At 32.8% G+C, this 71,021-nt stretch overlaps 8 protein-coding genes across 8 annotated transcripts; 5 read left to right on the plus strand and 3 right to left on the minus strand.

The window, feature by feature from the left end:
- Positions 1-6,888: 6,888 nt before the first annotated feature.
- On the plus strand, positions 6,889-12,522 carry LOC145607785 (NADH dehydrogenase [ubiquinone] 1 alpha subcomplex subunit 13-B). Its single transcript, XM_081663376.1, has 3 exons — positions 6,889-7,199; positions 12,045-12,116; positions 12,221-12,522. The coding sequence occupies exons 1-3, from the start codon at positions 6,985-6,987 to the stop codon at positions 12,363-12,365; spliced, it is 432 nt and encodes a 143-aa protein (XP_081519502.1). The 5' UTR covers positions 6,889-6,984; the 3' UTR covers positions 12,366-12,522.
- A 4,356-nt stretch (positions 12,523-16,878) lies between these two features.
- On the plus strand, positions 16,879-23,949 carry LOC145608457 (protein ROOT INITIATION DEFECTIVE 3-like). The gene is made up of 8 exons (XM_081664073.1): positions 16,879-17,115; positions 17,368-17,481; positions 18,272-18,405; positions 18,527-18,674; positions 18,927-19,126; positions 22,348-22,475; positions 23,167-23,393; positions 23,481-23,949. The coding sequence occupies exons 1-8, from the start codon at positions 16,915-16,917 to the stop codon at positions 23,655-23,657; spliced, it is 1,329 nt and encodes a 442-aa protein (XP_081520199.1). The 5' UTR covers positions 16,879-16,914; the 3' UTR covers positions 23,658-23,949.
- Positions 23,950-24,815: 866 nt separating this feature from the next.
- Positions 24,816-28,380, plus strand: LOC145609358 (uncharacterized). The gene is made up of 4 exons (XM_081664857.1): positions 24,816-25,424; positions 26,863-26,967; positions 27,115-27,171; positions 27,886-28,380. Exons 1-4 carry the CDS (start codon positions 25,155-25,157, stop codon positions 28,204-28,206), a joined length of 753 nt encoding a protein of 250 aa, XP_081520983.1. The 5' UTR covers positions 24,816-25,154; the 3' UTR covers positions 28,207-28,380.
- A 752-nt stretch (positions 28,381-29,132) lies between these two features.
- Positions 29,133-30,307, minus strand: LOC145607003 (putative glutathione S-transferase). Its single transcript, XM_081662799.1, has 2 exons — positions 29,996-30,307; positions 29,133-29,495 (listed from the first exon to the last, which is right to left on the minus strand). The coding sequence occupies exons 1-2, from the start codon at positions 30,305-30,307 to the stop codon at positions 29,133-29,135; spliced, it is 675 nt and encodes a 224-aa protein (XP_081518925.1).
- Positions 30,308-32,882: 2,575 nt separating this feature from the next.
- On the minus strand, positions 32,883-34,865 carry LOC145609340 (glutathione transferase GST 23-like). The gene is made up of 3 exons (XM_081664844.1): positions 34,670-34,865; positions 34,050-34,183; positions 32,883-33,245 (listed from the first exon to the last, which is right to left on the minus strand). Exons 1-3 carry the CDS (start codon positions 34,863-34,865, stop codon positions 32,883-32,885), a joined length of 693 nt encoding a protein of 230 aa, XP_081520970.1.
- Positions 34,866-36,098: 1,233 nt separating this feature from the next.
- On the plus strand, positions 36,099-37,679 carry LOC145607004 (transmembrane protein, putative (DUF247)). Its single transcript, XM_081662800.1, has one exon. It carries the CDS (start codon positions 36,099-36,101, stop codon positions 37,677-37,679), a length of 1,581 nt encoding a protein of 526 aa, XP_081518926.1.
- A 2,261-nt stretch (positions 37,680-39,940) lies between these two features.
- Positions 39,941-51,009, plus strand: LOC145608551 (7-hydroxymethyl chlorophyll a reductase, chloroplastic-like). The gene is made up of 19 exons (XM_081664164.1): positions 39,941-40,070; positions 40,159-40,258; positions 41,031-41,115; positions 43,977-44,088; positions 44,681-44,765; positions 44,853-44,894; positions 45,537-45,615; positions 46,091-46,142; positions 46,230-46,292; positions 47,237-47,334; positions 47,566-47,601; positions 47,695-47,756; positions 47,853-47,880; positions 48,110-48,189; positions 48,783-48,852; positions 48,946-49,003; positions 50,369-50,433; positions 50,510-50,604; positions 50,681-51,009. Exons 1-19 carry the CDS (start codon positions 40,001-40,003, stop codon positions 50,778-50,780), a joined length of 1,380 nt encoding a protein of 459 aa, XP_081520290.1. The 5' UTR covers positions 39,941-40,000; the 3' UTR covers positions 50,781-51,009.
- Positions 51,010-55,700: 4,691 nt separating this feature from the next.
- On the minus strand, positions 55,701-57,562 carry LOC145608670 (putative indole-3-pyruvate monooxygenase YUCCA5). Its single transcript, XM_081664276.1, has 3 exons — positions 56,861-57,562; positions 56,392-56,763; positions 55,701-55,925 (listed from the first exon to the last, which is right to left on the minus strand). The coding sequence occupies exons 1-3, from the start codon at positions 57,560-57,562 to the stop codon at positions 55,701-55,703; spliced, it is 1,299 nt and encodes a 432-aa protein (XP_081520402.1).
- Positions 57,563-71,021: the final 13,459 nt, after the last annotated feature.

The raw sequence follows: 71,021 nt of genomic DNA on the forward strand, positions 1-71,021 counted from the left end.
ACACTCTGATGTGAATGCTGCATGTGTAAGAACCTGTGGTTAATCTGCTCCCCAATATTACAAGTGTAAAAATTGGATCATCATAGGTCATTGAAAGGCGAAGGCCATGACCAAAGAAAAACACACACAAAAGCACGCAATCAGCAAAGCTGAGTACATACAAGCTGCGAAACAAAGTAATAAATCCTTAACATGCTACTAATAACCAATCATCATGCATCATTAAATTATAGACTCAACACACGACTCAACTATCAATTTTATTAAGACTTCACTAGTTTATAGTAGCTAGCTCATTTCAATTTATTCATTGGATTAAGCAATAGATAAGATTGTCCAACCCATGTTTCATTTAGAACATCAATTAAGAAAACCCCATGCCTCCTTTCGGAAACATCAATAAACATCCAACGACCACGGGCGCGACTCCGTGACCGTAGTTAGTATGAGATCTCACCTAACTCCTAGTTTTGAAAAGTATTTGAAATAAGAGACTCGTAGATCATACAGCCTCGAGAAAAGTACACGGCTAATACCCCATGTACCCCAACCCCTGATTGTCATTACTCCAGATGTGCACCAATCCAGAGTTTTATTGCTCATCCATCTTGCACTTTACGTGATTTACAAGTTTAGACTTGGTGATGACTCATATGCAAACAATACAATCAATCTAATATCAATTCAATCAAGTAAACAAGTTTCTAATTTCATTTCTTGATTTATTAGTGACAAGCAACATGTATTATTTATTCCATTAACTACCTCGGTGTATAAACACCTTGAGTGCATAAGGCACCCCAAAACCTTAACCTCGTCTTATAAGACTTGAATTCTTCCTTTATTTACTCATCCTTTTTCAATAATCATGAATGAGTAATAAATAAATCATTCCACATACTTACATACCTTTTCCTTACAAAGTTAATGCATAAATAATATTTGCCAAGTAAAATAGTACACATCAATCGGAAATCACAATGTATAACCAAACAATTATTCCCAGTCTTCTCTATACATGATACTAAGTTCTCGTTTCATTCCTAAATATGCTTCTAAATGCAAGGTTTCGTAGCTCGTACGTACCTTGAATAAACGAAATGATATGCCACTTCACTAACTAGAAATCACCTTCAATAAAGTCCTCTCCTAAACCAAACAATAATAATTCAATCAATACCCAAACAACCAAATTTACAGCAATACTAACTTACTTTAAAACCTTTAAAATCAAATTAAACAACACTTTAAAACCTTCCCTTTAATTAAAATCAAAAGCTTATATATAGTTCTTTAAGTTTCCTTCATAAAAACCTTATTAAAATACATCTTTATATATGAAATTACAGCATATTTAAGTACTAACCAATTCTGAAAATTTAGTTTATACGCATCCTTTGCAAAATTAACAACCCATACTTGTAATAATGGAATAATAGCTTAAATATATATGTAGAAACATCAAAAATTATTATTTGATACTAAGACAATACAATTCATATTACAAAGTCTGAAATTTAATTAAAAACTTTAAATTTGAAACTTTATTAGCAACCCATTAACATAGTATAATTAGAATAGCCAAGTAGTATAAGTAGAACTCTAAAAATATGATTTAGGATAGTTTAAACCTAAAAATACATATTTTTATAATCTGAAAATTAGTTTTAATCACTAAAAATATAATTTTAACATAATATAAACACTATATGCTTAAGAAACTTGACTAACACGTTTTAAGCCTTAAAATCATGAAAAACCAAGGTTTAAACCCTTATTTTCTTAATTAAATAAATCTGAAATTTTAGTCACTAAATTAAACATAGTATGATTCATAAATTTGTAGTCTTTCATAATTCATATATATAATCAAATTATAATAATTATAATTTAAGAACAAAAACTTAATAAAGATTGAAGCTTGAAACAATTAAACAAAAGACAAAGAAAGAAGGAAGGAGAAACGGGAAGAAGAGCAAACTGCTGCTAGGTGTTGGGCGACGTGGTCGACGGTGGCAGTAGGGGGGAAGTCGCCAACGGTGGTGCTGCGGCGGCTGTAGGGCTGCTTCGAGTTTTTTTTTTATCGTGAAAGCAGAGAACACAAGGGGAAGTAGGAGAAGGGAAATAACGTGAATAAGGGGGAGAATTAAGGGTTTGTGGGTTTTTACTAGTAAATTAAGTGGGCTTAGGTTTTCTAGTTCTAATAAAACTAGGATTGTTACTTGGGCTTAGAGTGAATGGGTTTTAGAAAAAGAATAGGCTTAGCAAATAATGGGTTGGTCTTGCATAACATTCATGATTAAAATATGGGTAGAGAAATAATTTAATAAAATACTTTTATTAACTTTATAAATATTAAATTAATTTGCTTATATCATAGTACAATAAATTATGTAAATAAATAATCAAAACTAAACATTCACATAAATATGTTAAAATATAATTATAAATTTCACAAAATTACGAGGGATTACATTTAAAACCCTAGCACTAGTGTTTCAAAGGTGGGGGAGGGGTAAATTGAGGCTTTAGGTGGTGAGGGGAGTGGAGGTGAGAGAAAGAAACAAGAATGCTCCAATTTATTTTTTATTTTTTTTTTTGTTGATAGAAAAGATTAACTTGTATTTTCTCTTCAGTGGTAGTCATGGAGTGAAGATGAGAGAAAGAAACATGAATGCTCCAAAAGAGTGCAACTAGGTGTATAACTGGTATTTGTTTGGGATGCGTATAAAAGGGCTAACTTGTAAATTCACTTAATATTTGTGTTTTCTTATCGTCAAAGTGGTGTTTTTAATGTACAATTATACTTACAGTGGTATTTTTAATGCATTATTATTCAAGTATTTCATGCTACTAGAGTATACGTTGTTTTAATAGTACTATTTATAGCCATTATAGTTAATAGTGGTGAAATATTTGATGACAATTTATATACTTATTTGTACATCTAGAAAAAAAATTCACCACTCTTTTGTCTTATAGCTGCTATTTACTTGCCATGTACGAAGTAAATAGTAGCTATGCGCAAATACTTAACCGCTCAAAAATATGTTAACGGCGTGAGTTAACCAATAATATGCCAATTCGTATTTTTCTTTATTTAGGTTTTAAAAAAAAACAAAAAAAAAATCAAAATATTGTTTTTTACCCCCAAAACTTCTAAACTTTTACTTTACCACCAAAAAATTTAAAATTATTTTTTACCACCCATCGTTAAAAAACTGGTGAACATTACAAAATTTTTTAAATTCTTCGATTTTTGTGCCAAACACATGGTTTTTAGGGGTTTTGGGGTGCATTTTGGTCCTTTAAATCCAATTTGAGCTTAAACTTGACAAAAAAATGATTGTAAATGACTCGATTTCCTACTTAAAAATATCTTGATTTGCGTGAAACATGCACAATAAGACATTTTTTATTATCTTTTGTCAATTCTGACCTCAAATTGAATACATAGAGCAATAATGCCCCCGTAAACTTATGAAGAACATGTTTTGTGCACGAAAATCAAAGAACTTTTTTAAACGTTAGATTTAACTATTTCCTTGACTATAGGTGGTAAAACACAAATTTTTAAAATTTTAAATAAAAGTTTTAGAAGTTTTGGTGATAAAAAAACAATTTTTCGATTTTTTTTATTTATGGTAAAAGCCAAAAAATCCTATTTTTTATTGAGTTGGAATGGAAACCTAAGAATATAATCACGAATTTGCCACTTAGATAAACAAAAAAATGTTTATTATATATTTATATGTGATTAAACAATTGGTATTCTATGCACCATGGTGCACCTAGAAATAGGTGCACCAGGCCCAATATGCGCCCAGCCCAGAAGAATCCGCCCAACATAAAGAAGCCCACCCCCAATAGTAAGAAGCCCAGTCATTTTTTTTGTTTTTACCATTGAATTTGATATTATCTTTTTTCATTGAAAATCTAAATTTTCATCTTTCCTCTTTTTTTTTTCTCTCTTTTTTCTTTTTTCTTTTTCTTATTTTATTTTATATTTGGAAATTTGTTTCCCTCATTGACAATTTTGATTCTCCCTTTTTTTTACCTCTAAATGACTAGAAGCTCTAAAATTTTCAACAATTGAACTCTACTTTCTCTATCCACTTTAATATAAAGTTTCTTGTATTTTGTAAAATAAAAAATGGATATTTGCTTTTTTTTTTGAGCTTTTTGACCAATTTTGGTGGATTGTGTAATAAAATTAGCAAATCTGATGTTAATCGTTCCATATCCATTACCTTCATATTTTTGTTAACATAACTCATTTTTTATGTTCATATACGTTGTCTTTATGTCCATATATATATGAAGTAATAATTTCTGAATAAATTTTATCAAGTTTTTTGGTGTGAAATAATAATTATTTTTGGATGTTGTGTATTTCCTTCTTTTGTTGTTTAATATTTAATTATAGACAAACTAATTAACACCTTTAAGAAACTTCTGAACATCCCCTAGAAACTTCTGATAAGACACCAGAACAATACAAAAGCCCCCATAAACTTCTGATAAGCCCCTAGAATTTCATGATAAGCCACCAGAAAACACTGAACCAACCTTACAAAACTCTGAACCCCAATTACAAACCACTGAACACCCTTTAAAAACATTTTAACCACCTTCAAAAGCCTCAAAACGCCAACCACAAACCACTGCACACCCTACCAAAATCTTTGAACCCTCTACCAAAAAATTCTGAACCCCAACCATAAACCACTGAACACCCTACAAAAAATTCTGAACCCCAACCACGAACCACTAAACACCCTACAAATACCTCTAAACCCCTTACAAACACTTCTGAACCCCATTTACAAACCACTCAACACCCTTTAAAAATATTTTAAACACCTTCAAAAACCTTTGAACGCCAACCACAAACCACTGAACACCCTACCAAAATCTTTGAACCCTCTTAAAAAACTTCTGAACCCCAACCATAAACCACTGAACAATCTACAAAAAATTCTGAACCCCAACCACGAACCATTAAAACACCCTACAAAAACCACTAAACCCCCTATAAAAACTTTTGAACCTCATTTATAAACCATTGAACACTCTACAAAAAATTCTGAACCCCAATCACGAACCATTAAACACCCTACAAAAACCACTAACCCCCCTACAAAAACTTCTGAACACCATTTACAAACCACTGAACACCCTTTAAAAACATTTTAACCACCTTCATAAACCTTTGAACGCCAACCACAAAGCATTGAACACCCTACCAAAATCTTTGAACCCTCTTAAAAAATTTCTGAAACCCAACCACAAACCACTGAACGCCCTACAAAAAATTCTAAACCCTAACTACGAACTACTGAACACCCTACAAAAACCTCTAAACCCCCTACAAAAACTTTTGAACCCCAACCACATACCACTGTACACCCCACAAAAACCTCTGAACCCCTTACAAAAACTTTTGAACCTCAATCATAAACCACTGAACACCCTACAAAAACTTTTGAACCCCAACCCCAACCACAAATCACTAAACACACTTCAAAAACTTCTACACCTGAAGACACTGTCCAAATGCTGCTCAGCCTTCAAACTTTCCTTATAAACAACTCCATGCGTTTTAACTGCAATAAACAAACACAATTCATAATAACCATTACTGGTGTTCAAAAATCAAACAGCAAAGTTCAAATACAGGAAAAAAATGTTCATAATTAATTACGTTTACAATTATAATCTAAAAAGCATATATACAAACTCAAAGAATTATGTAAAACGAAAAGGCTCATTAAAGTATCCTAAATGTTCATAAAATAGAAACATTGTTCATAAAATGATTCTACTAATAACAATTTTGATAATAAATACAATGGAAAGTCCGTTACTCGAATTATATGAACAAAATGTCCAAATACATGATATAAACAAATTATATTCATAAATTTATAATTAAAGGATCAATTTAACAATTAAATTATAAATGAAACTTGAAATCATAAAAAAAAAAAAAAAGCAATTAAAATCAAAAATGAAGTTCAACACACTTTCAACAACTTAATTAACATCAAATCTCAAATTAATCAATAATTAACAAATAACAACTAAAATATATGAATATCTTCCAAATTGATAACATAAATTCTGCAGTAAGTAATCATATGAACTGAATGTTCAGAATCATATTAAACGAATTCTAACAAAGTGTTCAATAGTTTAATCAACAATTGATCAAATTCATCACAATTAATAATAAAATAAAATAAACAATGAGAAATTAAAATCTAATTGCAAATTTCAGCAACCGCTTCATTAAAATTTAATCAATCGTTTGATCAATTTATCAATTAATCAATTGAATTACATGAAATTAAAACTAATTAAACCTAAAAATTATCCACTCAGAACAGTATTAGAATCAATAGCAAAATGAAAAATCAATAACTAGAATCAACAACAAAAAAAAACCTAATTAGCAATAATTATCAAATAAATAACGAAATCAACCTGCAGTGTCGAGAACCAGATGTACATAAATTAAATCCATCGCGATGATAGCAATGATGAACAAATTAAATAGAAAAAATAGAGGAATCAATAATATAATGGAGATAAGTGCACGCATTCAATGAAAAAGAGGAGAGAGAAAAGTGGAGGAGAGAGAAAATAGAGGAGAGAGAAATTAGAACACGTGAAATAGGAGAAAAGGGAAAAACATTGAGAATTTGAAAGAAGAAACCTACAGCTAGTAACTACTAACTACGTGGCATCAATTCATTGGTGGTGCACACACTTTAACATGCACATCTTAAAATTTGCGCATTTATAAAACACAATGGGTCCATGGATCTAAAAAAGCATCCTTTCTCCAACTCCCCTCCTCACACCCATCACCATAACCCACCCACAAATAGAACTCGCCCTTCCATAGCTAGCTCATCAGACACCCCCAACACCCAACCAATCACTCAATCAAAGCGACGATCGAATTCCTAGAGAGAGAAAATGACGGAGGCAGTGATCAGGAACAAGCCAGGAATGGCGAGTGTGAAGGACATGCCTTTCCTTCAAGATGGACCTCCACCTGGTGGTTTCGCTCCTGTTCGTTACGCTCGTCGTATCCCCACCAAAGGTCCTAGCGCCATGGCTATCTTCCTCACCACTTTCGGCGCTTTCGCTTGGGGTATGTACCAGGTTGGCGAGGGCAACAAGAAGCGCCGGTATTTTCTATATTTTTCTCTCTTTTTCTTTTGTTTAACCTGGATCTTGTTTATTTTACGCATTTGACTTAGTGTTGCTATTTTCGATTGAATTTGATTGATGGGTACTTTTGGGGATTGAGTTTGATTGATGGGTATATTGGGGATTGGAATATTGGCGTGAAAATGGCTTGGATTTGCAGGTTTTTGATGTTTTTGTTGATTGGTGTTTGAGATTGTTGCTGGGTTGCTGTTTGTGAGCTTTTAAGAGTTTATGGGATGTAATGTGATTGGAATATGGAGCTGAATGAGCTACGTTTAGTGGACTTAATTTAGGGTTTGTGAAATTGTTGGTATGATAAATAGGTTAAGGGATTGAATTGGATTGATGGGTATATTGAGAAATTTTGAATATTGGCGTGAAAATACCTTCGATTGCCAGGAAATTACATGGGGTTTTGAAAGTTTTGTTGAATAATTGTTTGAGACTGTTGCTGGGTTATTGTTTGTGAGCTTTAAGAGATTATGGGATGTAATGTGATTGGAATGTGGAACTGAATGAGCTATGTTTAGTGGACTTAATTTAGAGTTTGCTGCAAAGGCGAGGATTATTGGCCTTTGTAGCAAACTCTAAATTAGTTGAATGCTATGGCAAGAGTTTTAAACATAATAGAATATGCCTTTCATGGGTAAGTTAGTTGTGGCCCTTGTGGGAACTTGGCCAATGACTTTTTGCTGTGCCATTTTACTTATTTTGTGATAGGGTGGAATGAAAGGTTTGTTGATACTCTAGAAAATGTCTTTTTTGTCTTGGCCAATGAATGTGGGGTAATTGTAACTACGCCTATCACTCACAGTTTGCTTGACCATAACAGTCTAGCTAGAATGGTCGACCACGGTCATCCTAGTAGTTGCATAAGATTTGTTGATGAGAAGCCATGTTGAAGGGTTGATGCAGATTGAGAATGGGCCTTATCTTCATTGCATTGTTCTATGCTATTCCATTGTATAATATGTAAGGACAACAATGATTTCTAAATCCTTCTTAGGAACTAATTATTTAAAAGATTAAGTGGTGTACTTTGTTTATTGGATTGGTTCTTCCTTGGATAAATGAAGTTCAAGATATGATTCTCTCTTCACACATTTTAGTTTACTCTGACTCTAATTACCAATGATGACGATAAGTGGTTAAGGCGTTTTGAGGTTTTAAGCTATCTCACCCCTCCAATTATTTTCCTAGTGTTACCATTTACCTTTTATTATGCTAGGAATCCAAGTGATAGTTAGGGCATTTCTCGCTCAACATAGTAGATTAACCTCAGATATAAGAGATTAATAAAGATTTGTAACATAGATTATAGAGAACAATAGATAGAATACGGCCAAGGTAGGATTATACTGATTAATCAGTGTAATCAACCTATACAAATACAACTATTCACATTTAAGTGGTGGATTCTCTTTAAATACTACAAATTGCTTTACAATTTCTGATTTCCCTTAAAACGAGTCTGTGCCTCTTTATGTTTTATTTTAGCTGTATGGCCTGTATCTTGTGCTGATTTCATGCATTTTACTCATAATGACTACTATTGTAGGGTGTTTACCATGTCAATCGTAAACCTAGCGGCAAGTTCCATTTCCTTCAGGATCTGATTCTTTGATGTGACACCGTTTATCCCTGACATTTCACTGGGATACTCATTTTATATATGAGTCCTGACTTTAATATAATTTCTCCATGAATTAAGCTTTCTTTCTAGTCAATTTCATGTTCTTATGTGGATTACTGAGTCCTTGTGTTTAGGAAAGTACAGTATGAATCTTTTGACCGGGAAGATGATATTGTGGCCAAGTTCCAACCTTTAATAAGAGTCTACTGCTGCTTCAATGGGTGCACCTAAGAGATTATCTTCATATTGGTGTCATTAATGCAGAACTATCTTTGTTCAGATGCTATTCATCAAGGACTACTGGACTAGGGTGTCTGCCGGCTAGCAATTAATGTATTTTGAATAATTGTGATGATTCATCTAGTTCAACTACTACTCTTCTTTTAATTACTCTTCCCCTTCAAAATTGAGCTCATACAGTATTAAATTGACACATGGCAATATTATGGAAGCCAGCAATTTAATGATTTGTCATCCATGGGACATGCTTAAAGAAGTGCATGGTTAGTTACCCTTTTGGTTGTTATTGGTGTGTGTGTATGTGCTTAAGTTGTAGAATGGTATATACATTTGGTTGATATGAAAATTATAGACTACTTTGATGATAGTGTCACCCACTTATAGGTTTATTTTTTACGTTCTTTTGTGGGAGAAGGCTGAATTTTGTTCATGCATAGTGCATAACTTGAATGCTCAGTTCTTTTGTTGAGCCTTAAGCTGTTAGTAATTTTGTGATTATTTGGTGGTAAGATGAAAATGGAAGAACTTGAATTGCTGAGATCAGAGATAACTATGCTTTTAAAATAGTGAGGTTATCTCTTACTTGGTTTTAATGGTTTATGATTACTAAGACACTAGAGGTTAATCAAAACAATGTCATTTATGGGCCTCATATTTGGTGTTTAAAGAGCCTCTTTTAGCCACTTGCCTACTAAAAGGAGCTGGTTATTCTGGAAATGGAAGCTGTAGCTGGATGGGATGAAGATTGCTTGGGGTTTTCTATGAGGAGAAAGAATGGTTACTTGTAATTTGAGCATCTATGACTTTGCTAAAATTTATAGCCAACTCTTTCTTTTTTTAGAGTATGACTCTCTGTAATGTCATGTGAATCCCATCAATTTTCTGAAAAAAATTATCCCTCATCCAGCACAGCTCTTCTTTGGGAGACAGGGAGAGTGATTGGTTTTGTGGAGGAGGTTATATGCGCTCATATGTCAAGGAAAAATTGGTAACAGGCTGCCAATCATTCATCTGTTGGATTATGTTTGGTTTAAAGTTTCCTTCTCTGTCAAGTTTATGTGGACAATGATTTTTTTTTTTTTTTTTCAAAATATATGAAAGAAAATAGGGCCAGGTTTCCATTCTTTCATCTGAAGAAGTAAATGGTCTTGGGTTTAGGGATTTAATTCTAATCATTTCTTATAAAATATTATAGGACAGTGGGCTTCTTTGTTAGGCCTGTCTACAATTAACCATCTCTCTATTTTGCAGAATGGATTGAACTCTGTGATCAATTCTAGAACCAAAAAAGGCTGTTTGAAGTAGTAACAGTGCTGTTCACTGAGGTCAATTGATGCTATATAAACAGGAATACAGGATTATCTCATCATTCATGAATTTTGCTGGCTGTCAGGCAAAGTCTCCCCAACCGGAATTATTTTAAAACCTTAAATCTTCAACCAAACCTCTCCTGCCATGAATTTTGGGGACTGACAGGCAAAATCTCTGTGCCCAGAATTCTTTTCCAATCATAAAATCTCAAATCTTCAACCAAACCTCTCCTACCATGAATTTGCCACTTGACTTTTTTGTTAGGCCCTGTTCATTCACCTTTTTTTTTTGCTGACCTGAAATTGTTTTTGCAGAACTTAAATTATTTTTATTGAATTAAAATTTATTTTACTGAATTGAAATTAATTTTTATGAAGGGAATTTTTTTTTTTTTTTTTTTTTTCTGATTTTCTATTACATTTCTTCTTTAAAGTTATTGATTACTACTTAATTGAAACTATCTATACTGAAATGAAATTAATTTTACTGTATTAAACTTATTTAAACTAAATTGAAATTATTTTTACTAAATATTGTTTTTTTAAGGTGAAGTGAACAGGGCCTTACTAGATGTCTTTGCTATATAATTTACCACCCTTTCCGGCTTTGCTAGAATTGACCATTTCCAGAAGCTTTTAGCATTTGCTTCAATTGCTGCTGAAGCCTTGGGTAACCTAGGTTTTTGGAGGCTTGGGTTGGGCATATTTCAAATCATGACTTGGTCTAGGGCTTGAAATTAGAGACCCTGGATTATTTTATCAAAGTTGAAAATGACTTGAAAATTAAATAATCTTATGGACATGAAGAAATTATGACATACACATTCACTTATTTGTTTATATGTTTCCTAAGAAATGAGTGAATATAAATCTTATTTAAAATGGTTAAGCAATAGATATGTGGATCATGGAGCCAATGAAAATGGGTATATTACCTAAAACTTGGTACATGCACATGCAAAAAGCTTTCTTGGGTTCTTTTAAAGGGTGGTGCTTGTAGGAATTACCCATTGCCACCCATTATTAGTGTTCATTGTCCTGTGCTTTACCTTAGTGCACTCCTATTGCTGAGCTGATTTACCCTCAATCAAACCAGTTCTTCTCTATCAAGAACCTATATAAATTGCAATCCCCTCTACATCCTTGACCTTGATGCTTTTCCAGAACCTCTTTCCTGATATGTTGTAGATTTTGTAATTATTATTAATATTCTTTTAAAGAACTGTTTATTTGGTGAAAATAGCATGTGGCCTACTGAAAGTGAGAAAGTCAAGTCTAGATGTTAAGTCGGTCTCTCTATTGTCCCATTCCCTCTTTGTCTTTTTGCATTCCTATCTTCAAAATTGAGCACTAAAGCACTTCAAATACCCACATAGGAGAGATTGCCTTAAGTTTCTTGTACACTTTCTATGGTAATTAGTGTCCACTTGTCACTCAAAATCTCCTATAAGCAACTGCACTGTATTGTGTACATATGATATATGAATTTAAAGTTTATTCATAACTGCTAAGGTTTTTAGAAAAATTTAAACATAAACACAGGTCCATGAATAATTGTTGTGGAATGAAAATACGCTTCGGCTTAGTGTTACCTTGATTACACGTTGAACATTATGTACTTATGCTAATTTTATGAATAGGGCAATCAAGGAAGAGAAGTATGCTGCTCGCCGAGCCATACTGCCTTTGCTGCAGGCAGAAGAGGATGAAAGGTAGTTAAGCGTTATATTAGTCTGTGATATATCACTTCCTCTTGTTTATATAATGTTGCTGTGGTTATTATACATCAGTCTAAATGATTCATCATGATTCACAGATTTGTCAAAGAATGGAAAAAATACCTAGAAGATGAGGCCAGAATCATGAAGAATGTGCCTGGCTGGAAGGTAGGTGAGAACGTATACCATTCTGGGAGATGGATGCCTCCTGCAACTGGTGAACTTCGTCCTGAAGTTTGGTGATCCATTTTGAGGATGTCTTGTTTAAGATCTTGTTCATCCCTTGCTGCAGCAGAAGAAATAATAATGTAGTAATCCAAATATTTCTTTACCCTCACAGTGAGTGAGTGTGTCTATTTGCTGCTGTTATAAATATGATTGCCATTTTAATTTTTGTGTACGCCACTAGTGTTTTTCTTCCTTTGTCTTCATAATTTTGTCTTTAAATGTCATTTATAAGGAATTGCTGTTGGCATTTCAAAGAAAAGATTTTATAACCTTTGTTGTGTAATTTTTGAATTCGAAGTCATACATGATAGTATGATACGCGCTGTTTTGTATATGTCTTGACAGTCTTGCATATTTTAGCTCTCTGTTTTAAGGTTTAATAAGTATCCCAAACACCATTTTTCCTAAGTGTGCTTCGATAGTCTTGTCTATATTCATTATTGTGATTTTGAAAAGGTACAATCATTTTTTTTTTTCCAAATATCAATGGCTTTTATGACAACAAACACCAATCTATGCATATAAATTTTTCAAAACATGTCTATATTAAGGGTTGTTTTGTAAATTTAGTTGCCACACTCCCTTTCTCTCTCCTCTATCACCACCACATGACCACTAGTACCACCTGCCGCACCACTGCATGACCATTAGCACCACCAAATGACCACTAGATGACCCTAACACCTAAGGGGTTAGTATGTATCCACTTTTCATACTTTGCTACTTGCTACTAGGGTGTCTTTTGTAAGTGGTTGATCGTCGGCATGACCAATTGACCATGGGAGGGGAGGAGGGAGAAGGAAATATTGTCCATGGGAGGAAAGGAGAGAGAAAATTTGATAATATAAACATGTTTTGTTTATATAGGATATTAATTAGGTTTTCATTTTTGGAAAATGTTGGAATTAAGCAATAGGTTTATAATCATCCTAGATCATTTAAAAGGTGGAAGAAATTTCAGGTGTAATATAGCTAGAATCCACTTAATATTCTACAAGTGTAGCCATAAATAAAAAATGACGCACTATTTTCTTTGTCTCTATTTAGTCAATACAGTTTGACCGACACAAAGTTTTAGGCATACCAATTAAATTTCGTATTCTTTTTATAGGAAATTTGGTAGTGAGGTAATTTTGTATTCAACAGGTAGGGATGAGTCGACGACCCATTCAATTAATTTTGATAAATTGGAGGTATTGTTTAGCAAAGGGGTATGTTTTTCAAAATTGGAAGTGTTGACCAATCTTTTGAAGATGAGAGTAGTTGATCACTAGATGAGCATGTCAAATCTTGGCATTCCCACGATTCTAGGAAGGTTAAGAACGATGTTGATCTCGCCCTCAAAAACGCGGTTGGAAGACTCTAGCTAGTTAGAAAGAAAAATTATTGTCAAGAGTCTTTGATCAAGTCATTAAGTCAAGCTATTCAAACATACTAATGAGAATTTACAGAATCTTAATGTGCGTGATCAAGGAAATTAGAAGCCTTACAACCAATGGCGGATCATGAAGCTTTTTGTTTTAGGGGCCAAAGATTTCTAACATAATCATATGCATGTCTCATCAAAAAATGAATTTAATAAAATTAGCTTACGAAAATTATTAATAAATTCAATGTGAATATGTAATATAGATATTAAGGAGTACAAAAAAAATTTTTGGGTAAAACTAATCAAAATAACATACGAATTTGATTGCAAAAAAAAAAAAAAAAAAAAAAAAAAAAAAAAAAATCCAGTTTATACCACAATAGTTTATTACTTGATATTGATACTTTGCTTACTTTTAGAGTTTTAGGAAACAATTGATGCTTTTACATGTAATTTGGAGAGAGTGTACATGTAATGTACGAACCATAATAAATACACAATCAAAATCTTTGGGGGTTACGAAGGCAACCCAAATCGAAGCTCAAATATTTGGCTTCCTCAATCAAATGAGTGTTGGGTTATGGATCCCTTCCTATGTGGAGAAAGCCCATTTGATAATGTGTTAGTTTTTTGGGGGCAACTAGTCATGTTTTAGCCGAAGTGTGTTAGTGCTTCTTTGATAAGCTACTACTTTAGTTGACTTTGGGGGGGTGCCTTTGCCGTGTGAAATGATAGGCAACAAAGTCTTGGTAACTCCTTTTAATTGCTGTCAGCAAGTGGGAGTAAATGAGGGAAGCAAGTTGTTGAGAGTAAGAAACAAAAACACAAAAAGAGTTCAAGAACAGCTCATGGTTTTCACTGCGCAGCTTAAAAAATCAGCCCGATCGAGGCTCCTCCGTGGTCAGATTATGCTCAAATTTTTACAGCTTGTCTGGACATCTAGGGCTTCGTTTTCAATGGTCAGATTGTCGTTAATTGGTATGGTTCGTGGCTTAAAGCTGCTAGACATAACCTCATTTTTTCTGATTATATCTATCAATTTCTTTCTCAATTTTTGCTCTTATGATTGTTGTTGTTGGGTGAATTGAGTATGCACCCACTTTTAGGATTTGGAATTGTGTTTGTGTAACATTCCTTGATCAAAATTAATACGAGCCATTTAGGTGGAATCCTATAGTCCCATTTTTTACTCTTCACATCGAAAATATTTTCCACGTAAATATCGTATGTCTTTTGCTTGATGCTTATGCTTGTTCTTTGCCTTAAGTTGCTGCAATTTAAAGTGTTGATATTGCTGGTGGTCTGTTGATCTTGGAGATATATCAAATACCTTAGATTAAGGCCCTGTTCTTTTCACCTTAAAAAAATAATATTTAGTAAAAATAATTTCAGTTCAGTAAAAATAAGTTCAGTTCAGTAAAAATAATTTCAGTTCAGTAAAAATAAGTTCAGTTCAATAAAATTCAGTTTTCTTAAAGAAGAATTATAATAGAAAATCAGTAAAAATTATTTCAGTTCAGTAAAAATAATTTAATTTTAGTAAAAATAATTTCAGTTCAGTAAAATTAAGTTCAGTTCAGTAAAAATAATTTCACTTCAGCAAAATTAAGGTGAATCAAACAGGGCCTAAGTGTGACCTTTGAAAAAACTAGTAGCTTGTACGTGCTTGTGGTTTGTTTGTTTGGTCGACTGATTACTCCACAAGAGGATTGTTTACCTCAACAATGAGTTGATTCAATTACATTGCGATGCAACCCTTAATGTAGAAGGATGGATGGGTTTTGGTGTACTTGCTAAATAAGTAATAAGAGAAGTTATGTTTGCAGGCTCCAATCGTTTAAGGGGCTAGTGGACTTTGAAAGTGTCTAAGTGCATGGTAATCGTTTAAGACTCCAATTCGTTTGGTTGGTGTCACTAGCCTTGGAGATGGGTGTTTGCACAACTTCCTCTCTTGCCATGGTGGTCTGTCAACTGGTCCCTTGCTCAGGTGAACCTCAGATGATCCTACCCCTCCTTCTATTGCCAATTGTTCCAGATGTGGATCCAAGGGTTCTACTGACACGAGCTGGGTCCCGTGGATAACCTGCACAAGGCAACACACGTGAACTGCCCTCGGGGGTGGCTCAAGGAACCCCCTCCAATGCCTAAGTTAGAATGTGTTTAGAGAGATAAAGTGTACTTAGAGAGATGTAGAAAGTGTAATGACTTGTGTGTCCAACCTCCTTTCCGTTGTACTTTGTCCTTTATTTATAGGTGTACGATCTCCTTTGTGGAGAGTGTTACTTGGTCAGTCCTGCGGGCTGACTCTATCAGGCTGGTGAGCGCTTCTAGTTGTTCTTCCAGCGATGAGTGCACACCCTAGAAGGCGGGTGGTAGTCCAGCAGGAGCTACCCTATACAATATCAAATTGTAAAATTGTAATAACTAAAATTAAAGACTAATTATCAATTTGATTTATGAAATTAAACCACCAATTATTATTTAACATTACTTAATTACTTAGTCACTAAAAACTGTTATTTGACGAAAATTGGCTAGTATCTATCATAAATGTTCCTTTTGTATGGAAAAAAAATCATTTAAAATGGAATTTATATTCATTTATAATAATTTTCATGTTAATATATGTTCATTTAAATTTTATACATATTCATTCATTTTGCATTACATGCTCGTTCTCATACATAATACAATATTTATTTTTATATCTAAGCAAATTCATTATTAGTTTTATACTTTTACTTTCTCATATTGAAGATATTTGTTTCAATTTTTTTATACTTGTTTGTTATTGTATATTAAATATGCTCAAGATATTAATATTTGTTCATTATCATATTATTATGTTCATTATTTTCTAGCAATGTGTCCAAATTTGATTTTGTGAATGATTTAATTTTCATATTTTGTTTAATGAAAGTGATTTTATACATTTTCATTTTGCGTATATTATTGAAAGATTTGAACACAGTAATTTTTATAAATATATTTGCGCTCGTTATTTATAGAAAATTCTTAAAATACAATTAAAAAATATATTAATTTAAATGACTATTTTTTTTACCTTGACCCGGCCCGAACTTGGCCCGGCTCGCCCATTGATCACCTCTACTTGGAGTATACGACTATACGAGTTAAGCCGTTTAGGTAAGTTGGAAACTCATTCTCTCTCAGTCGCTGCTTGTTCATTAAAAAATGGAGGTGGTAATGGCGTCGTCTTCCATGGACGCCGGCGTAGGTCGCTGGGAAGAAGACTCTAATGCGGAAAAATTCCGTTACAAATCTTGCTTATCCCCTCCTCACGGCCTTGTTTCCGTCGGTGGTCGTTTCTTTGCGTCTTCTCAACTCCGCGAGTCCTCCACTTCCGGCTCCATTCTCTATTGGTCTTGGCACAAGGTACCTCTTTCTCTCTCCTCCCTTCAATTCCACTTCTAATTCGAGTTCTTCAATTTATGCTTGATTTGGGTTTTGCGTTTTTCAAGTTGTGATTAATTTGGGTTTTTCAAATTATGTTTTATTTGGGTTCTTCAAGTTATGTTTGATTTGGGTTTTTTAAGTCAGAGTTTGATTTGGGTTTTTTTAAGTTAGAGTTTAATTTGGGTTATTCAATTTATGTTTGATTTGTGTATGAATTGGTTCACTCTGCAGCCTCAGCCTGAAGTCCAGAGTTTTCCGGTTGAGCCGATAAAACCCTTGGTATCGAATCGTGAGGGTACTTACCTTATTGGTGGCGGTGCTTCTGGTGATGTTTTTGTTTGGGAGGTACTTTCTCCGTTCCTAAATGTTCTCATTATGGTTTTTTTTACCATGTCCTGAGCTTAGGGCCTGTTCTCTTACGTTGAAATTCAATTCAGCTCAGTTCAGCTCAGCTCCTAATTTCCTTCTCTTATAAAATATTCATTTCAGTTCAGTTCAGCTGAGTTCAGTTCAGCTGAGTTCAGGCCCTTAGTATCTCTTTGAAATTGTTAGTGTAAAATTATAAAGTAGATGTTGTTAAATACTTACTGAAACTAATCAAACAAGACTTTATATGAGTGTACGACTTTGTTATTTTTATTGGAAGAATTTAGAAGGTTTTAGGAACAGAGAGCTTAGTTTTTTCATCAATAAATAATATTCAAGTTCCGAAGAAATTTTATATGATAGGTAGAGTTTTAATCAAATTTGTAAAGATTTTTTTAATGTCCCATTTTTAATACGGTTATATAGCATGAACTGAATTTCACAAGATAGTTAAAATTTATGAATTTGCGATAAAATCATGTATTGATTGATGTTATTATTAAAACTACGTTTGAAGTTTTATTTTTATTTATGGAGTACATACTACATAGGGTTGCATATAATAATTTGCTTTTTAATGCTGATTATTTGAATCTGGAGGTGGTTGCTTATCAAATTGACACCAATTTAATCAGATGGGGCAAATTCTCTTAGTTTGGTTGTATAATTTTTATTGGTGGAGAATTAAATTAATTATAACAATAAACCAACTTATTGAGCAATCTCTCTCTCTTTATATTTTTGGTGGTTGTACTCTCTGTGTGGATAGGTTTATACTGGTAGATTACTGAAGAAATGGCGTGCACATTACGGGGCTGTTTCTTGTTTGGCATTGTCAGATGATGAATCCCTGCTTATATCTGGAGCAGAAGATGGTCGTGTTAAAGTTTGGTCGCTTTTCATGTACTGCCTGAATTTGATCATAAATTAAGCTATTAATTTACACTTGACTGTTTCATTTAGACAATTTTGTTCTTTAGGATGATAGTTGTGCCACAATTGATCTTGTTCTTGTGGTTTTCAGGATGTTTGATGATGCTAGAAGAAAGGAAGCTAGGCATGATCATGTGCATAATTTTCGAGAGCATACTTTGCGTGTTACAGATGTCAAATTAGGTCATGGTGGATCTAATGCTGTAATTATTTCTGCTTCAGAGGATCAGACTTGTAAGGTGAGATATGTTATTCAGGTTATCAATAAATGATTAAAGATGAAAATGAAAAGGAATGAGTTGCAAAATATGGTCTTGCATGGGCTAGTTGTTGCTTCCTAATTTCTATGATCTTGAAAATTCATTTGTTGATGTGCTGTCAAATCTGGATATGATAATAAAAATTATTCTTCTTATTATTCTTATTGTTATTATTTTTTTGCATATTATGAATTTGTTATTTTTTCTTATATTAATTTAAATCTTTTCAAGGTGTGGAGCTTGGCGACAGGAAGATTATTGCGGAATATTACATTTCCATCTGTTATCAATGCAATTGCCATTGATGTGGGTGAATATGCTTTTTATGCTGGTGGTAGAGATGGCAAGATATACATAGCTGCACTTAATGCTTTGACTACGAATAGTACTGACTATGGAAAGCATATTATTGGCTCATTAGCTGATTCGAGGTTTGTTACTTGATTATTTTACATTGCTATGCCCTTTGAAATTAGTCAGTCTGTTGTCATCACTATATATATAAATCTTGAAAGCAGTGCTCTGCCATTGAAAGTCTGTTTAATTATTAGTTACATCAAATGTGGTTACATGCTTGGAATGCTCTATTCATTGCTATTTATGGGTTTCTGATGTTGCTTAGTAATCTTTTGCTTCTAGTTGATTAGTTATTAGTATATTGGCTAGCTTGTTGACCTTGCTTAGTAATCTCTTGATTCTGATCCCTTTCGTCTTGAAGTACTCCCTTCACTTGGTGGTGTTTATTCTAATTAAATTAGGACTCCAGAAGAATTTTAATGCCTGTAAATTTATTTTATAACTGTATAGATTCACTATATATATCTGGGAAGTAATTAGAGTCTACTACACAATGCACTAAGCATTTATGTAAACCATTTGAGGAGAGTTGAGAAAGTAATTCGAAACCTTGTATTTAGTAACTAACCATTCCATTTATAACTAGACTTGTGACTAACTTGCTGCTAAATGAGGAAAAAGTATGAATTTAGTTATCCGCTGGGTTCCCAAGATTCTCAACTATTTGACGTATGTATTAGACTCTAATGTGTTGACATGTGATGGGAACAATAAAGTTTAGAGCATGTCTTAGACTCTAATGTGCTGATTTGATTATTTAATCTGCCTTTCATAAGAGTAGATGCTATTATATAATCTTGGGATAGACTTGCACTATTAAAAAATTGCAGAAAGCATAAATGTTAAACCTTTGTTCTGTCTTTACAAGGTCTGCTGATTTGTAGCTTTTGGATTTACCTGCATTTAGGTACATATATGAGGCATGTGGGCCTCTTCTCACCCCCTCCCCTTCCTCTAGTTCTTCCGTGTTCTCAATATTCTCATTTTTTTTTCCCTGCTTTTTCAATGTGCCCCTTTTCAGTGTGGACATGGTCCTTTCTGCAGATATATTAGGATATACCGTGCCGGGATACCGAGATTCTTTGAGGCTACCAATGGCACATTCTAATTATTCCTACATACAACTACAAACAAGAACTCTCTAAAGTCTAAACCAATGTAGCTGTAAAAATTCTCTAATTGATGGTGATAATGGAGTCTGCAAATGCATGCCCATTTTAGTTTTTTACTCTCTTGTAAATGTTCAGGATCAATTTACATTAATAGAAAAAATAAAAATAAAGTGGGCATAAGCATAACCCTGATATAACTCGAAATATTCCTCCCGCCACTCATTCTTGTTAATGGCTTTTAACAATATTGTTTATTTTCTCACCTAGGCTTCTTTTATTTTATGTTTAAAGAGGTGCCCATGGACACTTAACTCAGCTGCCTATCTTTAGTCTAAGGCCACCTAGGTGAGTGCTCCCTTTTCCCCTATAAGGCTATGAGCTTTTTATCTTGCAACCTCAAGATCAAAAAGTGGGTGCATTGCCTGATGCCCCTCCTCATTGCTGTTCTCATTCTTGTCCACAAATGGTGTTGTGAACATGGATTAGAGGAGTGTTGAAATCACTACTGTTTATTGTCTGTCCCCATACAGGGAATGTTCACTTGTTGATTTTACCTTATTCTTGATCCTAATTACTAGCTCCATTCTTTGAATATTTATGTAATGAACCGACTTAGCTGAGGGGTATTATAGGTAGTTTAGTATGTTGGTAGTCATCAAATGTAGTTTATAAGGGAAATAATGCAAGGAATCAAGAGATGCCTCGTGGGCTCAAAAGAAAACAGACTATCTAGAATCATATTAGAAAGTGTAATTAAATAGGGAGACGGAATGAAGGGAGGATAGGCAGAAAATTGTATTAGGGAAACCTAGAGAGAGTTATGGCCTCAAGCCATTGTTAGAGTGATAGCCTCAAGCTATTAAGAGAGTGATAGCCTTAAGCTATTAACCCTATCATTTTGTAACCCTTCCACCATTATCAATCAATATTATGCTTCCATCTTTAGTACTTTCTTATATTCAATCAATCTACAGAAAATCAGATTCTATAGTTTACTCAAAGAATCAATCTTTTCTCTTTATTTTACTGTAATTAGCGTGAGAATTATCAGTCTATTACAATTTACCCACTTTTTATAGACGCATGGATTTAGGCAAGAGGAGAGAGTGCAGCTTTTGGGGAACAAGTTTATTCATGAAGGGAAAAGGGTGTAGGTTTTAATATATATATATATATATATATATATATATATATATAGTTATATATGTATTTGTCTTAGTTTATTTGCTTAGAATCAATTAGGGCTTCTTTGGTATCACTGTAGTTTTCAGTGTTTTGGATTCCAAAGTCAAATGACATATTTCATAAAACGAATAAAAATTAGTGAATCTAATTAGAATCATCATGATTTTGAATACTGACAACAAAAAAGAGCAAGCCACTTTTTCTGGTTTCTTGTTTTTAGTTTATAAAAAAAAAAAAAAGGAAAAAAGAGAGACTAAAACAAACAGACCCTTAATTATTTCAATAGCTGTAGGTTTGTTGTTTTCTTTCTTTGTGGTTACTTACTACACATACATTCTTAAGGGAATGCTGAAATTATGCATTTGAGGTGGTTATCTTAGATCTGTGAACAATGACAGACCTTGATGTCAAATCTTGCTGCCTCACCTGTCTTGATCCTTCAAGTTAGTTTTGGCATTTACTATTTCAAAAGATATGGTTAAGTTGTTTATGAATTAATTTGAGATTGTGGTGGATTAGTAGGTTAGCTGAGATCCATCTAACACATATTTGTTTGGACTTTAAAACTTCTTTTGTCTTTTGAGCTTTCTTTCGGACTTGCATGCTTTTGTAAATGCTTATAATCTCTTATGATTTATGAATATATATTGTGGAATATATTAGTACCAAGAGTATTAAGAGGGAGTGATGTTATGCCAGTATATATTGTTTTCTTGCTTATTTTTAGCTAATGTTAGACTGCTTTAATTGTCTGTTGCAACTTTTATCATAAATGAAATTGAAAATACTTCTGAAATTCTTCTTCAGACTTTAAGCCAATGTTCATTTAATATAGTACATTTTGTATCTATTGTTGTCTCTTTTGGGGGTTGGTTTTATGTTCAGAGAAAGCTGGAAGTATTTTTATGTTCAGAGAAAGCAGAAGTTTTGTAATTGGACATCACTTTTCTAGATTTATTTACTCTGTGCCTTTCCCCTTCTTTTCTTATGGTCAACAGTAGGGCTGTTACCTCTCTAGCATTTCGTTCTGATGGAATCTCGTTGGTATCTGGATCAGAAGATGGCAAAATTCGTGTCTGGGATACTAGAACTCGTAATATTGTTCGCATGTTCACACATGGTAAAGGTAATATGACCCACTTAACAACCTGTTCATGATATCTTACTACCTTTTTATGTGTTTGGAATTATAGTTGATGAAAAATCATGCTGACGTATAAAATCCGAACATTAAGATCTAGGGGATTCATTTCACCAATAACTCACTTGTTGCTATTCGGAATACTGTTTTAGTGTCTCATCATATTTCAATATACTTGAAATATCCTTATCCTGTATGTAAGGTAGAGAGGTTGGCTTTGAACTGCAATTAAGATCTAAACTCTTGAGTACGCAAGTATTTCTTTCGTAGAAATTGATAAATAAGAAGCTGAAGCTGTTGTCTGCTTCAAAAAAAAAAAAAAAAAACCCCCTTGTCCGTAAGCGAATATTGTGTGGGAATAATATGGCTCACCCTCAAACTAATATGGTGTAAAGACTGTAAACCTAAAATTTATAAGCCTAACTGCACAAGGTATCCACTATTGAGTATGTTGGTTCCAACTTCCAATTCATGACAAGCTTGTGCACTAAGTTGCCTCTTATGGTTTTATTTATGTGCCAGTCTGCTACTATAAATGGATTTTTTTTTTAAAGGAAAAACAAAAAAGTGGACCAAGTCTTCCTGGCATATTTATAACTACAGTACATTGCTTTGTTACAATCTTGCCCTACGACAAAATTCAAACTATCAATATGTGAGCTGTTTTGCTTGACAGGTCCAGTGACCAACGTTCTGATTACTAGGATTTCAGAGAGCGAGTTAAAGTCCCAAGCTTCTCATGGGAGGAAGGCCTTATTGCCTCCCTCACTTGAAAAATATGCAAATTCTAGTGAGGAGATTGTGGGGACGAAGGCTTTTATTGGTTGCGACAACTCTTCTAATCCAGGTGGTGATTCTTACCTCATCGAAAATGTGATGAACAACCAAATCAAAGAGTTTCAGGTTAGTGATCGATATCGATATCGATCTGTTGTTATATGTGTGTGTTTGTGGGGTCTATTTTTTCTAATCGTTTTCTTTCTTGTTTAGCAACAAGGTTCAACTACTGCAGCAGAAATGGAAGTTGAGCGACTAAAGCTGGAGTGCAAGAGGGCAACACAGATGGTCCAACAATGGAAAAATATGTACGACAATTTGCATCAGTTTTGTGTAAACGAGCTTGTTGATGAAAGTAATGCTAAGCATATTAATATAAACGCTGGTTGAGACATTGCAAAGGGGCATGTAGATGATCCAGCTTTTTCATTGGTTTCGTGCGAATGAGCTTGTGGAAATGCACTTGAGCAAACCATAGGAATACCAACCAGCCCGATTCAGGCTTTGCTAAGTGGATTTCAGCAGCTTTCAAGTTTTGTAGGCTTTGTTAGTCTCTGTATTTTACATTTTGTTTGCTTTGGATCATTGTTTAGAATTTTTCTGATACGGAGTAGCTTAAATTGATGGTTACAAAGTATATGTTGATACAGCGTTAATTTGCTTATTGATTGATGTGGTTGTACATGCTACCAAAATCTATACAAAAGTATCAGCTCCATTTTTTTTTTTTTTTTTTTCTATTTCTTTCTCCAATGCAACACTTTTCTAATTTCTTTCTCCAATTTGCTAATGTTTTTTTTTTTTTTTTAATTTATTCCGACTGTTTGATTTAAAAAGAAAACCTCCAAAAATATCTGCTAAAAATATCTAACGTCTAGACAACTTTCCATGCCAGCACAACATAAGAAAATCCAAAAAAAAGTCTTGTTTGACATTGGACCCCGTTGAAAAATTAGAAAAAGCACAAACAAACAAAACTCCAAACATAATCTAATCTCCACTTCCACGTCACAACACCTTCATTAATTTCTTTTTAATGTTCAAAAATCCAATGACAGATCAAATTGCGTCGATTATTATAAAATAAATGAAAATAAATTAAAATTATACTAAAATATTAAATTGTATCGATTATTCTAAAACGAAAGAAAATAAATCGAAAATTATACTTAAAAACATATAAACAAATAAAAAGCATTAGAAAATGTTCGTATCAGTCTCCAGTCTTCACTTTAATCACGTATATATTCAATATGATTACATGATAGGAGTAAAAAACAGATATTTAAAAAGTTGAATTTTACCCAGATCTACATAATACGAAAAAAAGTGTAACACTATCTCTGTTTCATATTTTTTGCAACAATTAGATAGTTTTCTTGTCTAATTTATATCAAATCGTTGCAAAAAATATTTACATAAGATGTAGTACATAAAAAATAACGAAAGAAGTACTAATTTTTAAAATGTCAAAAAAGTACGCATTAAAGACCGTTCAAAAATCCAATTAACAGATAAAATATTTAAAAAAAAACTAAACAAAGAAGCAATGTCAAATTATCATTGGTGTTAAATAACCCCAAAACTAAACTCAACTAAAAAAAAAAAATCGAGGTTTCCATTCATCAGGTGGGATTCTCATTCTCTCTCCACACTATTTTCCCAGATTCCGACGTAGTAAACATCAAAAAAATCCCACCTTCATCCAATCAAAACTCGACATCAAACCGCCACGTGTCACCCTCCGAACTCTCTGAAGTCTCCTCCCTGTTTTTTATCGGTCGGTATATCTTTCTTTCAACAATCCAATAAATAAATTTATTCATGTAAATAGGATCAAACCCCATTTTTTTTTTCGCATATATATATATATATTTTTTTTTTGTTATGGCGAGATCGAATGGGGTGGTGGTTGTGGAGGTGGTTTCCGATACGATAACAATGGCAGTGATGAGTGGAACGAGGAAGCGGCAACGGCGACAACCGCGGCGAGAAGAGACGGAAAATGGTAATGAAAATGATCCAATGGAAGTGTTGGGTGAAGATATAATGGTGAGAATAATGGGATGTTTGGATGCACGCAGCTTGGCACGCTCTCTTCTCGTGTCCCGCTCTTGGTTTTCTCTTGCTTCTTCTGATTCTTTTTGGTCTCCCTTGGTAATTTCTCTTCTTTTTTGTTTTAATTACTAGTAAATTTTGTTTTAATTATCGCAAATTTTCATATGTGGCTAGTCACACGTTGTGGCCGAAGTTACGGGGTTAATTGATTGGTCAGGTGTGTGACTGTGTAAATGTTTTGGCGTGTCAGTTTGCTGCACGGTGGGTATGGCTGGCCACACTAAAAAAGCGCGTGTTAATTATATTATTTTTTTTTGGGGGAATCATATGTTATTGTTAGTTTGTTATAATTGTTGATTTTAGTACAATATTGGAAATTTCAGTGAATTTTTTCATTTGGGAGTTGTTTGATTTTTGTTCAATTGGGAAAATTTGGTGATTTTGTTAGAATATTAGGGATAATTGATCGTGAATCATCGTGCACATGCGTTCATAGTCTAGTCTACTAACTCTGGTTGGAAATCCGCTAAACATGCTTGTTCGTTATAGACCATGACAAATGACACCTGTTATTGAACATTAATAGAAAGAGCATGATTTTAAAGATGAGGTGTTGAAGTTGATGTTATGTGAATTGTGGGTGTCAACTGACTATAAATTGTACTCTGTATTTTGTTTTTTTAGAGAAGAAAACAGGATAATATGTATGTAAATTTTTTTTTTTTTTTTTTTTTTTTTTGGGTTAATGCGGTGCCAGCTAACTTCCCATGAACCTTAGTGATGGAGTCGGGTAGTCCAGAAATTGAAATTCGATAAAATAAGTTCAGATAGATAAGTTCAGATAGATAAATAATTGATTAGAAAATGGCCTTAACCAAATTGAGTAATTTTGAAATGATAAGGTCATCTATATCTTCTACTAAAATGTGGCATTTGATTGATTTAAATTTTTGCCTGTTTTGTTAATGTTAGCCTTAACAATAACACGAAAAGATCACCGTGTTGCAGGACAAATGTATTTACAGTAGGATACGAGTATATTACATATGAGGTCATCAATAGGCAGATACAGTCATAGAGGTGAATTGTCTGTAGATTGAAAAAAATCATGAATTATGGGATGATGAAACTGCAAGCGATAGAGTTTAGACAACATAATTTCAATGTATTCTTCCCATAAAACCACTCCATTTTTTTTTAAAAAAAAAACTCTTTGTTAAATCAAGTAAAACAGCTATTTGTGTAGAATTTGGATACGTGGCGTAAGCTGAAGGTACCTGATAGTTGAGGATCCTGGGTATAAAAGTTTTCCCTCTGCTTACTAAGATTAGTCTATGGGCTTTAAAATGCAAATAGGCGAGTCTGATTTTTGTCCAGATTTATTTTTTTGTTGTGTATTTATTCGATTGTATGACTCGTTGTCTCTGTTGTCTTTACTGTGGCTGTACTGATTTTCACATTAGTTGAGCTTATGAAATCAGATAGACGATTACCAATAATTTCTTTTATTCTAAAGAATATACTCCATTGATTTCAGTGTAAAAAGTTGTGGATTGGGAAAGCGCATATACCCAGATGGTCGAAAGTACCTGGATTGTCAAAGTTAGCTTGTTATTCCCGTGCAGTTGCTGATAGTAAGCGGGTGAGTCTTCTTTTAGTTCTTTTACAGCCTTAATTCATTTTAGCCTGTCCTTATTTCCTTTGTATGTGTTGGTGCATCAAGTGCATTTTGTTGGTTCTATATTGTCTTGCTGTAACTGTAACTTACTAACTTCTTTGGTGCTTATAGATTCGTATTATGAGGGAGGATCTTTGCGACCATTCCTGGGATTTTCATTTTACTGAGGTATGATTAATCTCTAAATGTGATATATTTTCCTTCTGTATATATGTTTTGTCTCAATTTCATAGGTATAATACTTGCGAGTTTGGGAATTTTCCCCTCTAGTACACAGTACACACCTTGTATGTTTCTTTTAAATTTATCAGTGTTTTCAGTTGCAGATTTGGTACTTTTCCTTTATAGTAAACATGTTTCTCTTCAATTTGAGGATTTCTTGCAACTTATGCACTCTCTTTTGCAACGAAACCAATTCAAATTACTACTGCTATTTTACTTGGGAGAGGAGTAGGGGAGTGGCAATTTCTTTTTCGGCCAATACTTGATTTCATATAGATTTGAATGCTTTAAATTTAACAGGGTACTTACAAGGACATATGCATATATATACTGGACAGAATAATGCCAAGTGATAGTGTGTTACAATCATATTCGAAACTTTGCTGTTATATACATTCATTATAGTGGACTAATACATAAATTAGCACTTAGAAGATCAAACTTATTTACCCTCTTTGTAAGTCGTGAATCAAAAGAGCAACCTCAACACTCCTTGATTAGAACTCTATTCATGAAAGCTGTTGGGTTTTTAAAATCTTGCATAAATTCGGTCACTTAAAGTCATAAGACTTGCAAAAGAGAGCATCTTGTCTTCTATCTGTTCAACTATGACAGTTCTATTCAGGCCTCACTGAACATCATTACTCTTTCTATTACCAGGCTGCCCCTGCTTATTGGAAAAATCTCGACCCATACTGGGGAGGTACAGGCTCTCCAATGCATCGTTACTTCCATGCTGATGGGAGCCAGACTGCAGACCCTGACGACAAAGTTTGGGGTGGCCATGAGTGTACTTACACAATTGTTACCAGCATTGTTGGAGATGGAAAGATCAGGGAAAACTATGTCAGGATAAATCGTTGGCCTCGCTTGGCTGTGTCGAGGAGGGATGACTGGGGTTGGGAGATGTCCAATGTTATCTTTGCTTACTCCAGTGTCCCAGATGCACATAAGGATAGCGGGACCGGACCTATGTTCTAACTTATAAATATAGAATTTTTCCCTGCAGTTTCTTTGTTTAGGAACAGAATTATAAAGGCATAATTTAGGCCAAGTTTTTCTAGTGGTCCTATAATTGCCAATAGGTAATATTTACAGTTTTTCCTTCTTTCTTGAATACTTAAAATTACCTATAATGAGAGCTGGATTGAGTTGTGTCCGAGTGTTATCAGTTTGTTGTTTAAATAATGTGTATACTTGTAGTTAATAATTATAGGTTTTGTGTTCGACTTTGCCAGTGTATTTCAGAGGATGGTGCAGTAATAAACTGATAATGTTTAATATTTTAATTTTTTTTTTTTTTTCTCTCTTTTTCTCCTCTTGCTATTGTCTATAATTTTAGTTTCTCCTCTTAGAAGCAAAATTTAATTTTCTCTTTGGTGTAGCTCTGCAGTCTTTAGCTGTTCAAAATGTTTCATTATGTACACCGTAGCAACAAATATGCCTTAATTAATATAAAATGAATTGCGGGTGTCAATCAATTTAGTTGCTTAAAGTTTTGGGGATAAAATCCACTTGAGATCAATTGTTGTCTACATCGTATCTGATTCAATTAAATATTTAAATGTTTGTTAAAATACGATGAATGATGAATTGAACATTGCTTTTAGTTAAGACATTGTAAACATTGATTTATTTTTATTTTATTTTATTTTTGACGGGATTGTAAATACTGATTTTAAAACTTTGTTGGGAATATAAACTTAATTAAGAAATAAAATCAAGTTCTACCGAATATAAGATACTTTAGACTATCGTGTTCAAACAAACAAACTTGGAGTTCATATTACATACGTAGTATCACACTTTTGCCACTAGATGGGATACCGTATTTCCTGCCCTTCTCACTTGATTACAAGAAAATAAACTAAACCTCAAACTGGATCGATCTCCGAATATAAAATATCTCACACAGATGTAGCTTCCATTTGGTTGTCTTTGTACTTCTTGAAGTGTAAATACAGTTGGTTCTGATCAGGGACATTGTTCTTGATTATTGGAACATCTTTGAAATTGTTGAACCATTTATATAAGCAAGGGAAACTGTTGGCTGTAAATATCTTAACTTCCACAATTTGCTCAATAACTTGTAACCAATATATTAAACTCCCAAATGCCAAATCTACTATTCCAATTTCTTCACCTCCAAAAAATGTATTGTTTCCTAGATTACCATGCTCTTCTAAAGTTGTTAGCATTTCCAAGCTATCTTTTTTAGCCTTGGCTTGCTCTTCTCCTGCGGTTTGTGCAAACTTCCAAAAAGCTATGCCCTGTAATTTTAGTACATGATTTATAATAACAAGTTAGTATTGTTGATTTATACTTTACAGCAATACTTTGTTGAGTTTTGAAGATAATCATTATATCAAAAAGGAGTTAATTTATTCCTAGGTGATCCAAAATCAATCGATTAAATGAAAGTTTTTGCATTAAAATCCCGCTCTGTGCAATTATTAGTCACACATAATATTTTAGAATAAACAATTTAACTCGATTTTTCCTTTTTTTTTTTTTACAAAATAATCCTTCGTACTTTGTAAAAAAAAAAAAAAATTTACCACGGAGTATATCAAAATAGGAATAGAAATCACCATTAGTAGTAAATAATTTAAATCGAATCTCGTTCAAACCATTGATGCTAAATAAAATATTTCCTCTACTCTTGTATCTTTAATATGTATATAGACTTCCATGCTTGTAATTTTGCTAACACATTTTTTTTTGTATCAAGACGAATATAACAAGATCCGACTAATAGTTCAGAATATACCTTCTCTTCAGCAAATTTGGCCCAAAATCTAACCAAGGCTCTTTCATATGGCTCCTTGGGCAACAATGGATGGTGATGGGGCCACATCTCTTCAATGTATTCAAGGATAACTAAAGACTCACAAATGGGTTTTTCATTATGAACCAAAACTGGAATTTTCTTATGAACTGGATTGTATTGTAGAAGTAATGAACTTTTATTAGTAAGATCTTCTTCAATATAATCATATTTTATGCTTTTTAAGTTTAGTGCCCAAATAACTCTGCAACTGAATGGGCTTGACCAAACTCCCAACAGCTTTAAATTTTCCATGCTATATTTTATGAAGATTAAGACTATTGGGTTTTGTAATTTTGTTGCTAGTTCTTTAGAGAATGAACTCATTGGAAATGTTGATGTTTTATATAGTAATGATAGTGATTAGAGAGATTAACTTTAGGGAAACTTCTAAGAAAGTGCTTAATAAGTTTTTTAAACATAGTATTAGGTAAGAACTTTTTTTTTTTTTAAAAAAAAAAAAAATTTTTTTTGAAGCATGGCAGGTTAGGTCTTATATTCTGACTTCATTTAACTTTCTTTTTGTACATTGTTTGACATTGGTGTTGGGTAATATTTGAGTAATCTAATTTTCTGACTTCATTAAACATTGACATTAAACTGTACACTAATTCTTGTGGGAAAAATATATACAAGTAATTTCAAATGAGATAGTAGTAAAATTCATACTCCGTATTAATGTGTTCTTAGCTTTTTAAGTGTTTAAAATTATAAATTAGTTTTATTACAAATAAAGACATTGATAAATATACACAAATAAAAAGACATTTGATTTGATATATTAGTATTTCTACTCTTTGAATGTTGGTGTAGTGATGAATGAGACTACACTTGGTAGGGAGGACCTGTGTTCGATTCCCCACAACAACAATTGGGAGGGGATTGGAACCTAACCACCCATAACTGATCCTTGAATCCGAATTAGCCCAAATGATGAACCGGGTGAAACACTAAAAAAAAAAATCATATATTTCTAACAATTGAAATAAGATATATTTTATTAAATAAGTTGAAATGGACATAACGTTAGGTCACCTTATTGAGAGCGAGTGATTCTCTTCCCCGCCCTTGTGACTCTCTAAACACCAAAAAAAACATTGGTTCACCTTAGTTATTATGATTTGATTACATTTTAATTTCAATTATTAAGTAATAAGGATTTGAGATAAAGCTAATCAAACATAACCTAAACTAGATACTCCGTACCTTTTTTTTTTTTTTTTTTTTTTTTTTTTTTTTTTTTTTTTTTTTTGTAAGTGATACACTTTTTATAAACGACATTAGTTTGATGGCTATCCTTCTTATTTGGAAATCTTTTACGGTGTACTGAGGGCTTGTTCACATTTACTTCAGTTCAGTTCAGTTCAGTTCAGCTCCAATTAGTTCAGTGTAGTTCAGCTCTTAATTTCCCTCTCTCATAAAATATTTATTTCAGCTCAATTCAGTTCAGTTCAGTTAAGCTCTAATCAGTTCAGTTCAGCTCCAATCAGTCCAGTTCAGTTCAGTTCAGTAAATGTGAACGGACCCTAATTTTTAATTATAATACGGAAAACAAAATTAAAGAAAACTCTTTTTTTTATTGCCTTTTTTTAAAGCATAATTAATAAAATTAAAGTTCTCTGATCAGAAGAGAACGACAGCGAGCTTTTACTCCGGTGGCTCTGGTGAATTTAGAGAGTCAAACCCACAGGTGAGATTTTGTCAGGTGAAATTCAACCTAAAGGTTTTTAATTTATCGGTCTAGTTCAAGACTGTTTTTAAAGGATTTTAAACTGAATTACACTAGAGAGTAGAAATTGGATAAAAATAAAATTTCCTTAACTCGGAGACCGAACTAATACTCTTCCTTTTTATTCGAACAATTTTTTTTAATCTGGACCAATTTATGATCACCTCTAAGTGAGATAATGTATTGATAAACGTGAAATGAGAATTATAGCAAAGAAAATAAAAATAGAGGAATTATATAGAAAGAATATGTTGAATTTTTTCATGAACTGCAATTATATTTATTATTTATAATTTATTTTGTTGTATTACACCCAAATAAGCTAATATACTTGAGCAACTTATGTACTAGAAAAAACTATAACATGATATAATTGGTATGTCTTAAAGCAACATAGCTAATTTTGAAGCAAGTTTGACCAAGCACTCGAATAGACAACTCTAATTATATATACATATATATATACATACATATACATACATATATATATATATATATACATACATATACATACATATATATATATATATATACATACATATACATACATACATATATATATATATATATATATATATATATATATATATATATATATATATATATATATATATATATATATATATATATATATATATATATATATATATATGATTGAGATCCAATGAAAAGTTTCTTAAAATGAGAAGAATGAGAAAGAAGAAATGTGCAAAAGTTTTTCACAAATATATATATATATATATATATGATTGAGATCCAATGAAAAGTTTCTTAAAATGAGAAGAATGAGAAAGAAGAAATGTGCAAAAGTTTTTCACAAAATGTGCATATTTTTTTCACTAAATGTGCAAAATTGATTTTCGAACGAATAAAAATTTTGAATTTTCTGGAAAACAGAAAATATGCACATTATGTTCAAAATTTATGCACATTGAATTTCTGTCAAATTTTTTTTTTTGCACATTTAGTTCGAAAAATATTCATATTTAGTACAAAAATTATGCACATAAAATCCTCATCATCATTCTCATTTTAAGGATCTTCTCATATTTAATTATTTTTGACGGAACTCTAATTATGAATAGAACAGAGTACTTCATATTACATAGCGGTAGCATCCATCAGTCTCTCTCTTTGCTTCTTGAAGGACAAAAACATTTGGTGTTGATCAGGGAGATTGCTCTTGATTATTGGTACATCCTTGAAGTTGTTAAACCATTTATACAAGTTAGGGAAAGTATTGCCTTCAAATACCTTGATTTCCAATACTTGTTCAATAACTTCCAACCAATGTATTACACTCGCAACTGCAAGATCTGCTAGCCCAACATTATCACCTCCAAAAAATGTATTAGTTCCTAGATTACCATGTTCTTCTAATGTTCCAAGCATGTCCAAGCACTCTTTCTTAGCTTTGGCTTGGTCCTCTCCAGTGGTTCGAAATAGTATCCAGATAACTATGCCCTGCAATATTGTTTGTCACAATAATTACACGATTTCATGTGCTACACTTAAGGGTAAAGGGCTAAAGATCAAATATAAAGATGGCATTGGATCAGGTGGTCCAAGACACAACATAAATATGGGATTGGCACAATGACACGGGAAATTCCCTGTTTATCAAGGTGAGAAACGAAATTTGTTTTTCATGGGGGCATTTTTGTGAATAAATCAACAACTTTTTCATTATTGTGGGCTCCACAGTTGAATAGAGTTGTTAGTTTATTTATGAAAATGCCATGTGAGAAACAAAATATGAGAAATTGGGGCATTCTCGAATGACACACTATTTTGTTTGTCAGACCTTGAGACAATTTTCTTTTGGCAAAGCGCGACAAGTCATGAGTCTCATGACCTAGCAATAACACTAACATGCTAAACTAAAGTTATATTAAACCTAGAAACACAAACAAAATATGCCAACACACAGTGACACATGAAATTGGATCGTGCTTGACTACCCTTTTAAAAATTTTGACATAACACATGGGTAGTGGTTTAGCTTGCTAGGCCTAACGCATGCAAGCTAGACACGGCCAACAACTATCTTTATTAATCAAATCTATTTTATTTTCAGAAGTTTAGAATAGACTCCAACCAAATAGTTTATGGGACAAAGTGAGTAACCACTACGCTAAGATCAACTTGGTTGGTTGACATATTAATGTTCCAACATCACTTCATCTAGATAGAAGAACTTCCAAGCAAATAAAAATATTTGCTAAAGTACATCATAGTACGTATGAACAAAGTTTAGAATTATTGTACCTTTTCATCGGCAAATTTGGCCCAAAATCTAACCATTGCTCTTTCATAAGGCTCCTTGGGCAATAATGGATGTTGATGAGGCCAAATTTCTTCAAGGTACTCAAGGATAACTAAAGGATGACTATCAGTCCCTGCTGATTGAGTTCGAACCTTCTTATTGATAGATCAAGAGTTCCGGCCCGGCTATGATTCCTTAGCTTAGTACAAGGTCGAAAAGAATGCTTTGCATTCCAAGTGGGGTTCCATAGCGGAGAAGGAGCGAAGTCTTAACTACCACGCACGCTACTACTAGACTACTAGCACTCTACGAGTAGATTAGTTGAGTGACTAGACTGAGACTCTCTTTGATATCAATCACTAAACTCAAGAAAGTTGCAAAAATCATAAGAGAAGAAAGGTCCACAGAAGGTTGGGAAGTAGTACGCCCGGTTCACGAGGTTCTACCACTGCAGGACCCAATCATAGTCAAAAGAAGAGTTTGATCCTGGCTCAGAAAGAACGCTAGCTATATGCTTAACACATGCAAGTCGAACGTTGTTTTCAGGGAGCTAGGCAGAAAGAAAAGAGGCTCCTAGCTAAAGGTAGCTTATCTCGCCCAGGAGGTGAGAAGAGTTGAGAACATTCACAAATTGGTTTTTCATTGTGAACTAAAACAGGGATTTTCTTATGAATTGGATTATATTGTAGAAGTAATGAACTTTTATTAGTAAGATCTTCTTCAATATAATCATATTTTATGCCTTTTAATTCAAGTACCCAAATCACTCTATAGCTAAATGGGCTTGGCCAAGTTCCAAATAGCTTTACATTTTCCATGGTTTATCGAGAAGAATACAAAAATTGAAATATATGATTTAACAATGATGTTATAATTTGGTAATCTTGAGTTTGAACTTTAAACTCATTCAATGGGATGTTTTATAATGTGATTAAAGAACAATAAGTTTAATTAATAGAAATTTACTTGAGGGAATCATCTAAGAAGGTGCTTTAAAAGATTTTTTTAATCGTTTATTTTGCATGACTTTTTGACTTTGAATTAAGGTTTTGTTGTGTTTATTTTTTTTACACTGTGAAATATTATAGTCACCATCAATCCTTAATAAGCAAATGACCAAGTTTGATTGAGATTACTTTGAAAGGATGTATTTATAAATCAATGTGTCACACTAATGAAGGTGAATGTCTATAGAGAAGGAAATATATCAAGTGGGGATTAAACATGCATAGATAATGAAATACAGCTGCAAATTAAATTGGTTAGTTTGTCAAGATATTGAAGAGAAAATACAAGTTAACCTTCACGATTGATAATTTTATCAATCTAGTGGCAATATTGTAAATAAGTGCACTTTATTTTGATTATTTATGACAAAATCGCTACTTGAAGTAGAGGTAACCTCTACTTCAAGTGGTGGTTTTGCCCATGAACAATAAACAAAGTGCACTTATTTACAATAATGCTACTTTATTAATAAAATTTGTCAATCATAAGAATTAACAGGCTTCGCCTCAAATATATAACAATTATTGATCCAAAACATCCAGTTGAAAATACCAAAGCTTGATTATAGTATGGAGTAGAAAATATATACACAATGGCTTGCGTTCTACATTAATCTAATCAATGAGCAGTTAAAGAACTTTTTCTTATCAATGAGAAGTTAAGAACTTTTTCTTTAGGTTCATCATTAATATTCCCCTACATATACTTTATTTCTTATATGAGCATGATGAACATGTAATTAACATATTTTTCCCTTTCTTTATATTTTTCTTCTTGGATGAGTTAATTAAATTTCACTTTTAATGCAAGAGATGAGTTAATTCAATGTCTTATGAACCTAGTTAATAACATGTATTTTTAATTAATTATCAATTAATAAAACATTAATATGATGGAGTACGTTATCTCCTTGACTAATCTTAAGTGTTATGGAGTATAAATAAGCTTAGTTTAAAGTAATAATGTTGCAACTTATTATATGTAGGATTTTAACCTCATGAAACATTTTCAATCTCATTGTCGTCTCACCTTAGAGTATCATCATGTCATCAATTCAACCAACAAGTTGTTGTTGTTGTTTGAACAATACTACTTTTGATGAGCATCGTTGGGTTATGCAAATTCGACATATGATCGATGATGAAATCGAAGAAGACGATGGAGACATCCATGTATCCATATTCAATGTCCCTAATGCCTTAAGGGATATAAACCCTAATGCTTACACTCCTCAATTGGTTGCTCTTGGTCCTTATCATTATCGACGTTTTGAGCTTCAAGATATGGAAAGATACAAAATTTCTTCAGCAAAAAGGTTCCAAAATCGAAAGCAAAGCATAAAATTGCACACCATTGTGGATCAATTGATAATGCTCGATCATAGAATTCGAGCATGCTATCACAAATATTTAGACGTTAGCAAAGAAACTTTAGCATGGATGATGGCTATTGACTCTGCCTTTTTACTTGAGATTATTGACGTTTATAGCAACAAAGAAGGAAATGTGTTATGTCAAACTTCTTCCAAGATTGTTGATTTTGCAAGAAGGAAGTCGGTATATAATACTATCTTAAGAGATATTATGATGTTGGAAAATCAAATTCCTCTATTTGTCCTAAGAAAAATTTCGAATTATTGGTTTCATTCTTCAAATATGGTTGATGAAATATTGGATGATGTCCTAGTTGGCTTATGTAAAGATGTTTCTCCTTTCAAAATGATGAATTGGGCACAAATTCAACCCTCTTCTACTTGTGCACACATTCTAGAATTTTTGTACAAAAATTTGGTTCCTAAAGTTGAAGAAACGGTTGAAATCAACGAGGATGATAATCAAGCCATCAATGAGGAAAGAAAGTTATGTAAGTTATTTTTACAACTCAAGGAGTCCTTACATCAAATTCCACTTAAAGCCGTCTTCAAATTACCCTGGATTTTCATTTGTAGCCTTCCTGGTTTCGCCATTTTGTCTGCCGTTGTTTTGCCCAAGGAAAATAATGATCCTATTGATACCAAATCTACACAAAACAACATGCCCCCTTTAGTTGAAGAAATTATGATCCCATCTGTCGTTAAACTTTCAAAATCCGGGGTCATATTTTTACCTGCTAATGGAGATATAATGAGTATTAATTTTGATAAAAAGAGTAAGAAATTCTATCTCCCTACCATTAGTATAGATGATAACACTGAGGTTATCCTACGAAACCTAGTAGCATTTGAGGCATCAAACACTTTAGGTCCATTAGTTTTTACTCGTTACACCGAGTTAATGAATGGCATTATTGATACAAAAGACGATGTAAGGCTCTTAAGAGAAAAAGGGATCATACTCAACTACTTGAAAAGTGATGAAGAGGTTGCTAATCTTTGGAATGGGATGAGCAAGTCATTGAGATTAACAAGAGTTTCTTTCTTGGATGAAGTCATTGATAATGTCAATAGGTATTATGAAGGGAATTGGAAGGTCCTATTAAGTATATTCATAAAGACATATTTAATCAATTCGTGGCAATTTTTGGTATTCATAGTAGCTACTTTAATCTTGTCATTGTTGATATTACAAGTATTAGGCTCCCTCTTTTACAATCCTCGCATGGTTGGTCCACATCCACAAGGATGAATATAGCCAATTTCATTAATATCATGTTGTTTAGAAGCTAACGTTTTCATTATATATATATTAGTTCCTTTGCCTAGGACTCTAGGAGTTGGTTAACAAATTTTTACATAGATAATAAAATGTAACCGTACTATTGCACGAGCTATGTAGTTGATGAACATTACATCGTATATTTAAGAAGTTAATGAAAAAAGTAATTGAATATGGTATTTACTTGAGCTTGTTGAATTGAATTGAAAAAACCCAATATGATGGAGTTTGTAGAATTTAAGGATTAAGTTATTGAAATTTTGTATTTAAAACACTAGTACAATGACATAAATTGGCGTAGCAGTTCAAAACATGAGCAACAGTTTTAAACCGCGGGCGCTCAAGGGGTCGTGCCATTACCCCCTTTAAATAGGCAGCGGTTCAAATTGCTTCCCATTTGTTGAGAATGGGCAGCAGTTCAATGCCTTATTATATAATTAACTAATGACTAGCTCGGGCTTTGCCCCATATTGCTACTTTTGTAATCGTGCAACAGGGATATTTTTTTTAAGGATGTTGAATCCGAAATCGACATTATTAAAATTTGTTTTTTTTAATAATTAAATCACGTGGTTTACTCTTATGTACTTTTCTTTTTCATTTTTATAACAAGTTTAATTACGGGCTATGATGGTTAGATAGCCAACTTTGTTATAAGTGGTTATAAGTGGCGTAATCTAAAAGGATTTACTAGATAATTGTGATATTTACTACGTTTATTTTCCAGTCATATCAAAATTACCCATTGTAACTGAATAAATGCTCTAATTTACAACGTATTATTCATAGTAACTATTTAGTTAGACACATGTGATAGATATTTAGGATTTAGGAATATGACACAACATAACACGATAACTTTAGACACAAAACAAACCACGATCCATAACGTCCATATGCCATCGAGCCATGGCGTGAACACCTTAGATAACGTTTTGGTATGAACCCAAGACACAAGACACTAATGAGCCACAAGTAGCACTGTCAACGGTTTGACAGTTCGGTTCGGTTCGGTTTGAAATCAGTTCGGTATTTAATCGGGTCGGTTTGGAATCGATTTAATTGTCTCACGGGTCGGTTTTGGTTCGGTTTAAATAGTTATCGGTTCGATTCGGTTTCGGTTTATTCTTAAGCGATTTTAATTCGGTTCGGGTTATAAACAGTCCGGGTAGTAAACGGTTCGGTGCAGACGGGTTGCGGTTTGTTAACGGTGCGGTGTAAACGGTTTTTATCCCGGTTCAAACAGTTTCGGGCTAGAAACAGTTCGGTTCATTTTTGGTTCAGTTTATAACTGGTTCGGTTCTTTTTCGGTTCAGTTTTTAACTGGTTCGGTTCTTTTTCGGTTCAGTTTATAACTGGTTCGGTTCTTCGATGGTTTAACCACTTTAACGTCATTCATATCGGTTCCATTTCAAGTTTACTAAATTACGGTTCGTGTCGGGTTTCGGTTTCAAAAAATAAATTGTTTATCGAGTTGTTTGGATTCGGGCAGTTAAATGATTTTGGTTTGAAATTTGATAGTACTTGTTAACCTTTTGCCTTCACAAGTTTTATATAAAGTCGCGAATCATTTCATATTTAAGCATCATATTATAAACAAATTCTCATTGATTTATAAATACATATTATGTTTTGTTTCAAGTTTAGTCATATTGATCTTACTAGTTATATTCCCGTCAAAAAAAAAAAAAGTTTGTAAACGGTTCGATTTAATTATATTCCCGTCAAAAAAAAAATCCATTTAATCATATAAAAAAGTTTGTAAACGGTTCGATTTAGAAGCGGTTTGGTTCATAAACGGTTCGGTTTATAACCAGTTCGGTTTACAATCAGTTCGGTTTTTACATGGTTCGGTGCAAACGGGTAGCAGTTTGCTAACAGTTCGGTGTAAGCGGTTTTTTTTTTTCCAATTTAAACGGTTTCGGGTTGGAACTGATTTCGGGTTAGATACGGTTCGGTTCTTTTTCGGTTCGGTTTTCTTTCAGTTCGGTTTATATTTGGTTCGGTTTGTTAACGGGTTCAGTTCTTATACGGTTTAACATTATTCGGGTCGATTCGGTTTCGGGTTTACTAAAATATGGTTTGGGTCGGTTTTCGGTTTCAAAAAAATCGATTTTTAATCGGTTCGGTTCTCATTTGGATCGGTCGATTTCGGGCAGTTAAACGCTTTCGGTTTGAAATTTGACAGCACTAGCCACAAGCATTTAAAGTTTACTTTGAATTGGGAGATAGTAACTTCAAAATTATAACAACCACAATCACAAATTGACAACAACGCTGAGAGATTGACAATGTCGACCATGCTCATGTCTTCCTTCTCCTTCACTCCGTCCACTGTCTTCGCTTCTTCTTCATCTGCAGGTCCCCTCTCTTCCCTAATCCTTCTCCTTATCTTCCATGCCAGCAATTATCAATTACTAACACAGTTTTTTTTCATCAATTTTATCAGATTATCCGAATTCTAAATCCGTAAAAATCCGACCCGATTGGCGAGAAAAATCTCGACCAATTCCTCCCGGTGGCAATTACCCTGCCAAAGATCACTGCAGGTATTTTTGTCACTTACAGTAATTGTATTTGGAGAGAAATTATTTAATAGAGCTGTCAAATCGGGTATTCTGATGCATCGTCATGTCGTGTCTAATTAGGAGTAGTTGGTTAGTCAACTTGGACCGTGTTAGTTTTTGGCACCTCTACGAGTTACTTGTATGTATATAATTAATAATATTAGGTGTATCAAATTAGTTTAATTTAATGAGAAACTGAGAATAGTTTTGAATTTTAGTTGTTTAATATGAAATTAATGATGATAGTGATGAGGGTTTGACATTGAAGGTAAAATGTGGACTACTCCATTATCTTTTTGGTATTAGAGCCACAAAGACGAGTGATGAGAATCGATAGTATCTTTTAGAACCGGTAGGGAAACTTTAAAATTACTACAAATTAAGTTTAATAAGTGTAACAATAGTAATAGTTTAATAAGTGTAACAATAGTGATTTAATTTATGAAAATTGATGATCAAATTGAAACGTGGCCTATTATTTTAAAACCGAAGGATTAATTGCGACTATTACTCATCTGTTACGGTGGATTAAATCCCCAAATAACCTTTTGGAAATGTTGTGACAATATTTAATTAATGAAAATTGATATCAAAGTGGTTAAGGGTTTGACCCTTTTGGTTAAAGTTAAACGTGGCTTATTATATTGAAATCGATGAATTAATGTGACTGTTGTTTATCTGTTACAGTTTTCAGTTTTCAAGTCAAATTAAGTTATTGGGAAAAGTTTAACAATTTTATTTTTTAATGGCGCAGTCGATGTGGACTTTGTGATACTTATTACATAGCTCATGTGAAGGAGGCATGTGCTTTCTTGGGAGATGGCATGTCTAGAATAGAAGTATGCTCCTTCTCTTCTTTATATATTGTTAAACTCTGCAGTAATTATTATTACCAAGTGGCTCCTTTTTGACAGGATAAAATGTTACTTTGTTTACTGTTTCAATAATTGGTGTGCATGTGTAGTAAATTGATGCTTGGAATTGAATTAAATAGGACTTGAATTTGCCTCTCAAGCCTTAAGATTGCATATTGTTCTTTTCTTGAATACATTGTATGATTTATGTAGAACCAATGTGTTGATCTACCTCACATGGTTTATAATGACTAAACTAATGCATCATTTCGGTTTGGCTGTATTGTAAAGTATTTTCAACTGACAAAATTGGGGTGCTTAAAAAACTCTTGGTCATTTCAAAGTAAACGTTGCAACCTTATACCATCTTACATCCGTATTTCACTTATAAGTTACTTGCTATTCAGAGATATAGTGAATGATGAATGATTCCCCCCCGTCTCTTCAATAATTGACGTGTGCCTCTAATAGTCTATTTTAACTACTATAATATAGTAACATATAATTATTATAAAATCCCATAAAGACTTTGAAATCGAATTTGTACTGCTACAACCTCAACACCAACACCGCCTGGGATCAATGCATCTTCGTTTCCATGACACCGTGACTATCCCACAACAAAACCTTATATTAAAATCATGATTTCCCATAGTATTGATTTATTTTGGCAATTCGCTAACATTATCTACTTTCTCAAGTTTGTTACTTATTGCCCTTAACTCCATCATGTCCTTACCCTTCTCAAAAGTATGTATTTTGAAAATTAATCTAATTTATAAGCTATTAAGCATTCACCTTAAAATAATTTAGGTTTAGTTGAAATAAATAATTTATGTTGAGTAAAAATAAGTTTAATTCAGCAAAATTAAGTTCAATTCATTAGAAATATGTTTCAATCTGTAAAATTCAGTAATCGTGAAGAACAAATATAACAAAGAACCAGTAAGAATAAGTTTTAATAATTTAAAGTTCAGCAACATTAATTTAATTTTAGTTAAAATAGTTTTGTTTTAACCAAAATAAAGTGAAGAGAACAACATGTTAATCCTTTGCCATGGTATCAAGAAACAACATGACATGATATTTATGAGTTCAAATCTCATCTACATTCTATTTAAAGTGATATATTTATCGTTTGGCACAACAAGATAGAATATAAAATCAATCTTGGTGCTTTAACCTCTAGCGTAGACTTTTGGTTGAATTGATCCTTTGACATTGCTTTTATTGAGATGATAAAATTGGGATTGGTGTTCATGTTATGCTTTGTAGAGTGAAGTACAAATCCCTAAGTAACCTCTTCTTTATCTTTGATATAGATGCAAGTGGACTTCAATCTTGTGAGAATATATAATGAAACTACTAGATTTTACTTTGTCTATATTGCACCTATAAACCAACCTTTTTTTTATTGTTTATTCCACCTACAACAAGTTGGAAGTCATTTTAGCAATTTCACACATGGTAAATTGGTGAAATAGGTGTGAAGTAGCATTTAAATATTGCAATAATATCTTAACATGGTTTGTGTTGATATTTAATAATTATGTAGGGTGACTATTGTTTTGGATGAAAAGGAATCTTATGAAACTTTTACACTTCCTCCGTTTCTTTTTAATTTTTAATCAGTTGTAACACTTTCCATTTTTTTACATTTCTTTCTCTATCTCTCTCCTACCCACATGGGTCCCTCTTATTTTTCTCTCTATCTCTCACCTCTTAAAAAATTGTCTAGGAGACCGTGAAAATAAAAGTGTAGCAACTAAAAGAAAACGGAGGAAGTATTTTGAATCAGAGGCAGAATTTAGGTTTTTGCTTCTATTTGTCCTTTTTCCTTCCCAAATAAGGGTGATAAGGGATTTAGCAAAACTCAAACTTGGCTTCCAATAACCTATACATAATCTCCTAGTTGACCTCAAACTTGTCAATTTGGAAGCTTCGGTCTATGCTTGGTTTGTAACTCTAACTCAAGCTTCTTGAGTCTTGTACTATTATATATAAGGGATAACCTATGTTGTTCAGACGTTTCATTATCTTAAGCACCTATGTTGGATCCTAGAGTTTTTGACTTGGGTTCTGGACACTTAAATAATTTGATACTTCCTTTTGCATAAACATTGTTACCCCTAACATAGGTTATGAATTACTCTTTTTAAAAAATTTAATTAAAAAATTAGCTTGGATTTCAGCTTAAACTAAGTCTTGCAAGTTGCATTTTGATTGTACTTTCACCAAGCCAAGCTTTAGTCCCTTCAGAGTAGGCTTGTTTCATTTTCACCCCTCCCAACTGCTTTTATCATGTCCCCATAGGTTTCCTAAGTGGAAAAAGGAAATAAGAGCTCCCAATGATTGCCTAGTGGCATGTATCCATTGACTGATGAAAGTGTTCTCTCCAGCTTAAACTTTTGATCTAGCTTTTTACAATTGACTTTTCTGAGTAAACTATAATCTAGTATATTTATGCCATATAGAACTGAATTAGAATCTGAATATTAACAGTATGAAAATGTTTGAGGTGTTTATGGATACTTGATTAATCAACCAGAGTTAAATCAGTTAAGTGGGCATATGGCGATTCTTGCCACATGTTCCTTTTGTCTTTGATGATTGGTCTGTTATCTTCATGCTTTCAGATTCTTGCTCTTGTACCTGGAGCAGAACTACATCAAAAGTTGGTAACATATTACTAGAGTGGACATTCTTTTACACTTTCTCAGGTCACTTCACAGTGACTGATATAGAATTCCATAATTTTGCCACAAAAGTCTTAGGCGTCTTCACATGCTCTGCTATGCTATACAAATCCATTCTGGTTAGCTAATTTACCTTCTTTCATTTCCTAGACTTTGGAGCCCTTGGTCCATGGGAGAGGCAGGAAAGAGGATTCACTTGATGAGACATATCTAGGAGTCTATGAGGATCTATTGTATGCTCGTAAAATAAAACCTGTTGAAGGTAACTATTATCCTCTCAATGAAGCCATGGCTTTGCTGGACATTGAAGATTTAAATACTGATCAATGATGTATATATCTTGAGATGTTCTGATCATCTTGTCTTTTTTCAATACAATTGAAGCTTGTTGTTCCTGTTCACTATATATAAAGCTCAAAAGAATTATAGTTTTTTTTGTTCTTTACCAGAAAAGAAGAAACTGATATTGTAGCTCCCTTATACCTCAACAATTTTCCATTATGAAGTTTTATTGATCTAAAATAAAGTTATTAAATATGTATCAATTGATGGAAGTTGGTGATGAAGTTCATTTTGTGCTAGACTACTTCTCTGTTGTTTTGTTGAATTGGCAGATTGCCTTGAACAGCAACTCATTGCTCAAATAAAACGTGGATATATCATCTTGTAACTAAATTCTGTTCAGCTGTCCTCAATGTATTTATTTTGTGTGTTACTGTCGTTTTTTTTTTTTTGGGTGTGTGGGGGGGGGGGGGGGGGGAGGGGGAGGGGATCTGGGGTGGTTGTGGCTTCTTTGCAATACAGAGGCAGTATTCCTATTCTGATGGATTGGTGATTGATTTTTCTATTAATAGGAGCACAATGGACGGGTATAGTGACAACTATTGCTGTTGAAATGCTTAAAGCGGGCTTGGTTGAAGCAGTTATCTGCGTGCAGAGGTAAATGTGTAGTTTAATAGCAACTTGTAGTTATATATTGTTTTCATGATCACTAATACTCTAACTGTCCCATGTTTATCCTTGCAGTGATCCGGATGATAGATTCAGTCCAAGGCCTGTATTAGCTAGGTATGTTAATTAAGTGCTATGCTAAAGATGATTTGCTGTGAAAATTTATTCTGCGTTGCTTATTAGGGCTGGCCAAACTGTATATCTTATACAGTTCGAAATTTCAAATATACAAATATTTTAGTTCGAAATTTTATCCAGATAACAGATCAGAAGAACTCAATTAAGTGCCCCCCCCTCTCCCAGTGTTCTTGTTAAGGTTTAATGTTTGTCAGGTGTAATGAATGCCAAAACAAAAGAAAAACTTGATTTACCTGATAAAAACCAAGTTAAAGACATCAGTACAACAATTAATCAATTTTGAAGGAGTTTAAAAAATTAGCATATTATGGAGTATATAATAACATCAATGAATTCAGCTGAGTGTGTAATTTATGAGGTTAGCAGTGAGGCATGGTGCTTGCAATGCTAGGCTTTTGCTTTTGCTATCCTATTTTAAAAATTGTTTTCAAACCATATCCGAATGATGTTTTCAAATGCAATCTGAATCCAATCCAACATTTTCTGATATAAAAATTGGATCAGACATCCTAAATTTCCGTTCGTATTTCTTAGCCCACCCCTAATGCTTATATTGGCCGTTTGCATGTATTTTCACAACCTGAAGCAGCTTGTTGTTTATTTTTTCCTCCTGTTGAACAGGACACCGGATGAAGTAATTGTAGCGAAAGGTGTTAAGCCAACTTTGTCTCCAAATCTTGACACACTTGCCCTGGTTGAGGTGCCTGATAAAATTTTTCAATAGCTTTAGCAAATTATTTTTTTTCCTTGATTACCCCAAGTTCTTCAAGTACAATATATTATGGAGATGTTTGCCTTTAAGCAAAATGCAAAACCTGCATTGTGTTGAAAAATTTATTGATGTGTACTACCTTTTGATACATAAGTAATCCCATTTAGACTTAGCTAAATACAAAAAAGGACTAAACAAGGCATAAGTATGTATGGAACTATGAATACAATTTTGTTGTTATCTATTGTTGTAGATATTACTCAATTCTTATCATAGGATTAGTAATATCATGCTCCACTGTAATTTAGTATGGAATCGTGCTTATATGTCTCATATTGTATGACAACTGGGAAAATCACTTTGAAATTGAGGGAGTAGTGTTCTAATGTTATTCTAATATAAATAAGAAAATAGGAATTCTTTCATGCCCAAAATTTATCTAGTAATGTTTTGGATCTGACAGGCAGCTGGTGTAAAGCGTCTTCTCTTCTGTGGTGTTGGCTGTCAAGTGCAAGGTGTGTTCTCCTCCAGAACTTGGCAAGTTGTATCTTCATATGATTTCTCATGACTTAGGACTGATATGCAGGATAACTTAACTGCAGCACTGAGATCGGTGGAAAAATATTTGAATTTGGAAAAACTGTATGTTCTTGGCACCAATTGCGGTGAGTGATCTTATGTCTGGACTTTTTTGGGATGGATTTATTTTTACTTTTTATTATCATTTATATTTTTGTATTATATGGAGGGGGGTTGAATTAGTATGCTTAGGGTTTTTACTTAACCCCTGTTAAAAAATCTGTGTTCTGTTGTCATCTACATTCTAGCAGTAGCTTTATGTTTTAGGATATGCTCTCTTCCTATGTTGCTCGTACTTGGGTACCCATGTCTGACACAAGTATGTGTCCAAGTGCCCGTCTCGGCTTAGGGTAGAAGTGTCCTATCCATGTCTACGTATTGATTATCCAACAGACCAACACAGCTACTTGATATAACATCTTTAGTCTGTGTAACATAGCTCTCATCTCTTCAGGAACTTAATTATTTATTGTTAAAGTCAAACCAAATTCGACCTGACCAAAGAGATTCAAACCTCTTTTTTCCATTCATTCATTATCTTTAACTCCGTAATAGTGTATGATCATTAGATATTTGGAAAATACACGTTGAGGTAGATCTAACAAGATCCCATTCGATAATTTCTTTTTTCTTCCTATTTACATGAATTTGTGGCCAAAGTTCTGTCAAAGTAGGAGATAATATTAGACAGGTGTAGACTAGAAAAGTTCATATCAATCCAAACCATACCTTAAAAAATCTAGTCCAAAACACTATTCCAGGTGAAGATTATGTAGTCTTAGATGTTTTAATTGTTATATAATCTGAGATGCTGATCAATCCATTGTTGGCCTCATAATTTCTGTACATGGTGCCACTACATGAAACTTTGAGCAACTCATGCTTTTTGGCTTTTCATTGGATTAGATTGACGTCGTTGTTCTTTCTAAAATGATCAGGAGCTCTGTGAGCGAAGGTCACACTAAGTGTCCTTATTTGAAAAATGTGGGCAGATAGGTAATCTATGTTTTTCACCTTCTCTTGTGAACAGTGGACAATGGAACACGAGAAGGACTGGACAAGTTTTTAAGAGCTGCAAGCAGCGATCCAGACACAGTGCTTCATTATGAATTCATGCAAGATTACAAGGTTCTAATATTTTCTTTAATTTCTTTGCCGAATTGTTGTGAATTTCCGTGTTCATGTGCTGCTGCTAACCTTATAATGTGCTCATTCACATTTCTTGACAAAGGTTCAGTGGCCCTCATTTTCTTGCTGGGTATTCTAACTTTGTTTACGTTTCTTGCTGAAGATAGATTGAGCAGAAATAATTAGCTACTAGTATCCTATATTAATTCAATCTTTCATTGATTGTCCTAGGTCCATTTGAAGCATTTGGATGGCCATATTGAAGAAGTAAGATGAAAAATTTGAACTTTCCATCAGCATCATGAGTGATCATCTTGGTTTATGCACTACCTATAGATTCTAATCTTCTATATCAAACAGGTCCCATACTTCTGTCTACCAGCCAATGATTTGGTTGATGTCATTGCCCCATCCTGCTATAGGTAATGGTTGCATGGCTAGTCTGCTATAAACTATGCAGTGTATGCTTCCAAAATATCTTCCATCCAATCATTCTGATATGTGACTGTCTTTTGCAGTTGTTTTGACTACACAAATGCATTGGCGGTAAGTATCTATTTGTCTAAAAGATGTTGTGCTATCTTTCTTAACATAATCATGTTAGTTTTTGTGCATCTGAGTTACACTTGTTTCGTAATTTTCTATTTTTACTTTTTTCTTTTTAACTGGGTATGGTTATGAATTTATGATCAATCAGAATATCTTTATTTCTTTATAAATGATTCTTTCAAGCTTGTATCTTATATCGATATTTGAAATTTTCATGTGGCATTAGGATTTGGTAGTAGGATATATGGGAGTTCCAAAGTATTCTGGTACCAGCATGACACAACATCCACAGTATGTCACTGTTAGGTGAGTGAAGTTTCCTCCTCAGTTGTGTCTCAGATATCGTAGATTACATAGTTTAAATACCCGTGTACCCCCCTTCCCCCTTACCCCACAGAAATAGGGTTGGAACTAGCTACATTCAATAAGGTTTAAGTAGACCCTCTAAAAGTTGGTTAGTAAGGAAAACTAACGCAGTAAACTTTATCAAATATAAAGAAACTAAGCATGCTTAACGCAGTGGCAGTGGGTGTGTAGACTTTACCAGTTGAATGCTTATCCACAATGGTTTCAGAAGGAAGGAAAACATCCTTCCTAGTTTATTGTTAATAAAGCTAAGACCATTTTCATGTGTATACTTTTATTTCTATTTAAGTTTAGTAAGTAATGTTAGTATTTTCCAATATTTCCGTCCCACATTTTACACATCATTTCTTTTATAAACCTCACCAGTCACCACACTCCCAAACCCACCTTTCTTAATTGTCCTTTCAATTCATGCATGCTTACAAGGCGTGTTTTCTTCTGCAATTGTGGTTTGTGATAAATAGTCTCTGATATAAAAGCAACAAAATTAGATCTTTTTTTTTTTTCCTTATATCTATTGTCATTTATTACAGGAATGAACGTGGTAGGGAGATGTTGAGCCTCATTGAAAACCTCATAGAAATTACTCCCACTATGAGCAGTGTACATTCCAAACTATCTTCAAGCTGTTTTAGAGCATCATTTGTTTTGTAAATTTCTTAACAACTGGGTTTTTGTGCTAATTCTGGTGTTCAGGGAAATAGGCGTCCATTTGTAGTGGAGACTGTCAAAGCAGATGATGATGCTAAATTTGGTATGTTTTATATGGTTTAGAGCTATGAGAGCTACAATTATTGTCTTTTACTTCATAAGGGAAAGGAGTGTTAGTGTTATTCTATAATTGCTGAAACATAAAATATCACTATTAGCCATTTTGTAAAATTGGAATATCTATACTTATATATTAAAAAGCGTTCCTAAAACATAATATGTGTCACGTATTACCTTTTTAAGCTCTATAAACGTGTGAAGTCATCAATATATGCCACATGTCATGTCTTTAAATATGTCACGTCACCTTGAAAACACAAATTAGATTTGACATCTAAAAAATGCTTATATCAAGACTTGAACTTGAGACCAACAAGTATTACAATGCAAGTCTTACCGCCTTAGCAATCATTATATTGTGTAAATTTATCCAACAAAATTATAGGCCCTGTTTGGGAGAAAGCTGAAAGCTGAAGCTGATTGAGTTAGCTGATTTTGACTAGTTGATTTAATTAATTGATTTGACTAACTTATTGTATGTAATGATTATATAAAAGTGTTTGGTAAATAGCTGATAGCTTAAAGGTGATTGAGTATGTGAAATGACCAATAAGCTAATTGTGGGGTAGGTAGTTTAGATAGGATTTTAAATTAAATGAGGTTATAAGTGTCATTTCACAATAATTAATGAATAAGCTAATTGAAAAAGCTCCTAAAATGAGCTTTTTCAAAAAGAGCTTATTTAGTGGAATAAGCTCTTTCAATAAGCTTACTACCAAACACTTGTGTTAGCTTGTTTGATTAGTCAATCAGCTAAAGTTAGTCAAATAAGCTAATATACCCCCAATAAGCTTACTACCAAACAGGCCCATAATTAACTTGGATAAGATGATTAGTCTTTAATTGTACTATTTGTTACATATCATAGGATAATATAACAACTTGTATTAAATTTTGTTACAAATATTAAATTTGGCTCTCTAATACAAATCTTTTTTCAAAATATTAAATTCTGAAGATGATTTTCAATACATTAAGCAAAAATTAATCGAAAGTTAATTACAAACTGGCAACTCGAGGCATCGCGCGAGCCATACACTAGTTTAATATAATATTATGTCTTCAAAACAAAAATCTAATGCTTTTTCAGAACTCTGATGAATCAAGTAAATAGAATAGAATGAAAGACCACCTATAGAATAGAATGAAAGACCACCTCCCCCCGCCCCTTTATTTATTTATTTATTTATTTATTTATTTTTTATCTTTTGGTGATTAGTGGTGTTTCTAGGGATCAAATGGCTTAGAGGGAATTTAGGCTTTTTGATCTAGAAGTTCTTACAGCATCTCCTTGTGCAGTAGCTTTGAAGTTGATTGACTCTTGCTAATTTTGCTCGTTTTTTTGCAGGCATGGGACCTTCTCAGCCTGCTCCAAAATTTATCGGAAATCTGATTGCAGCTGTCCTTAACTTTGTAAGTATCTTTGATGGAAAACTTTACGGTTACAGGTACTAGCAATGGCCCATTTTTCACTAATTTCTTTATCCAGATTGGGCCAAAGGGTTTGGAGTTTGCCCGTTATTCACTTGATTATCATACCATTCGGAACTATCTGCATGTAAATCGTGCCTGGGGGAAGGAGAGGTGAGTATTTAATATATAATCCTAATTCTTTAGGGATTATCATACACATGGTACTAAAAGTATGCACTGAAACCAGGGCCACTAAGCATGTACCTTCATACGCAAGGAAACTTGTTGAGATGTACAATAATACTGGTGAAATTGACAAGATGATTTCCAGATCAAGGAGCGGATAATATATTATTGGATAGAACAATTATGCTTATCCAGAGGTTTAGCATGTGAGTTTGTTAATCTAGGTCAGTTAATCCAATGTGTAGCATGAAACATTCTTCTGGAAAAGTATTTTTCCTGTTTTGGCCTAGTTATGCAGCTGTACTACCTTTTTTATTGGTAAGATTTACGTGTACATAGAAAGGCTTATCTTCTAAAAGCGCATTATGCTATCACATTTTCTCTTTTTCATATTCTGTCATAAATTCTTAATTTGTGTCCATGTTTTGTTTGAACCTGTTTTCTGTGTATTCTTTGTTATGATCCATAGTTTAAAGTGCACTGAATCTGCAATTGAAAATAGTTTCACTGTAAATGTTATCCGCATATAAATTCTAATTTTTTTGTACAGGATGCTAAGATACATGTGTGGATGTAATTGACAGTTTTATGTCATCATATGCTAGCAACACTAGAATATATGAATGAAGATAGTATCCTAGAAATTTGTACAGATTTTCTAATTAATATTAATACTGCTATGAAAGATCACAAAGTATGATTGATAATAATACTCAATCGCTTTTGCTTTTATATTTTATAAATTAAAGTATCAACTGGGCCCTGGGATTTGTTTGTTAATCCTGGCTTTGCCCCTGGTTGTGCTAAGGCGTATGTGCCTGCCTTTGATGTGCTATATGACTAAAGAAGAAACCTTTCATTATGAAGGAAACACCATCTAGGTGAAACACTTTGATTTCCCAATGTGGCATAATTATTCGTGCATGCAGATTAGAAACAGACGTTTCAAAAGCTACCTCTTTTCATCAATAGCAAGATTGTCCTTTGACTGTTAGAATGCTAGCTCTAGTTCTGGGCACCCCCTGCTGTCAAAAACATGGGAATAAGAGTTTCAGTCTCATATTCCCATTGCATAGTCTCATCTTAGCCAAATGAGCATTGTCTTATTGACATTACTTATTCCATTTCCAACCTCAAATGCTTCAAAATAGACCGTTTTTCCAGTTCAGTTCTCTACATGCCTATGTTTCTATAATTAGAAGAGATTTTGAATAAGCTGGCTTAAAGTTTATCTCTAATAGTTTTGAAGAATCGGAACTGAGTTCAGTTGGGGTGAGGTCGAGGAGATGAGATGTAAAATATGGCTGGTCCACTTCTTAGATGAATGGTTGGGAATGCATGAAGGGAAAAAAATGGGAGGTTGAGATTCTGTTGTTTTGTTAGCTTAGGTGTCAAAATCTATAATTAGGAAATGGAGGAAAAGAATTGAAGAATTTCTAACACACTGTTGAGAGGGAAATATCATGTGCCTATGTTCTACCAAGCTTCAGCATGAAATTTGAGTTTGTAGAACTGTATGGCATATTTAGTTGTTCTTAATCAGTGATTTCACTGATTTGTTCTTTGGATGTACAAATTGTTTTTTTTTTTGAGAAAATTGATTTTTTTTTTTTTTGGATGTACAAATTGATTTTTAAGACAAATTCAATTTGTTTTACAATAATAGTTCCCCCGGTTTTTTTTTTTTTTAATCACGACATTGGAGATTTTACTCTTGCCGGTGCACATTTTATAACTTAAATATCGTAAGCTGTATTGTAGTAAAAATTAGAAAAATGTTGATATTGTGAAAGCATATTTTGGGATGAATAACAAGTAACAAGTTTTCACATTACAATATCTTTTCCAATGTATAAATCACAAAAGACAATTAAGTGAGTGTGTATGAATAGTGTAAGATTTCAAGCTTTGCGATTTAATATAAGTAAACGGAGGAAATATAAAAACTTGAAAAGTACCCTAGTGTCAAAAATCCCAAAATTTTTATATTTGTTGTTATCAGCCTTACTCCAACATGTTTTCAGCAGCAGCTGTTGAACCGAACGCCTATGTACCTTGGACCTCAACCAAAAAGACTAGGTAGAGACATCATTATTGAACAAAATAGGTAGTAGTTTTGCCAACTTACGATGAAGAAGATTGATATATTCAGCATTTGAGTATTTCTGGTTTTGGTAGAATTTGGTCCTTTTGCAATCCATTGAACTCACCAATGCTCAAATGTTGTCAATTGTCTTGTGCATGCTATGACATTTGGGTAGACTTGCTCAGCTTATAGACTCTCTTATGTGCATTGAAGACTTAGGTAAAATTATGTCCAGCCACTCTTTCCTCCAGAGTCCAGGCCCTCCTCACAGGAGGCGATTTGTTTGTTGAATCAGTCATCAAGCTTATTCATTATCGAATGCTATTAGCTTAGCTAGCATTCCTAGCCATATATTCTCGTTCATAACAATATCTTAAATGTTGAATCCTATTATTTCACAAGAATTATTAAACCTCGTCGAGAAAAAGTTGGTTAAGAAGAATTGATTGTCAAAGATTGCCTTTTGTCCTTTCCTGATATATACATATAACCTGCAGCTGAAAGCACTAGATGACATTAGAGATAGAAGATTCAAAGTTTATAATTCAGCATTTATTTTTATGACAAAGTTTTTAATGTGTCGTGGTAAAAGGATTGTGAAGGGAGACATGGAGTGAACTCTTCTGCAGATTTGAGTCAAACAGCATGGGTCTCATGTGGGTTCTTTTATTTCTACATTGCCCTTTTTTTAAAGTTTATTTATTCATTTTATTTTCTGTCTTCTGTTGTTTCTTCTTCTTCTTTGTTTACCATTTTTTGTAATCATTTAAAGTAAAGTCTGTACAATAATGAGGAATAATTTTGATTGTATTGTATTTGTTGGCTGACGGTTAAACTGATTATAGGAGTATTTATTATATACTGTTATTGGCGTTTTCTGGGAATATGGGACAAAACATGGAATTTTCTGTTTTCAGAAGTGAGGAATTGTGGATGAGGAGTGACGTCGGTGAAGGGGTCTTAGTGGCTGATGTATTTACACCATTCACTGGAGATTTGAGAAGCTTCTCTTGGTCTGTTTGACTGATGTTTGTGAACTTTAGGTTAGAAAATCTGGAGTATGAAGTCGGTGCTTGTGTTATCCATAATCGGCTACTTGTGTTAGACGCGAGCGAGTGTCCAAGTGTTGGACTAGGCTATTTTGTGATAAATTTTCATGATTTGGGTTTATATTGAATTGTCAATTATCCTTCCCATGTCATAGTATCAAAGATCTGTTATAAATAATTGAGGTGAAATAAAGATTTTAACGTTGGTCCATACTCAAATTTATTGTTGTTGGGCAACTTGATTGGTAAAAATTGTTTGGGGTTGGTATAAATTTTTTTTTTTTTAAAATACTTGTACATTAATCAATTTACCATGGAGCTTCCCAATTAAAATGGTCTTATTTCTCTGGTGTTAACTGATCAAGGTAGCCTCAGGAGTTTGTGTATCGACGATAAAATTGGCTGTGTTTGCTGTTATTGTGGAGTCTTTTGACAATTGTATTAATCTAATTATGCTACGTAATTTAATTAGTCTGTTTCTAGAATAGCTTAAAGGTGCATCCAACAAGCAAACTGAAGTCATAACTTCTAGATTGAGAAATTTTGCTGTGAGCCTAGAAAGGAGATGATTTTCATTCTTTAGTTGACAACTACTTCGGGATGGGGTGGAATCTGAGTACATCAGTTTAAATCCAATAGGAATTCTTACAACTGAAATGATTAACACCCAGAATGATATATATGGCCTTTAAAAATTTATATCCCATACCTTGAGTTTAAATTCTATCTGCATTTATTTACCTGTGTAATGAGTTCTGACTTCCTCATAAACACGAAATTGATGATTTTTCTTGTTTCGGTCGAATATAGAGAGGTGAAAAACATTCTATTTTTAGAGACATGTGGGGAATGCAATGCATAAAATGTAAATAGCAGGTGGGAACTCTGAACCAGCTGCATCACTTTCTGACAATGGGAAATTTTCTGCACTTGGGACTGTCCATAGATGAATGTCAAAAAACTTTGGTGGGCTCTGTAGCATGTGATGTGCAACATCAGAGACATTACTACCCTTGTGTTCGCTTGGTTTCCACCTTAAGATCAGTATCAAACTTGAACTGACAGTCTTTCTCAGGCACTGAATAACCATGGGTCTTACTGTATGAAACGGGCCGGTCCCCCCTTCTGTGCAGGTATTGCCCAATGCCCATCTTTATTTGCATTCATGATTTCATGACCAAGCTGTTCTTATTTATCTTAGAGGCTGTTCATACTTATACATTGGAAACTTTTAGTGTTTTTATCGTTTATTGTTGGGTTAAGAGGATCAGTTGCTCGATGATAGTAATGTCTGGTTTGGAGCTTAGTTAAGTGATCTGCTTCCATTCAGGTCATTTTCAGGTCGGTCGGAGTCAAGATAAGTATATCTAGCCTAGTATGATAATCAGTTAATCACTAATCAGTGTTGGTGACATGAGTTTTCAATTTGGTCAAAATAGTTACATATAATCTTGGTTACAAGTTAGTTTTAACTTTGATTATCGAGTTTGGTCAATAATGTCAAGTCAGTTCTATTAATCTGAATGTCTGATACTGTCAAAATCTCATGAAAAATCTGATAGAAATGAAGTTTTCCAATAAATATATGTATAAGAAGCAATTATAAATTTGATTATATATTTTTTCATTGTTACACCAAAGTATTTCACACAGTAAAGAGAAAAATAAAAAAAATTAAAAAAAAGTAAAAAGCCTCATCTTCCTCTATACAAAAAGGTGCCCCTAATATTTAGAGACTGGGATCTTTTAAGGAAGAGGGCTGCTTTGTGAGCTTTGTGTTCCTAATTAAATAAAATGTCTATGCAACCTGATTTGTGTAGTTTTATCAGAACTGAACAACTGCCTAAATCAGACAAAAATCCACAAAAAAGAAGTAAAAAAAGAATTTGAAGTTATCTGAACAATGTTTAGTTTCGCAAGTTTTAATTGTATTTGCTGCTGTTATCTTAAAACTGCGAAATACACCGCCTATGACAAGCAGCAGGAGGCTTCTTTTGCTTGGTTTCTTCTTTCCAGATTTTTCCAATGTCTTCTGCTACTCTGATGGCATCTTCTGATGCACCGGATAATCCTCGTTTTGTGAACCCGGCTGCGTATAATCCGGCATTTCCCTTCCAGCCATTGGGGAATGGCGCTTTCGGGAATCCATTTTTGGTAAAGAAATCACTTTCCTAAAAAAGCAAGAATGAAAAAAGAAATCAGTTGACAATTCTTCAGAAAAATGCTGTAATAACTTCTGTAAAGTCAAACCAGACAAGACTCCAACATCCTACGGTTGGGGTGCTTAAGTTACATGGCTAAGGTCATTATTTAAATGTTTGACAAAGTTACAATTAATTTTATTCCCTTGATTTTAAGATCCAAACTGGCAGTCATTTTTATATCATTTTTATTTTTTTCATTGAAACTCAGATCTACTAGTTAAAAAAATACGAATTTATTTTTATGAAAGACAAAATGTAAGTGCAAAAAAGAAGAGGAAGATATAACAGCCTCTGTTTTTATCCTATGATAACAAACAGTTTAAAAAAAGAAAAAAAAAAATCCAAGAAAATCTCAGTTTTCTGAACTGTCAAAGAAATACCAGACATGAAAAAATCTTATAAAAAAATGGCTTGAATGAATTTTGATCCTCACCTTTAGCCATAGAGGAACGTTGCTGCGGTACCCAGTAGCGAGGATAACGGAATCGATCTCACGAATCTCTCCATCGACAAAGGCGACTTTACCTCTGGCAAATCTCTTGATACCAGGAACAACCTTAATCTGTCCTGATCTGATTTTACCAAATGTACCAAGGTCCAACACTGGGGTCTTTCCTTCTGTTTGTTTCAGCTCCATTGGACCAACTTCCGGCCTCTTTAGACCGTATTTGTCTGTGTTTCCGAGCAATAAGCTTGCTAGGAACAGCAGTATCTTATCAACTGTACGCAGTGAAAACCACCTCAATAGTGTCATTGCCAACTCGAATGTCGATTTCCCTAGCACATCTTTAGGCAGTACATGAACCTGTTGAAATTCAAAACAAATTTACTTGGTCAGTTTAAGCCTAACACATATTTTTCTTAAAAATTCATAATTTTTATTTTTTGGTTTATGTTCTTACCGAGCTACGAACACATAGTAAGGGTTGAACATCATGGTTACAAAGATCAAGAGAAACTTCCATGCCCGAATTTCCACACCCTACAACCATAACTTTTTTGCCGCGGTATTGCTCACCAGATTTGTACTCACATGCATGGATAATATCACCACCAAATTCATGGAACCCAAAAAACTTAGGCACAACCTTCTCAGCATTTTCGCCGGTGGCAACCACAATCCACCGGCATATATACTCAACCTCGCGCTTGTTGGTGCAATTATCAGCACCCAAAGCGGTCTTAATCCTCCAAAGACCACAGGTTTCATCATACTCAGCAGACTGCACTGACTCATTGAACTGAGGTTGTATGTCGAATTTCTTAGCGTAAGACTCAAGGTAGTTTATGAACTGGTCTTTTGAAGGGTACTCAGGGTAGTCATCAGGGAAAGGGAAATTAGGAAGCTGACAGAATTGCTTAGGAAGGTGAAGCTTAAGGCGGTTATAGGTACGTGTTTGCCATAGTGAAGCAATGCAGTTGGCTCGCTCAAGCACGATAAAGGGGACGCCTTGTTCCTTAAGCCCTGCAGCCACAGCTAACCCTGAAGGGCCAGCACCTACTACCACCGGCCCATTCACCCACACACATCGCTTAGCGAAGAATTCTTCGTGGTTGGCCGAGGTGGTTTTGGCTATGAAAGCGGCATTGCTAACCGGATTCATAATGGTAATATAATTATTAGTAGAATTGAAGTATTAGTTAGGTTGTTTGTGTATCAAAAGTGTTCAAAGGACTAAAGGAGATGTATTAGCAATAATAATAAGAAGAGAGAGAAATCGCGAACGAGTTATAGAGAGAGAGAGAGAGAGAGAGAGAGAGAGAGGGAGAGAGAGGGTTAATTGTTTGGTTGGAGAAATGGGTGTAGTGAGAATGGGGGAGGTGGTAAGGGGGGTTTAAATAAGGGGAAGATTGCCTTAAGAGATGCATGAGACTAGCATGTGAATTAACTTCTCATAGAAGAGCTCAAAGAATTTTATTAAACATTTAATAATTCAAAAAATATTCTTGTACTCATAATATTATACCATAATATTATACAATGTATATATAGAAATTCTTCTATTCAAGTTGTTTAGATGTATTATTGTCGTATACAAATAAGTATTGTATCTGAATTTTATTTCGTAAATTTATACATTTATATATATGGTATTTATATATTAAAATGTATAATTAACATTATATACTTGTTGTTGCATTATGATTTTATAGCACCTGCCATTAGAAGGTGCTTTTAATCATTCTTTGATTCATTTTAATCATTTCATTATCATTGCCACTGGCTCCACCAAATCCTGCATTTTCTCTTTTTAAAGAAATTTTAATAAAGTTTTCAACTTTAAAAATGTCTTCTCAAAGGTTACGTTGTTACTTTTGTGAAGATTGATGAAAAATGATTAGTAGTAATAGCAAACAATAATCTGGAAAATTTTATGCATTTTAATTAAAAACATGGTGTATTTACATGGCTATTGAGTTAAATGAGCTTTAAGTTTGAAGCCTGAGCTCGATTGCAAGCCGAGCAACCACTAGCTTAAGTTCAACTCGACTTATGAAAATGAACTTTAATTTTGAAGCCTGAGCTCGATTGCTAGTGTTGCAAGCCGAGTAACGAATAACTTATGTTCAACTCATCAGCAAATTAACATCCTTAATTGTGAGTTTCACAAGTTGATATCTTACCTAGAATTTTTGACTCTCTTTATAAAAACTTTTGAAATTAAGGTTGCGCATAAATCAAAAGGTCTTATGTTGAAGAACCAAATGGAAAGGCTAGCCAAACCTTTTTAGTTTTTTCTACTTGTAGAATCTACGCAAATTCTTCACACTAGGTGTTAGATTTTTATAGAAATACATTAGGTAAGATGAATGATCCATCTAATTCCGACTTCTCATCACAAGACCATCTATACAACTATAATGATTGTATAGCTATAAGCAAAGAAATTTAGTTCGCATATCTCCTCACCTTAGATCCTTGTGGTCTAGAGATCAAATCTTATGAGAATCATTTGATAGATTTCTCTTATCCCATCAATTGGGTTCCCTATAACAAAAATACATAAATAACTCACCGCTTTTGAAATTCTTTTTAACATGAAGTAAGCTTATGTGGCACTCCTAATTAAAAAGAAGATTACACAACAATTTCTCTTTATGCCAAGACTTAAATCATCCTTGATCAACTAAAACATAGTATATTGTATTATTAGACTTGTGCACCCAAGTTTAGAAACTACTAAATAATTAAATGTTGCTTTGCTTGGATATTACGTGAATAAGACTTTACATTATCTCCTGTAAAATGCTAATTTAGAGATTCTAATTATGCTAATTAAGGTTTGTTGTTACATCCTAGTAGTGATAATGGTCGCATATAGAGGAATTAGTTTGCTAAGTCGAAGGCAAAGACTGAAATTTTAGTGGTTTTTAATTGAGATCTAAGATCGACAACCGTATTACAGATGAACATGTTAAGCTACAATTAATGTTCATGTCTCTTTTACATCCCTCTTTTTATCTTTATTTTATATATTTCTTATGAAAGATCTATAACTTCATATATAGTAGTAGTATATGTTATATTATGTATAGCTAGCTTTGTTTCTTTATCTTCTTTGTTTGAGAAATCTACTCCGAGATCGAATTACGTAGTTGATTATAGATTCTTTAATTCAACTTTTTGGCGAAATAAATGTAATATTTTAAAATAGGAAAAATACACTTTAATAATTTCAACTATTGCCGATTTATTTCTAATAATCCCAACTAAGGTTTATTTTTTTAATAATCCTAACTATGCCCTGAGTTTGCCTCCAATAGACTCATTCGGTCGACACCAAGTCAATGACTTGCTATAACAGGTAACCAATACACGTGTCAGCACGTGATTGGTCTAAATTAAAAAAATTAAAGAAAAAATAAATAATAATAAAAAAAAAAACAAAAAACCCTCACAGCCACCACCCCCTCCCTTGTGCCACCGCAAAACACTAGGGCCAACCCCCAGCCCCTCGGAAAATGGCCGTCCGTCTCTCCTAACCCTCAAAAATGGCCGGCTGGCCCTTCCCAACCATAAATTCCACCTTCACCAGCCCATTCCCACCCCCAAACCACCGAATTCGACCTTTAAAAACTTCCAATCCCAAACCACCGAAACCCTCGAAAACAACCTTCCCACCATAAAAAACGACCCTCCTCCTTTCCCCAACCTGCGAATTCACCTACATGGGCGGTTTCGAGGGTGTAGGACGGGAGGAGGAGCAGCAATGATTGATCTTTTTGTTTGAATCGATTTTCCGGCGAAGGGGTTGGAAGGGAGGAGAGTGGTTTAGGGGGTTGGGGTCGATTAGGGGTGTGTGTTTCGAGGGTAAGGAGGGCCGACCAGCCATTTTTGGGAGGTTAGAGAGGTAGTCGGCCGGTTTCGATTAGCTGTGGGTGGCTGGGAACGGCGGCGGTTAGCTGGGTTGGCTGAATTCGATTTCTGTTTTTTTTTTCTGTTGTTTTTTGTTTAATTTTTATTTTTGTAAAATTAAGCCAATCATGTGCTGACATGTGGCATTTAAAAAAAAAAAAGAAAAAAAAACCCTTTTCAGCAGGTAACCGGTTTTTGGGATTGTTGGAGGAAAACTGACCTAATAGTTAGGATTGTTAAAAAATAAACCTTAGTTGGGATTATTGTAGGTAAATCGCACATAGTTGGAATTATTAAAGTGTATTTTTCCTTTAAAATGCAACCATATATAATAGTAGAATATATATATATGTCTATCTTTGAAGAAATACAAGTTTTATTTATCATCACATGGCATTTTTATAAATAAATTAACTTTTTCTTTAAAATTGGGCGCATAGTTAATAATTACTCGATAAAGTAGATCTATATAGATAAACCTTGGCATTCTATATATATAATGTTAGATTATTTTAGTGTAATAATTTTATTTCCGTAATAATCTTATTCTCAGTTCTTTTTACAAGAAACAAGAAGGAAAAAAAAGAGAGAATTTGTTGAGAATAGGTTTTTTTTTTTTTTTTTTTTTTTTTTTTAGAAAAGAAATTATATCTAGAAATTTGAGTGTGTTATTCAATACATAGTATACTCATATGATAGGGTGATTGAAGTGAAAAGATATATTTTTCATTTTATTTCAATAAAGAGAAGTAGAAAATCAACAAAGAACACATTCAAACGAAAAAAGAAGATAAGGATCAAATTATCTTCAATATTTATGCATTCTTAGACATGCCAAATATAACCTCTCATGTAAATCAATACAATAGTTTAGTCAGAATTGTTAAAAAAAAAAAAGAAAAAAAAAAAAACCAAATATTTTCCTATAATCTTTTCTACGATATCCATACAAAACTTCTTATTCCTAAAACTTGAAATTTCATTCACTTAACATGTGTGATGTAAATTTCTCTATTAATCTCTTTCTCGATCTTTCTCTCACTCTCAATCGCTTCATATTTTATGTTATGTAATTCGTCTTACTAGCTATAATGAATTCACTCATTATTCTTATTACCCACTCTCGATTATAAATTCTACACCAACTAATTATATCCCTTAATGTACATGTTCAAACGTAATTAAAAGAGAACATAAGACGTATGACTTAACGAGAGCAAGACTAGTCTTAAACTGTTGCTCCTTTTACGGAGTAACACCCTAGAAATTGCTTAAACTACAAGAAAAGTAAAAAAAGTTAAAGGGAATGTTACTAATATATGCTTATTTCCGATGAATGCATGGTTTTTGTGCTAATAACAAATCATTTCATTTGGTTTCGTTCCATGCTAGGCGGCTGCTCATCCCAATGGTTGCAAATTTTCATATAGCCGCTTTATTTGCCTGTTAACTATTTTTGTACGACTATGGGCCTGTTCTCATTTACTTAACTAAGTTGAACTGAACTGATTGGAGCTGAACTGAACTGAACTGAAGTGAATAGAGCTGAAATGAATATTTTATGAGAGGATGAAATCAGGAGTTGAACTGAACTAAACTGAATTGAAATTAAGTTGAAGTGAACATGCCCTATCTCTTTTTTCATAATTTAGTATTAATATCTACGCCTACTAGGCTATTACCATCTAAATGATTTGAACTTGTTACATTGGCTCTAAATTATGTCAAATGATCAACTTAATCAATGAGTAGTTTTTATACTCTATGAGGGAGATTTGAGATATGAATTCCGATCCATGTATTCCAAAAAAGATTGCTCTGTTTTTTAGATCCAATATGAGTATGAGTTATACCTAGTGGGTTGGTAGTTTATTCATCATACAAGTGTATTACGCTATGAAATATTATAGTCAAAATAGACCTGGTTATTGGGCGGGTCAACTCAGGGTCAGTGCGGGTCAATTACGGGTCACATATTATACGAATATTCAACTAGTAGTGAGACGGCCAATAGAGGTTGTGGGTTAATAACAGGTCGATAATGGACGGGCCAATAAACTATCAATTAAAGTAAATAGTGACAAAGTTATTATTAAGTATATATGAATATGAAAATATCTATGTAATTTTTTTTTTAATGTTATTTTTTTATCTATTACATTGAACAAACATTTTTGCTCATTATTTACCTACCAATAAGAGTCCTATCCATAAAAGGTTTTGTTCATTAAGAGTCCTTTAAATTTGACCCGAACCCTATTATTAGGACTACACCACCCAATAATCATGTCTAAGGCCATGTTCTCTTACGTTGAAATTCAGTTCAGTTCAGCTGAGTTCAGTCAATCAGAACAGGTCCTAAGTCAGAATAAAAACAATCTTTAATTTTAGGAACAAACTAAAAATTACTCCTGATGAGACAATCTTGTAAATTAAAGGAAACCGAGTGAGAATTAGACCAAAATTCATCCTTGTAAAAATATAAGGCTCCATATGAGTGTTGGGCAAGAAGATACAATAGCAATCGGGCCTAAGTGTGCCTCCCGCGAAATGGCACGAGCTGAAACGCGCTTTTCTCACTGCCCGACTTAATTTCAAAAAAATACTACGCAAGTTACGTTACAAATAATTATTAAGCTCATATTTAAGATCGACTGGCTTAATTTTCGTGTCGTGCATGGTTTTTCTAATGTTATAATAATGAATTATAATGTTAGTTCAACAATAATTTATTGTAAATCAAATTAAATTTGTAAGTGAAGCACAATAGATTGTTTTAATACTTATATCATAAACATTAAGGGTAACTATTGCATATTTGCATTAGGTAGACTTTATACATAGGAAAAATGCACTTTAGTAATTCTAAGGGCCTGTTCTCATTGACTGAACTCAGCTGAACTGAACTGAACTGAACTCAGCTGAACTGAACTCAGCTGAACTGAACTGAACTGAACTGAAATGAATATTTTATAAGAGAAAGGAAATTAGGAGCTGAATTGAACTGAACTGAACTGAATTGAGCTGAACTTAAATAAACTGAACTGAACAAAGCTGAACTGAACTGAACTGAATTTCAACGTAAGAGAACATGCCTATTTCTAATAATTCTAACTAAGGTTTATTATTTTATAATCTCAATTATGGGGGTCAATTTGCCTCAAATGGTACCACTAATAACTGACCATGTGACACATGTCAACACGTGATTGGTCCAATAAAAAAAAAAAAAAAACCCCAAAATCTAAACCAACCAGCCACCCTAACCCCCATCGCATGCCAAACACTAATCTCCACTGGAAACCGGCCGACTACCCCCCTTTACCACAAAATCGGCTGCCCGGTCCTCTACCACCCAATTTACCCACCCTGACCTCTGAAAACCACCAACCCATCCCACCCCAAATCTAAAAGCCGCCAACCTAACCCATTCTGACCCTCGAAACTAGACCCTCTACTTGAATCCGCCACCTAAATTGCACCTCCTCTTTTCCCTTCTACCGAAACGACTGATTTCGAGAGTGGGAAAAGGGAGGAGGCATTTTTGGTGGCGGAGATGGGTTCGTTGTTTCAAAGGTCGTCGATTGGTGTGGGTTTCTTTGGGGTCGTGGTGGGCTAAATAGCTTAGGTGGTTTAAGGGGTCGGGGTGGGTCAGATAGGTAGCAGAGGACTGGCTAGCCCTTTTTGGAGGTTAAAGGGGAGTAGCTGGCCGGTTTCCGGCAAGGTTAGGGGGTTGAGGGAGGGTTTGACGGTGGGAAGTTAGGTGGCTGGGATTTTCGTTTTTTAAATTTTTTATTATCTTTTCATTTTTTTATTTTTTTTTTAAATTTTTGAACCAATCATGTGCTGGCACGTGACTGTCAAAACCCAAAATAAAAAAATTAGCAGGATGTCATTGGGACCATTGGAGGCAAACTAACCCCGTACTTGGGATTATCAGGTAATAAACCTTAGTAGGGATTATTAAAATGTATTTTTTCTTATGAAAAAATATGAAAGAAGTTTATGAACTACAAGGTTTTATTTGGTATAAGAAATTTTTTTTGGTAACACCCGTGCAATATAGACATGTATACATCCATTCAAATTATTATTTTGTCACACACTTTGACGGACACAATATTTTATTGACTAGTTACGAACTAGGTTAAATTGCGTGCAATGCAGGGTTATTAAATATTTTTGACAAAAACATTATATAATTTGTATAAATATAATGAATTGAGTATATATATATATATATATATATATATATATATATATATATATATATATATATATATATATATATATATATATATATATATATATATATATATATATATATATATATATATGTATATATTAAAATACTAGATTAGGTCCCGTGCCATGCACGATAATTTCACTATTATTTATAATTAAATACTACTACCTCCGTTTCTTTTTTGTTGACACTTTTTGACATTAAGACTATTCACGCACACCTCTTTGACTGTGGTTTGTGTTTTATACGTAATGAAAAATATAATCATGTGAGATCTTTTGTAATTAGATTCGTCATGATATATATTTTTAAAATATTAATTTTTTATAATTTTTACTTATCAGTAATTTAAGATATTAATGGTTAAAGTTTGTTTAAAGTTTGTGCAAGAACGTGTCCACTAAAAAGAAACGGATGAAATATTTCTTTAGATAAATAAAAATAAAATCTTTTATACACTGCATGCGGACAAAATATAACCATATATAGTAATTTTTATATGGGTAATATGAAATGAAACATGGAATATAATAAACAGCGGATTAGACAAATAAATATTATAAAATTTTAATGATAAATTGGTATCGTTTTTCATCATATTAACTAAATAATTAAGGGCATGTTCTGAATAACTGAACTGATATGAGTTAAATTGAAATGAACTGAACTGAACTGAATTGAAATGAACTTATTGGAGCTGAACTAAACTGAATTGAACTGAACTAGACTGGATATTTTATGAGAGAAGGAAATTAAGATAAGAACTGAACTGAACTGAAAATAAGCTGAAGAGAACATACCCTAATTATTTTTAAATTATATATTACTATGGGTAGGAATATTAACCCTGTTTTATTTCTTCAAATCATTAGATTTGAAGTTGTGTGTATTAAAAAGATAAAAACTATATTGTAACATTAAATAATTATTATGTATTTAATTCAATTTGGGATGAGAAAATATCGAGAAATTGTAGTGCTTTTGATACATAAATAACTAAAAATTTAAATAATTAAATAAAAATTACAAAAAAATCAAATAAGATTAATATTGCAAAAACAAATAAATTAATAAGCCGATTTTTAGTAAGAAAAACATTTTGAGATTTCCAAATAAAGAATACATAACTAAAAAAAATGTTTTTTTTTAAATAATAGTAATATAGAATGAATCAATTATTTCAAAAACACATCATCTTTTTTTTGTTGTTACAAACTTACTTCATATAAAATATATTGAAGACTTGAAAGAATAAAATACTACATATGAAAGTGTTGTCACACTTGTTTTTTTTTTTTTTTTTTTTTTTTTTTTTTTTGTTTTTTTTAGGAATGAAATGCTATCATATAAAAAGATCATGATTAAGGAATAATATAATTTTTGTATGATATACAAAGTAATATATATTAGAATAATACTTTGTAGAAAATATATGAATCTCACACACACACACTATATATATATATATATATATATATATATATATATATATATATATATATATATATATATATATATATATATATATATATATATAGAGAGAGAGAGAGAGAGAGAGAGAGAGAGAGAGAGAGAGAGAGAGAGAGAGAGAGGCAATTATATTACAATTAAATGATTTGGTGAATATTTTAAGAATATATTACAATAAGTTGTTGATGTCTTCGTGCAAAATAATGAGAGGAAAAATGACGCACTATGAAGACACATATCACTTCTAGTGTCGGTATAATTTGTCCCTAGTGCTTGCTTAATTTAGTATTACGTTTGAGATGGAATAATATAGGTATAAAATAATATATTATACAATAAATAAAGGATATGGAAAATATGTGAAACACAAAAATATATTTTTCAAGAAAGTGAATCACAATTACATGATTTAGTGAATATGTAAGGTATATTTTACATTAAATGGTAGATATTGTTGGAAAAAGGGGGGGGGGGGGATGATTTTGGAGGGAAAAAAAGACACCGGGATATATATGGCACGTGTCATTCCTGGTGTCCATTTTAGAATTATGTTAAATAAATATCATATAATAATAATAATAATAATAATAACAATAATAAAAATAATAAAAATAAAAATAATACTAATTACAATAATAATAATAATAACAATAATAAAAATAATAACAATAAAAATAATACTAATTACAATAATAATAATAATAATAATAATAATAAAAATAATAATAACAATAATAATAATAATAATAATAATAATAACAACAACAACAATAACAATAATAATAATAATAATAACAACAACAACAACAACAACAACAACAACAACAACAACAACAACAACAACAACAATAATAATAATAATAGTAATAATCATAATAATAATAATAATAGTAATAATCATAATAATAATAATAATAGTAATAATCATAGTAATAATAATAATAATAAATAATAATAATAACAATAATAATAATAACAATAATAATAATAATAATAATAATAACAATAACAATTAAAATAAAAATAAAAATAATAATAATACACAAACCTTGAGTTATAATATTATTCTAAATATATTTCCTTATTTGTGTTCATTTATTTTTAAAACACCTACTTCTAATATAAATGTATAGAAATTTTATCAAATAATTATGTTTTCCTTATAGAGTATGCAATGTATGGAAAACAATGTATCTGTCAAAATACAAGTAAAATATTTAAGTGATGAAAAAATTGAGGAAGTCCCACTTTATCATCTACTTAATAAACAAAATTCGTTTATTAAATGACAGATAATAAAGCAACCATTTTCTTAGTCATCATTGCGTGTTTGTAAATAAATTAACTATTGTAGGGCCCTTATCTAGTCATCATGACATATTTGTAAATAAATCAACATTTGTGGGTTCATATCTAACTAGTTCAAAACCCATGTCATGCACGGTTTTACAGTAGTGGCAACCTTCGTCTTTTAGAAAAGTTACATACTAAACATAATAATTGGAAGTAAAAAAACTTAGAAAAAAAACATATTAATGTGATATACCATAAGATGAATCTTAATTAATATACAAAATAAAATAAAATGAATGTTAAAAATAAAAATATCATAATAATTGATTGATCCTTAATTTATTAGTCACACTATCAATGGGTGTCATGTAGTTGGCCAGATACTTAATAGTTTATATCCCTATAAAAAGAAATTAAAATAAATGAATAAAAAGGATATTAAAAAAAAAAAAAAAAAGAAAGAGAGTGAGAGAGTTTATATTACAATAATATTTTGTTGTAAGCTATGAGAAGTAAATATACCTGTTATGCCAAATTTTGAAATACTTCTTTGAATACTACATTATTTGTAGTACTGTAAATCCGACCTTCTTTATTACATATCAAAAATTTCAAACCACTTCTCCTTGTAACCCTTGATATTGCTACATAAAGCTGACCATGTCTAAAATCTGGTCTCGGAAGATATATACCTACATTTGAAAGAGACTGATCTTGGCTTTTGTTAGTAGTAATTGCAAAACATACCACCAATGAATATTGCCTTCATTGAAATTTGAATGGCAATGTTATGTTAGATGGACTTAAGATCATGTGAGGAATAAAAACTTAATGCCCAATGTCGCTTCCGATAAAATTTTAGCCTCAATGATATGATTGCCCAATTGTGTTATGATTAATCGAGTTTCATTACATAAACTAGAGGGTTGGTGTATGTTTCCACGTAGCATAACAGGGACACCAATCTTTTACTTAAGGATGTGATTTGGCAAGCCAGAACATTTGATGTTGGTTAAGTAAACAGATGAATATAGTTCTTCATTAATTTGCATATTTCTATCTATTTTGCAAATACTATCTGAACTTAAATATATCATCTCTTCTCTTGAAACCAAAGACAACAATTGCTCATTGATATTCTCTACACAATCATTGAGAGGAGCAAGAATGGCCCTCCCTTTAAAATGATTTGGACCTTCCGAGTTTTACAATATAAAAGGATAAATAGCATATATAATTGATGTAATAGGATCTATTGATTCATCTCTTACTAATATTCAACTCACCGGGGATACAATTCCATCCTAGATAATATTACTTGTTACTAACACATGGTATATGCGAAATAATATTGATTTTATTAAATATTTTAATTATGAAAGTACCTTTAATTAGCGCTCTCATATAAATTCAGCTAATATCTCTACAATTTGTGCAACCTCACGATCAAACATAACAAATGATGCATTTCCTGTCTCATTAACAACTCTAATTTGCAATTTATATTTCACTTTGACACCTTCCACAGATGCATTGCACTTGTCACACCATGTCTTCGTCTTCCCCTCATCACTGTCTTCCTTAATCTTTTTTTAAATCCTTCTTGCATGCTTTGTACCACCATTCATATATGGACTCAACAAAATCAATAGTTGCTAATATAACACAAGTAGTCACCTAAAAAGAAATAAATTTAAGCAATTGCATAAGTATAGGCAAACATATACTTGATTATACTAACTTCTTAATTCAATTAAAATTAATAAGAATATATATACATATATAATTTACTTCCCTCATGTGATTCTCGAATTTCATCATCATGTATTCTATCAATTAATCGAAAAAATCGTTCTCAATTGTGTGTGATGAAAAGCTTGCAAAAGAAGATGTCTTCCTCGATAGCCTCTTCTATATGGTACATGATTATAAATCAAAATTACAAAATTTATGTTGTTAAAAATTAGAGTTGCAAAAAAAAAAAAAAAAAAAAAAAAAAAAAAAAAAAAAAAAAAAAAAAAAAAAAAAACTTACCTTCCTATAAATTCATGAACTTCTCCAACGTTTGGATTAATAAGAAGTTTAGTTGCAAAAAGTGTGCTTTGAACACCAATGGTTCCTAGAAAATTAACAAAGAAATATTAAATATACTATATTTAAAAATCATGTTCTACATGAAATAATGAATGGAAAAAACCATGTTATTGTTGTAAATTAAGGGTATTTTCATAGGCTATAATAATAAGTAAACAATAAGATCGAAAAGATGATCTTATGACAATGAAAGAGTACGGTGTGTCGTGATGCAAATCACTGACTTGAAAACGAAATTCTGACGCAACCAAGGTGCACAATTGTATTCGCCGGCACGTTCCCTAAGGTTAACACACCACTTCCACACAAAGGCACTTTTGGGTGGAAGGTTGGAGCCAAGTAACTTATGCCCAATATAGAGTAAGTGTTTAGCTTGTGTTTGATGTGTAATTTTCTTGGTGTACAAAATCAGAAAATGATCCTTCAACTTATAATGATGGATGGAAGAAGATGGAAGATCATAGAAGAATATTTTCCATCAATGAAGGGTGAATAAATCAGAATAAAGATGAAGATTTAATCACCATAATCATCTTCTTAAATGTAGGGGTTATAAGGAATCAAAAGAGAACAAGAAAGGAATCCAAGAAGAAGGCAAAAAGACGCTCAAGTACTTGGTATCCCACTTGCCCGAACCGGGCAAGACTACGCTTAACCGGGCGAGCAAGCCCAGCCAAACGTGGCTTCTCGCGCCCGAACGGGCGAGCTTGCCCGGTCAGCCCGGGCAAATGAGGTTTCTCATTTTTCTTGAAAAAAAGTTTCTACCTTCTTCTGCCCTCCAGGGCGCCCTGGCAGCCAGGGCAAACAAGAGAATGAAAAAATACTCCTTCAAACTTGTTTTTTTCCTTCCTTTATTCCAACAGTTATATAAAGATAATGAACAAAATTACCACCTTGCCAAGTCTTAACTTTGCAAATTGCAATACAATAATAATTGGTTGGCCTTCGTGGTTTGATAAATAGGTTTTTCATCGTATTAGCATATTCATCTCATAGAGTACAACCCAAACATTTTTTTTTTTTTTTGATAAGAACAACCCAAACTTTTTTTTACTACAAAGTAACATTATATTTAGCATGCATGTAGATTAGTTAGTTGTAAATTAACCATTAATTTTAATATGTATATAATAGCAGATACTTACTCTAAATCCTCTTGATTAATTATAATTTTCCTCTTCGTCTTTCCATTTTTTCCCACGTTTTAAAAGTAGACACTTTTGTCACTTCTCCGATAACATCCGAAAGTAAAATACTCAATACACATGAGTAATATTGTTTGTTTAAGTATAAATATGTACTATTACTATAAGAATAATTCGTACCTATTAAATATTTATCATCCAAATGATTTAAAATGATATCAACATAGGACACAAAATTGTACACACCAACATTAAAATCTATGTCATACAATTCCTCAAGAATAGTGGTATAAATAAAATTAATTTTGTACGCATGTTGAGTTGGCCTATACTCTTCATTTGCTTGGCCTACCCAAAATCTTAAGATTCAATATATTCTTCCTTCATGAATAGCACATCCTAACTTCTGTAGCAAAGTTTTTTCACCGTTGCTTGTATTTTATCACCCTATAAAGTTA

The sequence above is a fragment of the Chenopodium album genome, chromosome 23 (assembly GCF_948465745.1).
Source record: "Chenopodium album chromosome 23, dcCheAlbu1.1, whole genome shotgun sequence".
Taxonomy (NCBI): domain Eukaryota; kingdom Viridiplantae; phylum Streptophyta; class Magnoliopsida; order Caryophyllales; family Amaranthaceae; genus Chenopodium; species Chenopodium album.

Excerpts from the sequence above, each read along its gene's own strand:
- LOC145607785 (XM_081663376.1), top strand. The coding sequence starts at position 6,985 with ATGACGGAGGCAGTGATCAGGAACAAGCCAGGAATGGCGAGTGTGAAG. Across the intron at positions 7,200-12,044 it reads GAGGGCAACAAGAAGCGCCG|GGCAATCAAGGAAGAGAAGT; the intron begins GTATTTTCTATA and ends TTTTATGAATAG. Across the intron at positions 12,117-12,220 it reads CAGGCAGAAGAGGATGAAAG|ATTTGTCAAAGAATGGAAAA; the intron begins GTAGTTAAGCGT and ends CATGATTCACAG.
- LOC145609340 (XM_081664844.1), bottom strand. The coding sequence starts at position 34,865 with ATGGAAAATGTAAAGCTATTTGGAACTTGGCCAAGCCCATTTAGCTAT. Across the intron at positions 34,184-34,669 it reads TGAAAAACCAATTTGTGAAT|CAGGGACTGATAGTCATCCT; the intron begins GTTCTCAACTCT and ends GAACTCAATCAG. Across the intron at positions 33,246-34,049 it reads CCAAATTTGCCGATGAAAAG|GGCATAGTTATCTGGATACT; the intron begins GTACAATAATTC and ends ACAATATTGCAG.
- LOC145608457 (XM_081664073.1), top strand. The coding sequence starts at position 16,915 with ATGGAGGTGGTAATGGCGTCGTCTTCCATGGACGCCGGCGTAGGTCGC. Across the intron at positions 18,406-18,526 it reads AAAGTTTGGTCGCTTTTCAT|GATGTTTGATGATGCTAGAA; the intron begins GTACTGCCTGAA and ends TGTGGTTTTCAG. Across the intron at positions 19,127-22,347 it reads GGCTCATTAGCTGATTCGAG|TAGGGCTGTTACCTCTCTAG; the intron begins GTTTGTTACTTG and ends TATGGTCAACAG.
- LOC145609358 (XM_081664857.1), top strand. The coding sequence starts at position 25,155 with ATGGCGAGATCGAATGGGGTGGTGGTTGTGGAGGTGGTTTCCGATACG. Across the intron at positions 25,425-26,862 it reads ATTCTTTTTGGTCTCCCTTG|TGTAAAAAGTTGTGGATTGG; the intron begins GTAATTTCTCTT and ends CATTGATTTCAG. Across the intron at positions 27,172-27,885 it reads GGGATTTTCATTTTACTGAG|GCTGCCCCTGCTTATTGGAA; the intron begins GTATGATTAATC and ends TTCTATTACCAG.
- LOC145607003 (XM_081662799.1), bottom strand. The coding sequence starts at position 30,307 with ATGGAAAATTTAAAGCTGTTGGGAGTTTGGTCAAGCCCATTCAGTTGC. Across the intron at positions 29,496-29,995 it reads CCAAATTTGCTGAAGAGAAG|GGCATAGCTTTTTGGAAGTT; the intron begins GTATATTCTGAA and ends CTAAAATTACAG.
- LOC145608670 (XM_081664276.1), bottom strand. The coding sequence starts at position 57,562 with ATGAATCCGGTTAGCAATGCCGCTTTCATAGCCAAAACCACCTCGGCC. Across the intron at positions 56,764-56,860 it reads TACTATGTGTTCGTAGCTCG|GTTCATGTACTGCCTAAAGA; the intron begins GTAAGAACATAA and ends GAATTTCAACAG. Across the intron at positions 55,926-56,391 it reads ACGTTCCTCTATGGCTAAAG|GAAAGTGATTTCTTTACCAA; the intron begins GTGAGGATCAAA and ends TTGCTTTTTTAG.
- LOC145608551 (XM_081664164.1), top strand. The coding sequence starts at position 40,001 with ATGTCGACCATGCTCATGTCTTCCTTCTCCTTCACTCCGTCCACTGTC. Across the intron at positions 40,259-41,030 it reads CCTGCCAAAGATCACTGCAG|TCGATGTGGACTTTGTGATA; the intron begins GTATTTTTGTCA and ends TTAATGGCGCAG. Across the intron at positions 46,143-46,229 it reads TGTTGGCTGTCAAGTGCAAG|CACTGAGATCGGTGGAAAAA; the intron begins GTGTGTTCTCCT and ends ACTTAACTGCAG.
- LOC145607004 (XM_081662800.1), top strand. The coding sequence starts at position 36,099 with ATGTCATCAATTCAACCAACAAGTTGTTGTTGTTGTTTGAACAATACT.